At 44.0% G+C, this 72,089-nt stretch overlaps 1 protein-coding gene across 1 annotated transcript; it reads left to right on the forward strand.

Moving 5' to 3' along the window:
• The first annotated feature begins 8,070 nt into the window (after positions 1 to 8,070).
• Positions 8,071 to 59,818, forward strand: SNRNP27 (small nuclear ribonucleoprotein U4/U6.U5 subunit 27). The gene is made up of 6 exons (XM_068098023.2): positions 8,071 to 8,258; positions 14,812 to 14,923; positions 39,768 to 39,880; positions 49,906 to 49,985; positions 52,801 to 52,865; positions 58,977 to 59,818. Exons 1-6 carry the CDS (start codon positions 8,225 to 8,227, stop codon positions 59,029 to 59,031), a joined length of 459 nt encoding a protein of 152 aa, XP_067954124.1. The 5' UTR covers positions 8,071 to 8,224; the 3' UTR covers positions 59,032 to 59,818.
• The last annotated feature ends 12,271 nt before the right edge of the window (positions 59,819 to 72,089 follow it).

The following is a 72,089-nucleotide window of genomic DNA, read 5'->3' on the forward strand; positions in this document are numbered from 1 at the left end:
AGACAATTCCCACAGGAGAATTATGAGCACGTGATCCTCCAGCAGCCATGGCATTAACCACATAGTCTTCCCCAACAATGGTGTGAACATCCTTTCGAGCTTGTTCCACAACAGCTGCAGTTTCAACCGCTTTAGCAAATGTAATCTCTTCAAACGTTATCCATAAAATTCACGCGACCATCTTCTCATCTCACAACCCCACGATAAAACGATCCTTCAATCTTTGTGATCGTTCATCGTCACCAAAACAACAATCCCCCACCAGATGCTTGAGCCTGGCCACGATATCAGCTACCGTCTCATTGGGAAACCGAACCAGGTTGTCGAACTCATACCGCGATAACTGTGGTGACTTGCCTGGTTTAATATGATAATGCTGTGTCTTCACCATGGACTTTGTAGGTAACAGCATCATCCGACGGCCTCGCCAGCAGAATCAAGTCACACAGCAAACGGAAAACCTCTGCCAAGAGGGACGACAGAGGAATCGTTTTCTGCTTCCCCGCCTTGATGATGTCATTAGCGATGAAATAAAAGCTCAGCTTCTGCACAAAAAGTTCAACGTTGTCCCCAGCATACTCCGGGACCTTTCCATACGACATAGCCATGCTCAAAATCCTCGTCGCCATTTGTAATGTCTGTTATAATTATGCGGACATGCAGAGAGGATCAAGCACCATCATTGTTCCAGGCAACGGCAACACAGGCCTCACTTGGCCATACACGGCACGACAGAACCTCTGAAAGTTTGGTGAAGATCCGTTCAGCCATCTCTGAGAAAAATGGCGACACACACATAGACAAAGAGACAGACAGACAGACAAACGGCTCTCTTATATATAGTATAATAGTGGGGGCACCAGTGGGAATCCCAAGGGCAAGGACTTGTGTGACATTTGAACATCTTCATTTATATGCTGCACATTCAGTTTTACAAAATGGTTACATGGATGTAATTCACACAATTTATTTACTTCTGATAACATGTGAATGCATGTGCGTGCACATGGGAAATACAGTTTGAAATGTGTAATTACACCTCATGTAAAATGATACTTCAAGAGCTCAAATCCTCTACGTCTCCGCCCCAATCCCTCCCACATCACACACACTGCACCGGGCAGAGGCTCACACAACGGGGAGTGGATCACCCACAGGGGAGTGGGTCGCACACCGGGGAATGGGTCACACACAGGGGAGTGGGTCACACACAGGGGAGTGGGACACTCATAGGGGAGGGGAGAGGATCACGTTCACGTCGTTCATTAGTGGTCTCGTTCTGTTCCCTCATTCTTTTATTCATTTTGGAAATGGCAGTTACAAATGATCCTCATGCAACTCATTGAGACAGACTGACATAAAGAATCAGGAATGACCACCCACATGCCCCACATTCCGCAAGCTTGAGCTAAAGAAGCTCGGACTCATGGGACACATATGGAATGGAGCGGAGAATGTTCTGATGTCGAGAGCAACTCGCACCAAGAACCTGACAAAAAATGTGCGCAACACGTGACTGCACGGGATCACGAAGTACAGCAGCGGATCATATTCACTCTTTCAACATGAACACATCAACCTCATCTGCAGGTTCGGCACCGGCCTTTGGAGAAGGAATCTCCGCCCCTCTCCCCACGTGCAGCGTACCTAACAATTGCAACTTTTCATTGTGACTACCTCTAAAGTATGAAACATTCCGACTATCTTATAATAATAGAGCAAACGTATAATATGGTTATGTATACGATGGAAACGTCTTCTTCTTCCTCAAATTAAAATTAACACCCTTTTAATTAACCCTCTTAATTATGTTTAGACTGCTGAGACCCATCAGACCTTTGACGACCCTTTAATTCCCCCAAGACCCTTAAGACCACCAAGATAACTGAAGACCCAAAATACCATTAAAGACCCTGAAGACCCCAAAGACCCCAAAGACCCAAAACACCCCAAAGACCCAAAATACACTTAAAGGCCCCGAGGCTCAAAAAGACCATGAACACTCAAATGGCCCCGAAGACCCAAAATACCCTGAAGACCCAAAATACCACAAAGACCCAAAAACACCCTGAAGACCCAAAATACCGGAAGACCCAAAATACCACGAAGACCCTTAAGACCCAGAAGACACAAAACACCCCAAATACCCAAAATACCCTTAAAGGCCCCGGGGATCCAAAAGACCCTGAAGACCCAAATGGTGCAGAAGACCCAAAATACCCCGAATACCCAAAACACCCCGAAGACCAAAAAGACCCCGATGACCAAAAAGACAACGACGACCCAAAACATCCCACACACCCAAAATACCCTGAAGACACAAAAAACCCAAAGACCCTTAAAGATCCGGAGGAACCAAAAGACCCTTAAGACCCAAAATCCCCTGAAGACACCAATGACCCAAAATACCCTGAAGACCCTGAAGACCCAAAAGACCCCAACGACCCAAAATACCCTGAAGACCCAAAATGCCCCAAAGACCTTTGATGACACTTTAGACCAAAAAATACCCTTGAAGCCCCTGAGGCTCAAAAGGACCCTGAACACTCAAATGGCCCCGAAGACCCAAAATACCCCAAATACCCAAAACATCCTGATGACCCAAAACACCCTGAAGACCCAAAACACCCTGAAGACACAAAGCCCCAAAACACCCCAAAGACCCAAATACCATTGAAGGCCCTGAGGCTCAAAGAGACCCTGAACACTCAAATGGCCCTGAAGACCCAAAATACCCAAAGACCCAAAACACCCCAAAGACCCAAAACACCCTGAGGACCCAAAATACCTGGAAGACCCAAAGGACCCCGAAGACCCAAAAGACCCCAACACCCTGAAGACCCAAAACACCCTGAAGACCATATAGACCCTTAAATACCCAAAAGACCCTGAAGACCCAAAATCCCTTGAAGACACTGAAGACCCAAAAGACCCTGAAGACCCTGAAGACCCAAAATACACCAAAGTCCCTGAAGACCCAAAATACCACAAAGACCCAAAATACCCCGAAGACCCAAAACACTCCAAAGACCCTTAAAGACACTTTAGACCAAAAAGACCCTTGAAGGCCATGAGGCTCAACAAGACCCTGAACACTCAAATGGCCCTGAAGACCCAAAAGACCCCGAATACCCAAAAGACCCTGAAGACCCAAAACAACCCAAATACCCAAAACATCTGAAGACCCCAAACATCCAAAGACCCAAAACACCCCGAAGACCTAAAACACCCCAAAGACCCACAACACCTCAAAGACCCAAAATACCTGGAAGACCCAAAGGACCCCAACACCCTGAAGATGCAAAACACCCTGAATACCATATAGACCCTTAAATACCTAAAAGACCCTGAAGACCCCAATGAGTTGCATGAGGGTCATTTGTAACTTCCATGTGTGTCAAGTAGTGGGACATATACAAACCCCATCGATGGAATGAATGGAAGTTCAAACAGGATTACCTTTACTTCTGTATAATAATGATGAATTATGATGATAACTTATAAAATAAGAACGAAAAAATATCTCTTGACAATTTCCAGTCTGTGTTATTTGGGCGGTGTATGGTATACTGTTCCGCGATTTTTAAATATATTTAGGCAATTTCCCATCTGTGGTGATAAGTGAATGAAGCTCCGCCCATCTTCCCCACATTGTTGACTTTTTATTGTGGCTACGTTGAAATGAAACATTTCTTCTGTCCCTCCCCAGATAGAAGGACAGAATTTTCTCAAATTCTGTCCCTTCCCGCCCCCTTCCCTCCCACATCACGCACACTGCAACGGGGATTGGATCACCCATGGGGGAGTGGGTCACACATGGGGGGAGTGGGTCACACATGGGGGAGAGTGGGTCACAAACGGAGAAGAGTAGGTCACAAACAGGGAAGAGTGCATCACACATGAGGGAGAGTTCACGCGAATTTTTAATTTATTCAGCTGCAAATTTTTCATATATCTCGCCATTTTCCCATCTGTGGCGATACGTGAACGAAGCTCCGTCCCTCTCCCCGCTTTGTTGACTTTTTATTGTGACTACGTCTAAATTAAACATTTCATCGTGACGACTGTCATCAAATGGAAAAGTCCACCGCAAAATTTTCATATATCTCGGCATTTTCCTGTCTGTGTTATTTTAGTTGGTGTATGATGCATTGTGCCGCAAATTTCTAAAATGTCTCAGCAATTTCCCATGTGAGCGTGAATCTTCTCAATTATTGCTGAAACAGAGTCTAAAATCATCGATAAAAATGAAATCAGATGGTGAATTAGAGTCGAGATAAAGCCATGAGAGAGTCTCAATGGACTTCATGTTACAGGCCTTTGAAAATGCATTTCATTCTATAAACGGTAACTTTAATTGAATTTCCTTCGCGTTCTTTGCAACCGTGTGTAAAACCATGTTAGCGACTGTGAAAAATGAAATTACATTTTGAATTAGAGTTGAAATAAAACTGTGAGAGGAGAGCAAGACACCACGGGCCTAGAAACAGGCCTCAAAGCTATGCGAGTAAATAAAATGGTGGATATCTGTTTTTGAAGCCTCTCCCAGAATGGGTGGAGCTACTCTCTCAATGGGGTAAGCCACACCCCTGGACAGACAGAGAGAACCTACGGCTATTATAATATTGTCACGCGAATCCCTCGGTAAATACCGTAGGATCGCGAATGACCGAACGGCTTTACTTGAGGCGACGATCAATTACGTATTCGACTATAAAAGCGGGGGAGGAAGAATGAGGAGGAAGAAGCGGCAAGCGCTTACCTGTAGCGGTCCGACGGCAGCTCCCATCCTGGAGGATATGAACTCAAACGGGAACCCGGGGTAAAATGTACAAAAATAAACAGGTTTATTTCGGAACCTGATACAACGAAACGCGACGGAAGAACTAACTGTGGTTCCTAAACCGGGATCCTGCACTCAGATTTCATATACAGGACAAGGGGAGAACTAATAAAATTAATGTCCCATCGTGTACTTGTGAAATGTGGGTGTGAGTTTATCTGTCTGTATGGTGTGTCCGTCGTCCAACGCGGCTCCGTCCGGCTCCAATGCCAGCGCGAAGGCCTCAGTCCACCTCGTTCGCGCGCTCCGCTAGGTCCCGAGCGACCCGCTCAGTGGCCTCGTCTGCTTTGCAGCACACCTCGCTTGCAGCACCAAAAGTACCACGAAGGCCCAAAAGCACCAAAAGCACCATGAAGAACCAGGGACGACGCCAACGACCACCAGGGCCTCTCAATACGAAGAATGAAGAGCCTCCCACGAATAACTCAGAATGACCGGACCAGCACGAACTGACGAGAGCGAAGACTGGATACAAAGAAAGATAAATCTCCACGGATGGCTGGCGGACTTGCTCTCTAGTCGTAGTCAACATGTGGCCCTGAATGGGTTTCTTTCATCTCCTCTTCCTGTTCAGGCTGGAGTTCCCCAAGGCAGTGTTCTGGGCCCTGTGCTTTTTCTGGTCTTCATCAATGATCTCTCTGCCTCTCTTGAAAATCCTCTCTATCTCTTTGCTGATGACTCCACTCTCTGCCGCTCCATTCCTCATCCCTCAGATCGGCAGTCTGCATCCTCCTCACTCTCTGCAGACCTGGACAAAATCACAGACTGGGCAAACAAGGGAAACATGTCTTTCAATCCTGACAAATCTCACACTCTTACGATGTCTCTCCGAAAAGACCGACTGGACAACCCTCCCATCTACTTTCTGAATAATCCTCTCCAATAAGTTCCGTAACTCATGCTTTTGGGTCTCACTATCTGCCATGATCTTTCCTGGGAAAACCACATTTCCAAGCTGGCGTCCAAAGCCAGTCGCCGACTGGGCATCCTCCGTCGGGCGAAGTCCTTCCTTGGCACACCTAAGCTCCTCACCACATACAAGGCTTTCATCCGCAGCTCAACGGAGTACTGCTCTCCCCTCTGGGCTGGTGCTCCTGCCTCACACCTAGCTCGTCTTCACGCTGTTGAAACCAAAGCGTTCAGAATCATTGGAATCTCCCGCGATGACGCTATCTCCGAGGGCCTTTCACTTACTCACCGCAGGCAGGTTGGTGGTCTTTCCGTCTTCTACCGACTCCTCTCCGGCCTTGCTCCCCCAGCTCTCTCTGGGCTCTGTCCCCCAAATATTCCTACAGGTCGCACAAGATCTGCCTGCAACCCTCTTATGGTTAAACTGCCAAAATCAAGACTCTCTGTTCACCTTCACTCCTTCATTCCTCTTTTCTCCCGCCTCTGGAACAAACTCCCCTCACTCTCTGCAATCCCACTCCTCCCTCCAGGTATTTAAAACGGCTGTTCACCACCATCTCTTCATCTTCCCCAATCCAAAACCTTGAACTTTTCTACCCCCGTTAATTTACCCCAGATCCACTGTTTTGAAATTCCGACTTCTTTCCTGGAAGTCCTATCAGTGTCAATGTGTTTTATACCTCTCCCACCCCCCTCCCCTTCCCATGCCTCCTACCCCCAAGCCCTCTCGCTCCCACAGAACTCCTGATGTCCCTGCTCTCAAATGTTGTACTTGTGTGCTTCCCCTCTCTCTCCCATCTTGTCTCCCGTTCCTTTATCTTTATCCTGACACGTTTTATGTGTAAGTTTGTCTTTTTGTGATTAATGTTAGCTCTTACACGAGCCTCGATTTGTATACAAAAAAAACAAAAGCATGTTATAATGTCATGTACGGTCTGAACTTTTCAATGACCCGATCTAACATGTTATAATGTCATGCATGTTCTGATCCTTTCAATGACCCGATCTAACATGTTATAATGTCATGCATGTTCTGATCCTTTCAATGGCCTGGTCTAACATGTTATAATATCATGTGTGGTCTGATCCTTTCAATGACCTGATCTAACATGTTATAATGTCATTCATGTTCGAAATCCTTTCAATGACTTGATCTAACATGTTATAATATTGTGTACGGTCTGATCCTTTCAATGACCTGATCTAACATGTTATAATGTCATGTACGGTCTGATCTTTTCAATGACCCGATCTAACATGTCATGTCATGCATGTTCTGATCCTTTCAATGACCTGTCTAACATGTTATAATGTCATTCATGTTCGAAATCCTTTCAATGACCTGATCTAACATGTTATACTGTTACAAATGACCTGATCTAACATGTTTGTTATACAACAAAAAAAAAAACATGTTATAATGTCATGTATGGTCTGAACTTTTCAATGACCCGATCTAACATGTTATAATGTCATGCATGTTCTGATCCTTTCAGTGACCCGATCGAACATGTTATAATGTCATGCATGTTCTGATCCTTTCAATGGCCTGGTCTAACATGTTATAATATCATGTGTGATATCATGTGTGATCCTTTCAATGACCTGATCTAACATGTTATAATGTCATTCATGTTCGAAATCCTTTCAATGACTTGATCTAACATGTTATAATATTGTGTACGGTCTGATCCTTTCAATGACCTGATCTAACATGTTATAATGTCATGTACGGGCTGATCTTTTCAATGACCCGATCTAACATGTCATAATGGCATGCATGTTCTGATCCTTTCAATGACCTGATCTAACATGTTATAATGTCATTCATGTTCGAAATCCTTTCAATGACATGATCTAACATGTTATACTGTCATGCATGTACTGATCCTTTCAATGCCCTGGTTTAACATGTTAGGCCTATAATGTCATGCATGTTCTGATCATTTCAATGACCTGATCTTCCATATTGTAATAGTAATAATAATTGGAAATAATAAATAGTATAATAACATGACTCGCCCTGCCACTCCCATTGTAAGCGGTGTTCGGCCTATAATTAATATAAAACCCTTATCGTGTACCAGCACGAATGTCTGTATAAGGTGTAAAACAACATTAGCAGTTCTTGTCCCCCCCCTGCGGTGTAAAAGGTAACTAACGCTTTCAAAATATCCGTATTAATATATTACTTTGTGGATAAAACTTAGGATCTGAAAGAGCACGTTATAATTTAAGCAGATTGTGCTTCACAACGTTGAAGGAGCGAAAGCACAGCAGGAACTAAATATATTCGGAACTATTTGTGTTGAATCGCTTCCCCGGAAGTTACGCCAGTTACGAAGTTATCCTGCTTCCGGAAGTTTGAACCGAGGCTCTTTCGTCTTTGAAACGTTGTGCTGTTTCTTGCTTCGTTGTTGTGGGTTTTTCATTTGGTTTATAAACGATATTCTTCGTTTTACAATTTAAATCATGACAAGGAGTCGCAGCCGTTCTCCACGACGAGGTACGAACGCGATGTGCGAAGTGGAATTTATTTTATATAATAATGTGTAATTAAATTATTTAATATAGCTATAGGGCCTAATTTAATATTAAATGACATTTATAGTATATAAATTGAAAGCAAAACCGAATATCGAAGTCGAATATGGCCGTTTCAGGATCGTTTTAGATAGGCTATAAACATAGTATGTTGAATTATGATGATTGTAATACTTGTACTAATAGTTATAGCAATACCAATAGCAATATGATGTGCGTTCACGGTTCATTAAGGAAGGTGTTCTCATTTTTAATTCCCAAATGTGTGAATGTGAGTTGAAGGACAATTGCACATTGTTTATGCAATGTTGAATTCCGTGCACATTCATCAGCTGAGAAGATTATGGTGGTCATCTTTTGGGATGCTTGTGGCATCACTGACCTATATTATGGTCCAAAATGGACATCTGTCGGTGCGTAGGCAGAGGTTGTGTTTTCACCCCTGTTTGTTTGTGAGCAAGATATCTTCAAAAGTTATGGACGGATTTGGATGAAACTTGGTGGAAATGGGTGTGTGACGAGGACAAGTTTATTCGATTTTGGTGAAGATCCAGATCTACTATATTTTAAGTGCTTCTTCACCATGAGATATATACACCACATGGCCAAAAGTATGCGGACACCACATCTAATTAGTGGATTCGGCTGTTTCAGCCACACCCATTGCTGACAGGTATATATAGGTACGTGACAAAAAATTTCAAAAACGACGAACTCCTTTGCAACTGACTGGTACCATTGGAAAGAGCATGAAAATACCATTAAAATGATACACAGATCATTGTCCTAGGTCTAATACTAAGAGAGTTAAAGCATTTTGACATTTACCAATTACTTGCAATTTTGGTCCTTTGTAATCAATGGAAACAAAGGAAAAATGTGTGACCTTTTGTCTGCTTTTTCTTGAAAAATGCACATTAAAATGCTGTAACTTCTTTGTTTTTAGACATATCTCAATGAAATAAAAGCATTTTAAAGCATACAAGGGCAACAAAAGTGATGTGAAATTAATTTAAATGTAATTAATTAATAATTTAATTCATTATTAACTAATTAATAATTAATTACCATGTCGATATATACAGAACAATATGATGTCTGTAGCTTCCTTCATTGAACATGTGCATGTAAAAATGCACCCCACTTAAAATAATTTTGGATTGATCCCTTAGAAAAGAATATTTCTAACCAATCACATCAATAGTCACTTCATACATAATTATGACAAGGTTATATCTCCACAGATGAGATCAGCTGCAAGAGCATATTTTGAAACATCGTAATCCTCAGCGTTGTCTTCATAGTTCTCTCCTTCAAGCCAATATCCCACACGGTATGTACTGACTGATAACAAACAAATTTAATTAACAACACAAACGTGTGATTGCATGCATGTCATGACATGCATGAGATGCATGAGCTGTGAGCGCACGATGCACCGCGACGACATTTTTTGGAATTTCCATCCACGACACGTTTTATTATTATGGTCAAACACAAGGTTTCGGTGCTCAAATTAACTAAATATTAAAACTAGATGTGGATAATTATATAAACTAACACAATAAATTGGTTTCAGAACGATATAAACTTACCTTCGTCAAAATCGGTGAATGGTTTTGACAACCCAAACATGCTGCAATAAATTCACCTACTTCTCGAAGTCGGAAAATAAAGGTTGGAAGACGAGGTCAAAGGGGAAAATCTGTACTACGTCATAAGTATTTCCGGTTCATCCAAGAAAAACAAATATGATCTCTGCAGCGATAGTACTAGAGGGCTGTGCAGACAGCCGAGATCGCTGGCAGAACAGGTAGTGGTGCCACAGCGACGCGCTACTCAGCAGCCGATAGTCACGTACCTAGTATATATAATCAAGCACACAGCCTGCAATCTCATAGACAAACATTGGCAGCAGAATGGGCCGTACTGAAGAGCTCAGTGACTTTCAACGTGGCACCGTCATAGGATGCCACCTTTCCAACAAGTCAGTTCATCAAATTTCTGCCCTGCTAGAGCTGCCCTGGTCAACTGTAAGTGCTGTTATTGTGAAGTGGAAACGTCTAGGAGCAACAACAGCTCAGCCGCAAAGTGGTAGGCCACACAAGCTCACAGAACGGGACCGCTGAGTGCTGAAGCGTGTAGCGCATAAAAAATGTCTGTCCACTGTTGCAGCACTCACTAGCGAGTTCCAAACTGCCTCTGGAAGCAACGTCAGCACAACAACTGTTCGTCGGGAGCTTCATGCAATGGGTTTCCATGGCCGAGCAGCCGCACACAAGCCTAAGATCACCATGTGCAATGCCAAGCGTCGGCTGGAGGGGTGTAAAGTTCACCACCATTGAACTCTGGAGCATTGGAAACGTGTTCTCTGGAGTGATGAATCACGCTTCACCATCTGGAAGTCTGACAGACGAATCTGCACAAAGCGATGTCCATACAGAGATGGTTTGTCGAGATTGGTGTGGAAGAACTTGACTGGCTTGCCCAGAGCCCTGACCTCAACCCCATCAAACACCTTTGGGATGAATTGGAATGCCGACTGCGAGCCAGGCTTAATCGCCCAACATCAGTGCCCGACCTCACTAATGCTCTTGTGGCTGAATGGAAGCAAATCCCCGCATCAATGTTCCAACATCTAGTGGAAAGACTTTCCAGCAGAGTGGAGGCTGTTATAGCGGCAAAGGGGGGACCAACTCCATATTAATGCCCATGATTTTGCAATGAGATGTTTACATATGGGTGTTATGTTTGGGTGTCCACATACTTTTGGCCATGTAGTGTATGTATCTATGGCTAAAAAAGACATTTTAATTCGGCTGAAACTTGGTGGGCAGGTTAGGTGTGTGACGAGGACTAATTTTATCGTCTTGGTTGAAGATCCGAATCCAGACTGGATCGAATAATTTTTTTTCAAATCTCTTGGTGATTCTTCACCATTGAAAGATTGGGCCAAAAACGATGTGTTGTACTGTATAGCACGATATCTCAAAAAATGGTGGACGTATTATGACAAAACTTTGTGGATAATTTGGGTAGGTGACAAGAACAAGCTGATTCGATTTTGGTTCAGGTCTGGATGCAGACCCGGCCTATCGGTTATGGTACAAAACGTAAACTGTTCCGCCTGATGGAGGTGTGCACTCGGGGGAGTGCCATTTTATTTTCCCCGCGTTCACAAAGCGAAAGGCGGGGTGAAACCGGTTTCACTTCTGTCACAAGCGTCGGTTTATGATTGAGGGACAACTTGGCCTTGGTTGAATGTTATATTTTGAACACGAATTGGAAAACAAACTTGTAGTTTAACAGTACTTTGGCTCTGAATTCGACCCGATCGCACATATGCACAAACGAGTGAGATTAATTTATTTTTTTTACTCTATCTGCCTGGCTGTCAATGAAACAAAATTGAAAATCATTCCATATAGGAAACTTACTGTTTTTATTGATTTCATAAAGATTACAAACAGCCACGAATAACTAATGTAACGTGTTGATTTTGTATAGCTCCAGACATTTCTCTCAATCAAGCCTGTGGCATGGAGACTGGGCCGATTGATCTCCCAGGAGCGACCCAGAGATCCCCGCATCCAGAAGGGTAGTACCCCTGCTTTTACAAAGCTGGGGCACTAACAGGGTTAGAGAGAGAAGGGACAAGAGGGAAAGGGAAGACAATTTTCATCCAATTGACCTAGTCTGGTGTTGGCTTAACGGTTAGGGTGCTGACTTGGGATCCTAGGATCTTGAGTTCTAATCCCAGTCGATTATTGAATTAACGGACCGATGCATGGGGAATCCATGTGGAATCCATGGGGACCGATCGGCACTCCGACAGAGCCTGTACTGCCCTGACAAATATGAATGGTGTAGATTTGACCCCTGACTTGCGTTGGGGGTTACAACCACCGCGAAGAGACATTCCTGGTAGTTTCTCTAATGTAAGGTGGTGTATCTTTTGTTAAATAAGGTTGTGTATACGTTGGACTCTATCTTTTACACCTGAGGTGGAGAAGTTTCTGTCAACCCTTTACTCTGACTCTGTTACTGGACCGGACGGCGTCAGCTCATGTGTCCTCAAAACCTGCTCTGCTGCTCTTGCACATCCTCTCTTTGCCCTTTTCACGCTGTCATTTGCGCTAGGTCATCTTCAATCTGCTTGGAAGTCAGCCAACATCACTGCATTACCTAAACTGGAACGGCAATCGGTACCTACGCCAGGCTGAACAGTTTACATCTTGTATACCACTGATATGCCGGATCTGCATCTGGACCTGAACCAGAATGCAAGTGGATTGTTCTTGTCAACTAAACAACTCGTCCACCTAGTTCTGTCATAACTCATCCAAAACTTTTAGAAATACCGTACGATTTCTCGTCTTTGGTCCCATCTCTCAATGGTGACTGAAGAAACGCTTTACATTTTTTTTTTATCGTATCCAGATGGGGAACCGGATCTTCATCAAAATTAAATCGATTCGACCTTGTCCCACACCCAACCTGTCCACCAAATTTTGGCTGAATCCATCCATAACTTTTTGAGCAATCCTACTCACACACAGACAGGGGTGAAAACATAACATCTGCCCACCTTTGCTGGCGGGAGTATAAAGTTGAAAAAACAGATCCCCTTAACGACAGACTGATCAGCTTGCTTCCAATCATAAGCAAGATCATACAATCCATCATCACAGTTGATATGAAATCCTTCCTTTTCTCCAACAACCTCATCTCGGATCATCAATTTGGTTTTAGACCAGGTTACTCCACCTTTGGAAATGCTGCTTTTGCTCTCCCAACAACGGATGGAGTCACTCAATGTCAGATATAGGATCAGGGATTTCTCTTTAGACATGTATCTAGCATTCACTAAAGTCTGGCACCCCGCCTTGCCCTCCAAATTCTGTGTATGGCATCCAAGGCCAACTCCACCAATTGCTTCCTAACTTCCTATGCTTTTGTTGACAGTGTATCTTGACGAAATCCTTTCATCTCCTTCCACTAACAAGGCTGGGCCCATTCCTATTCCTTCTTTTTATAACTGATTTTTTCTGACTGAGAAATCCCCTTTATCCATTCGCTGATGACTCCACCATCTACCGTGACATCCCTAATCTTTCAGGTAGGCAGGCTGCGGCCTTTTCCCTTTCCACAGACCTTAAAAAAAAAAATCACAAGATGGTCAAAGACTCGGAATGTCATTCAATCCTGACAAAACTCATGCTCTCACTATCTTTGAAAAGACCATCTGGCAACTCCCCCTCCCTCCACCCCCAATCTACTTTCCTAACAATTCATCTGAGAAAGTTCAGTCATTCAAATTCTTGGGTCACACTATCATCGGCCATCATCTTTTTCGGGAAAACCACATGTTATAGGAAGCTGGCCTCAAAGGTCAAACACGGACTGGGTAAGTCCTACTTTGGCACACCTGCGCTCTTATCCACCTACAACCTTCATCCGCATCTTGATGGAGTACAGCTCTCTCCCCTGGGCTGGCTCCCCTGCCTCGCAACTTACTCAGCTTGACACCATGGAAACCAAGGCCTTCAAGATCATTGGAATCTCCCATGCTGAAGCTGAGTCTAAATCTATAACTTTCCCATCACAGACAAATTGGTGGTTTATCTGTGTTCTGCCACCTCCTTTCTGGTCTTGCAACCTCTGTGCTTTCTGCAATTTGTCTCCCTCCTCCCCCAGGTTTCTGCAGGGTGCATTCAGTTCACAATCAACCCCTTTCTGGTGAAACTCCCAAAATCCAGGATCACTGCTCACCACCACTAATTCTTTCCTTTTTTTTTTTCTGCCCGTGGAACTAACTTCCACATTCTCTTCAATCTCGTTGACCAATTGGGAATAATTAGCAGATATGAACACAAATAACAGCATTCAAGACCGCACCATATTTAAGGAGATACAATATGTGATACAAAGTTACCAATTTATCGCACAACTTTCAAAGAAAACTGACTTGTGAATATTTAATAATGACAAACCCTAAGCTTCTTCAGTTTCCATGATAATCAGGCAATGAAATCCTGAAACCACCTTTTCTGTGCATGTACTGCCTGCAAGGTAAGCAAGCTAAAACAGTGAATAGGTTAAAAAGTAATGCAAAGACAAAGAGAGCAAGGGCTTTCATCAATCACTTATTTATTTTCATATACAGTACTGCACACGCATATATTTTGTTAGGTCATCTCATTTCGCTCCTCAGAGATTAACTTACAAAATGTGTTATAATGTCTGGACCTCTATCCTTCTGTCAAGTTTCTGCTATTTCTGCTACTGCTCCCTTGTCCACCCGGCTGATTGTTCTAAAACTTGGCACATGAATACAAGACAGTAGCCCGCACAATCGCTCGGGCTTTAATTTTTCAATTTAAGATCCTGGGCGCTCCAGGGGGTGTATTGGTGGGGTGGGGGTGGGGGTGCAATCTGTTCTTTCTTCAAATCTTAGCAATCCTTTTATTCCCTCTCTAACGGTGATTAATGGTTTCCTCTATTCCCTCCCATAGCGGACCGACGGAGATCGACATCCAGGGACCGAGAACGGCGACGGCGAGAGCGAGAAAGGGAGAAGGAAAGAAGACGCAGTCGGTCGAGATCTCCTTTTCACCGACGCTCTCGGTAAATATTGTAGCATGTGCACGGTCTGTTCTGAGGTCCATACCATCCCGGGTTTCTGTCCTCAAGGTGAACCGACCTGCCTGAATAGCTAGATTTCAATGCCATAAGTGGGGCCTTATTCCTGCCCAAACAAGTTTGACTGAGCGAGCAGTTTCTTTTTTGTACGCAAAACAGAGGATCATGGAAAAGGGGAAACACCAATAGTAGAGTATAAGTAAGAGTGAGGTCAAAGGGCAGAGGAGAAGGTGGGCGAGCTGCATACAAGCTCAAACACAGCAAGAAGAGAAAGGGGAGAGTGGGGATGAAACAGAACGGGGAAAAAGAAATGACAACAAACAAAGTAAAAGAGGTGAGGGAGAGGAGTAAAGATTGTAAATAACCTGGAAAGATGGAGTGCTAGGGAATGGGTTATTTTTGGGGAGAAGTGTGCAGGGGTATGGATGGGGTGACCTGTGGTCGTGGTGAACAGCTGTCTTGCAGCCCTGGAGGGAAGAATGGGTCGAAACAGACTGGGGAAGTTGGTTCAACAGGGGAGAGAAAAGAGGAACAAATGAGTGGAGTTGAGCAGTGAGCCTGGAGTTTAGGAGTTCAACAAGAAGAGGGTTACTGGCAGACCATGTGTGCCTTGTATAAACCTTGGAAGGACAGAACCAGGAGGGAAAATGATGCAAAACCAAAAAGGAGGCGGTGGAATACAGAGAGCCTATCAACCTATCTTTGATGTGAGAGTAACAGTACGAGACACTTGGCTTTGTCATGGGAGATCCTCGATTTTGAAGGCCTTGGTCTTTTTTTCTGTATACTCGTTCGAGGCTCTTGTAAGACCGAACACATATAACATATAATCAAGGGAGCGGGAGACAAGAGGGTTAGAGAGAGGAAAGCACAACAACTGTGGAGAACAGGGACATCGGGAGATCTGTGGAAGGGAGAGGGCTGGGGTGGGGTACATGGGATAAACAAATGGACAGTACTTGGACTTTTAGGAAATAAAATGGAATTTGAAAAAGGTGGATTTGGGGTGTATTAACAGGGGTAGAAAAGATCAAGGTTTTGGATGGGGGAAGGTAATATATGGTGGCGAACAACTGTTTTGATGACCTGGAGGGAGGAGTGGGGTTGAAGAGAGTGTGGGAGTTTGTTTGAGAGGAGGGACAACTGCCTCACCACAAGATTCAGCGCACCATGAATGGGAGAAAGGGTATGACAACTGAAGATGAGATGGGATAAATCTGTGCATGAGAGAGGGCAGTTTACTTTGGAAGAATTCCCAGGGAGAGTTTGTCAGAGGCAGTAGAGATGGGAGACCAGTCCAGATGATTGATGGCTGCTTGCAGACCGTGCCAGTCAGCTTGAGTGAAATGCCAGACTTGTCAATGCTGAGGAGGCTCTCTGAGAATGGCCAGAGAGATGTCCACTTTAACAAGCACATGATCAGAAGAACCGATTGGAGCAGAAGAAGAGCAGCAGACGTTTGCAGGGAAGTTTGTCTTAATCAAGTCTAGAAGAGAAGATCCTCCGTTGACTGAGATCCGGGTTGGGAAATTGACAGATTGTGTCAGTCCCAATGAGTCACAGAAGTCCTTTACTGAGGTGCCATGGCTGGTGCGAGAGGAACCCACACCCAGCCAGCTGGCATGATGACAATTGAAGTCGCCACATATGAGGAAGAGAGAGTTGGGATGAGTGGATAGAAGTTGGTCCATGTTGTCAGACAGTGAAATGTAAATGGAGTCATCACTGTTTGGTGTACGGTACAACATGCATAAGCAAAAGGTGGGAGCGGAGGGGAAGCCGTAGCCAGACGTACTCCTGGGGGTGGGGTGGAGAGATGGCAGTGTAGGGAGAGTGAGGAATAGAGTTTTTGATAAAGAGAGCAACTCCACCACCAGGATGAGGCTCAGATATATCATACCGGAGGAGGGAATAACCAGTGAGAGATACTAAGGAGTCATAGACGTCTTGAAGGAGGTAGGTTTCCGTTAAGCAGATCAAATCTGGTTTGTGAAAAGCAACCTGTATTGGAAAGATCAGTCAGGTTTGAGTGAATGCCCTGGATGTTTGAGGTCTATACCATTAAAGTAGAGGGAGGGGGAGCATGGGATACAAGAGAGGGGAGGTGGAAGGGTAAGATGAGGGAGGAGAGGGGAGGTAGGGAGAGCAGTTGACAGTTTGTTGGACATTTGCAGAAGAGCTAGGAGAAAGGGAAGGATAGGGAGGACAAAAAGCGAGATGATGATGGGATGAGGCACAGTGAGAAGTAATTTGGGAGGGGAAGACAGAGCAAAGTAGAAGATTGGAGTAGGTGGAGGAATGAGTTTAGAGAGAGAGGAAGGGTGGAGGAGGCAACTTTGAGGAGGAGGTCTGAGAGGGGAGATTTGAAGAAGAAACGTGATGGCGGAAATTTGAAGGGGAGGGGTGAGTGGCAGTTTTGAAAGGGAGGGTTGAATGTTGGAGTTTTGAAAGGGAGGGGGGACTTTTGATAGAGTTCCTTTATAGACAGAGTTGCGACAACCCCAGATTTGACGCCATTTTGTTTCCATTGTGCAGCCGGATTCCCCAGAGCGGTGCATGCAGTGTCCCGTGCATGGGCATTTATATTGCATGTATAGCACAGTGTGTGACGAAGGAAGGTGATTGAAAGCGATGGAATAAATAGAGGGATATTGATATAATAAGTTAAAGTAGAGTGTGGAGAATAATTAGAAATTAGGATTGCAATATAGGTGTGAAAATTAGGGAATTGGAAATGCGAAGAAATAGCAGAAGTTTTAAGTGGGAAGGAGCATGCTGTTTACTCGATCGAGTGTGTTTGTCTGGACCAAACTCTCTGGTATAAAGTAGGTCGTCTTTGGAAATCCTTTACAGAACTATTCTATTATATCAGCATTTTGTTATATCACGAGTGCAAGAGAGAAAAAAAGTATTTTACAGTTCGTTATATCGAGCATCGACTGTAATTTCTCGTAAGTGCTGACAAATTTGTCAGCATGTTGCACATGAGGCCCTTGTTTGAGGAGTTTAATTCTTTACTTGACTATATGCACAACACGTGTTGTACGCTTCACACACACACACACACACACACACACACACACACACACACACACACACACACACACATACACATACACATACACACACACACACACGCATAGATACACACACACACAAGCACAATAAAAATCACAGGAAGTAAACTTTGTCGCTGTATATCACAGAAAATTACATGTATATTCTTTTCTAATCCATTGACGAGTACACACCGGTTTCTCTTTGCATGACTTTGCAAAACATACAAAATGTACACGATATAACATGTACGTAACATCATTTGCTTCCGGTAAAATGGACTCTAGAATATAAGCATTTCATTCCTTAGCTTTGAATTATCAACCATTGTCATTGTCAAAACCAAGAAATCTGTTCACGATTGGCATGGATTGTACACAAGTAAGGAGACTGATATAATTTCTTTCTAATACCATTTCATATTGGCTTTGAAGAACATTTGCTTCATGTTTTTACACAGTTCAAAGGGCTATTTGCACACAGTAGTGAACAAGTCAAGCATCCCTATCCACTTCCTTTTCTTTGATGCCACATCCTTTTACTGACATTTTAAAGAAGAACCAAACAAAAATGTTTTATTAATTCAACCCAACATTTAGAATGAGAGAAAAGGCACCGCCTTCATAATGTGTGCTTTTTGGCAGGTGCTAAACATGTGTGACAACAATTGAATGATTAATATTAATTATTAATATTAATATTTGATTAATATATTGATATACAGACTTGGCATTTAATATGGAATATTTTTTTGTGGGGGTGAACTTACTTTTCAAGATGTCTTAGAACCAAAAGTTCATTGGAATTATGTTGAAATTATTCTAGATTTTGTTAATGTGACCTTTAAAAGAAAAAAAACCCACATTTGACGTTTCGAAACAAATAAATTGATCCTTGAAAGTGATGTAAACTGATATCAAACTCAATTCATGGACAGTACTGCGTTAAACTTCTGTACGTTTTCCAGAAGTATCTCTTTATTTTGCACATTAGCCAAATTTTTTTTTAACAAAAACAAAAGTTAAATTACGACTGGGATTACGGACAGTAAAATTACAGTTCAGTACTTCGTGTAACCCCCACGAGCATTCAGGAGAGCACGTACATGTTGAGGCATGCTGTTCACGAGATTTGCCAAGGTTTGGACAGGAATCGCTTGCCATGCAGTGACAGTAGCCTGCTGCAATTCACGCACAGAGGTCGGCTGCTGGTCCAAGTGGTCGATTTGACGCGTTAATTCTGCCCACAAGTTCTCTATCGGATTCATATCCGGGGACATGGCAGGCCACTCCATATGCTCTACACCACGGTCAGCAAGAAAGTGTTGGATCATGCGAGCACGATGAGGCCGTGCATTGTCATCTTGGAAGCCAAAGTTTCCTCGAAAGGCTGCACGAGCAAATGGAAGCAATGTTTCTTCCAGAATGGCCCTGTGCTTGAACTGGTTCAGGTTTCCATTCAGAACAACCAGGTCAGTTTTTCCCCCTGCATGAAAAGCAGCCCAAACGGTCACCCACCACCTCCAGCTTGGACTCTTGGCACTATACAATCCTTGTTGTAGGCTTCATGCACTTGTCTGCGCACTCGGACGTGGCCATCTTGACGATAGACCAGAAATCTAGACTCGTCACTGAAGATCACGTGATTCCAGTGTCCTGACTGCCATTGACGGTGCTCTCTGGCCCACTGCAATCGGCGCTGGCGGTGTTGTCTGGTCAGGTGTGGCTTTCTCAGGGGACGCCTGGCACGATAGCCTGCTTGAACCAGTCGTTGGTTGACCAGCCTTCTGGATACAGGCACATTTGTCAGTTGCTGCCACTCAGCTCTAAGCCGATTAGCTGACTTGGTACGGCCATTGCGGACTAACCGGTGCTGCTGGCGATCATCCCTCCTTGTGGTTCTGCGGGGATGTCCTGGCCTCGGTATTGGAGTAGGGACACCCCTCTGAGCATTTCGTTTCAGGATCTTTGACACCTGACCTTGAGTGATGCCATACTGCCGAGCAATAGCACAGTCTTTCATGCCGTAATTTCGTAAAGCCACCACTCCATGACAAACAGCATTGTCAAGTTGACGGACCATCTCCAGAGGAAGCGGCAATAACTTTTGGAGACCTGCAGCAGTTGTTTTCCACTAATACAGAACGCAACAACCCTTGTATACCCGACTGTGAAGCCAATCGTCAAATGCACCTGTCCGTACATTTTGCCACGCCACCTGTGATGTAATCCTGTTGTTGACTTCTTGCTGCGACAGACAATCAGTGACATGGTTCTTTTAACAAATAAATCACCAAAGTGTAAAAGAAACTCACCAGATTGATATACTGAGTTAAGAAAGTAAACCCAAGTGAAGAAGAAAAAAAAATTCCATATTAAATGCCAAGTCTGTATATTAATATATATATATTGTTGCGGACACGGTTAAAGATGTTATTTACCGAGCGGTGGTATTGCCGCGACCTAACAGTTCCCCCGATTCTTCCCCAACTCACCCGATTCCCCCAGACGTTGGCCAAATCGCGCTATGCCAAATCAATGATAGAAAGGACACGACGACTGGGAAAGAGGAAACGACGCAAGGGGTACAGTTCTCAAGACCTCCGGAGGAGGGTATAATTACAGTGGTGGAGAAAAGGGGTAGATTACAAGGCAGTGAGGTAAAGACACAGAAGAGATGGGCACTTAATTACCGTCTTATCTTATCCCAGACAGACCACAGACAAACGGAACAAGGCTGACTTACACAGGGATTGATGGCAGGAAGGGACAGGTAGGTCGATAGCACAAGGTGCACCTTGGCTCGGGGACAGGATAAAGCACGGTCCAGAAGATGCGGGGAGGCCTCACAGCGCTCGGAGGGGACGTCTTTCTTTCTCCAAGCTCAGCGCGCATCTGACGTCACCTCCCTCTCTCTGCGCATGCTCAGCGGGGAGTGACACGCCCTCGGCTGGTTGGCTCCGCCCCACTGGGGCCGGTCCGCCGCTTCCATTGGTTGCGGGGGTTACCGGGCTCTGCCCTTGACGAGGAGCTGACAGGGAGCCCCTATTTGGTAACCCCGTCGAGCACATGTTCGATGGCGGCTCGTTGGGAAGGCCTGGTGCCCTCCCAACACCCCCTACCAACCAAGCCGGAGTGAGGACGCGCACTCCCTGCGCTCGTTGTCGTTGTTGTTGTTGTTGTTGTTGTTGAACTGTGAGGAAGAGCTGCGGGGAGGTATTGGGAGGTCCTAAACTTCCTAACGGTGCCATACAATCACATTCTGGTGCAACGAAGGGTCAGAATTAATGGAAACGAGTCCTTAACTGACATAGACTAAGAATAACTAGCAAGATGTCCTATAGTTGTCTTACATGAGATGCGGTGAACCTGGGCACGACATTTAATGGGGGAAATAGGGGGAGGTCGGGTCTACAGAGTGTTGTTTACAGAAAATGGGACTAGGGAATGGGGGATTGGGGATAGTTGGGAAGTATTGAGGAAATAGGGGAATATTTACAAGCGGATATGGATGGATGCAAATCCCATATCCGCAACAATATATATATTGATATATATATATATATATATATATATATATATATATATATATATATATATATATATATATATATATATATATATTGTTGCGGAGATGAGGACTGTATTTTTTTGATTGTGTGCTGTATTGTTATTATTATTGTTTATTCTGCGCCCCCCTACCTCCGGAGCTGTGTAAAGGTGAAAGGGCATCCCATAATTAGTCCACAAGCATACACGTCAGCCAAATAATAGAATACCCCTGTTTGATAGTTATCTCTTATTCTGTGTTTTAGGGTAAGGCTGTGTCTCCCATTAATTGAAGTACTCCATTGCACCAGTGAAAGAGAATAGATCCCCTTTCATTCCCATCCCCAAAATCTCCATTCCCTTTTACATCCCCTCTGGTGATTGCCAACCCTCGATTGCCAATTACCTCCCCTCCAATAACCGCCATTGACCACGAGGCAGGGTCGGAGAAGAAAGGCGTGTCTCCACCTCGTCATAGAGGGGAAGAGGGGCGTGCCCGCCCATCGTCATCAAGGGCGGAGCTAGAGGGCCGTGCCGACCAATCAGGGCCGAGGTGAGCACACCGATGGGCGTGTCAGGAAGGCCGGCGGCTTGATCGCTGGAGGCGCTATAAAAGGCGCGCACGCAAGAAGCAAGTGAGAGAGTCGTGAGGAGTCAGTCAGTGGAGTCGGTGGTCAGTTGGTTGCGCTGGTTGCGGTGAGGAGTCGGTGGTAGTGGTCAGTTGGTTGCGGTGAGGAGTCGGTGGTAAAGAGTGAGTGGACCAAGAAAGAGTTGAGGGTTTGGACCAGACGAGTCGGACAAGGCCTGGCAAAGCACGCGACGTCCACAGCAGCCACAACAGCAGCTTGGGGGCCTGAACGGCGGTTTGGAGCAGGGCCGTGAAGGAACGGCGGCTGCTAAACGCGCCGGTTGTGCTGCAGGACCCCCTTGGACCTTCCTCTCCCTCCAGCCATCCACCTCCTGCCTTTCCACCCTTCTTGTGTACGTGAGTTTGTTTTGTTTGTTCTGTCCCTGGGTTAATTAAGTCTGTATAAGCTAATAATTGCACTGTCTCTGATTCTTCTGTATATTATTTTATTATCTTTCCTTCTCCTTGGTTACTTTGAGCATGTAAATAGTAGGAATAAATTTAGTAGTATTTCCAACCTTTTTGTCTTCTTCTTCTTCTTCACATCCGTGTCGCCTTTGTCTTTTCCCTATTGAATAGCTGCGGTGCGATCCGGCCAACGTTTGGGTGGAATCGGGTGAGTCGGGGATCCTGTAACGGTCGCGGTTGGACCATCCGCTCGGCCCATCATAACATCTAAACCGCGATCAGTAACAATTGGTGTCTGGGAGTGAGATTCGGGGCCCGAACCAAATTTTTAAAACATCTAAAAAAAAAATTTGGTCAAAATTTGGAGCGGCCGAAATTTGTTTTGTTTTACAAAACCTGAACTTTGAAATCGCGCCATGGCTGGTCAAGGCGACGGGATGCCGGTGGGAGAGATAGAGGGGTTAGGAGTAACCCAGGATCAAATGGAGGGGAGCAATGAGGAGGCGGTTGAGGGAGTATCAGGCGCGCAAAATGGCGTCCTCGCGCACGTGGGTGTAGCGGCACCAAATTTTGCCGCGCCCGCGACAGTAGCAGCGCCGCCGTTGGATTCGGACCTTTTGTTGCTACAAATCGGGGCCCTTATGGACAAAATGAGGGACGAAGCAAGGGCTGATAGTGAGAAAATGGAAAGCAGAATGTTGGGGGTAATGAGGGACGAAGTAAGGGGTACCGGTGAGGCGTTAGACAATGGGATAAAAGAGGTAAAGAATGGGTTAACGGGGGTAGAAAACAGAATGGCCGCTCAAGAGAATCAAATGGAAGGGATGAAAAAGGGGTTAGAGGGGTTAGAAAACAGGATGGAAGGCAAATTGCGGGAGATAGGGGAGCAATCCGCCCGAGAAATTAAACAAATGGGAGAGCAGATAGAGGAGGTAAAAATCGGGTTAGAAAGTAAACTGGATGCTCAGAGGGATGAATTGGGACAGATGAGGATGGCATCTACAAAAGGGATGGAGGAGATACGACGAGGTGTGAGTGAGGAGGTTTCGGGGCTACGCGAGGAGGTAAAGCGAGGTGAGAAGCGTATGGAGAAGGAGGTGAGGAATAATACGGCTAGGTTACAGGGGGGAATAGAAGAGCTGACTGAGGAGGTGGAACAGCTGACAGAGGGACAAACGGAGTTAGTGGAGCAGGTTCAAAGGAACACTGCGGTACTCGGAGGGTTAAAGGCGACACAAAAAGAAATTAAAAACGAATTAATAGCGACACAGAGGCAATGTCAGATGGTACGTGAGGAACTGACAATGAGGGTGGACGAGGTGACAGAGATAATGGAGACAAAGGACCGGCAGGTGAGGATGCACATAGAGACGGTCACGGTAGCCTTAGAGGACGAACTTGAGGAGACGCACCGATAAATAAAAGAGGTTAAACAAAAATGAGAGGAAGTGGAAGAAGAGGTGAGTGAAATTAAGAAGAGACGGACAGAAACTAAGAGAGAAATCCAGGAGGAGGTAATGGAATTGGTACAAGGTCGGTGCTCAACTCATAATGTGCTGCTCACTAACCAAATAAAGAGTTTGCAGGTGGCAAAGGAGGTGCGGAGACGAGGTGCCAAGGTGAGTGGCGATATAATCGGAAATGTACATGATGTGAGGAAAGCTTCAGTCGGCTTGGGGATTGGTTTGGATCCGGGTGTTCGTGAGAGGCCGTTGGTGAAGTTTGCGACAGGTCTGGTGTGCGAAAAAAGAGGTGTGCGAGAATGTCCGACCATGGGGTGTGTGAGGAAAAAGTGCACGCCGAGGAGTGAGTGTGCCGTCAAGAGTGAGTTGGTCGAAGCGCGTGTGCGAGGGGGTACATGGAAGCGTGGTGTGGTAAGTGTTACGGAGGAAGTAACGAAAGAGTGTGCGCAAGAGGATGCGCGAGATAGGTGTGTAACGGACAGGTGCATGGGGAAAGAGTGCGCTGTCAAGAGTGAGGGAGAATGCACGCCTGTGGTGAGTGTTACAGAGGGTGTAACGGGAGAGTGTGCGCAAGAGTGTGCGCGAGAAAGTTGTGTAACGGACAGGTGCATGGGGAAAGAGTGCGCTGTCGAGAGTAAGGGTGAGTGCGCGACCGAGAGTGGAGGTGAGAGTAGTGAGAGTGACACGGAGCGTGAGTTGGTTGTGACAGGTGAGCGAGGATGTACACCTGGAATGGAAGGATGCACACCTGGAATGGTAGAGCGTGTGTGGGAATGCACACTTGAGTTGGTCGTGAGGCACGTGGTTGGGTGTGCAAGTGAAAGCACACCTGTGATTGTCACAGAGGAGGTGACCGAGGAAGGGGCGCGAAGAGGTGTGTTGGTGAGGTGTGCGAGCAACGAATGTGTGCCAAGGTGTTCGGTGGTCAGGTGTGTGACCAAGTCGGTGAGCGGAATGAGTGTACCGAGGTGTGTAAGGAAAGGTACGAGGAGCATGGGAACAGCTGGAGGTATGAGCAAGAAAGGGGTAGCGTATGCATGTAAGCATGCAGGTGAAGCATCGACGGTCACCGGGTTAGAGGTTAGAACGACTTATAGCCGAATCGGGCCCTCGGTGCGCGTCGGGCAGCTTCGCGTGCCGCGAGGACCAGCGGGGATCCGAACCACGGCGGTTTCGAAAGAACCGCCGTACGCGATCCACGCTGTGCCTCGCTTGGAACGGCCGCGTCCGGGCTCCACTAGGCGGAGTGGGCAGCCCGATAGGAAGGGTCGTCATGGCGACCACTTTCTATTGAGACGTGCCGGCAGGTCGAGATCGGGACATTGGATGGCTCCACGCCGAGGTGGTGCGTGGGATCTCGGCCCGGGTAAGCCCCCGTCCCTGCCACGAATGCGGGACGTATCCAGCCGCTGGCACAAAACAACCCGTATTCATTGCTCGGCTGTACGAAGCCGAGCTTTAGAAGGGAATTGGCGCACCGAGAGGATCTAATAAGTAGACGGGTGATGAGGATAGTGTTTTGGCCCCGAAATTAGAAAAAAAGGCAAAATTTGATGATTGGTACGGTGATTAGCAGTAAATGGCAAATTTTTGATTTGTTGGAATTTGGTAAGCAAAATTTATAGTAAGAGATGCCCCATGTGATGGGATGGCCAATCCACCATCCCTCACAAGGGGGGCAAAGGAGCTATAGCTTATGGGGTTGATGGCAGTGAAAACTAGCCCGGGTGGGTTAGGATATGTGTGTAGGGATCTAGCGAAGATGACCTTAGGTGACGTTAAGGTTAGTTAGTGACAAGGATACCTGTAGTGGGGACGCAGGTAGATTAGCGTGGATGATAATGACGTGGGAGCGCAATAGTTTAAAGGGACGACTGGGAAGCGCAAGTTTCAGAGGGGAGTAGTTAGCTGAGATGATGCCGTGTGTTTGAGGATTGAACAGGTGTGATTGCACAGGTGTGCAACTGAACAGGTGTGTGGAGCAGTGTATGAGTGAGTGAAGGTGATTGTGTATTGTGCTGACCCAATGGTCCAGGAAGAGGAGGAGGGTGCAGGTGGCACCAGGTGATTGCACAGGTGTGCAACAACAGGTGTATGTGGCTGTGTGGAATAAATGGTAGTGTGGAATAAATGGAGTATTGGAATGGATGGTCGTGGAGTGAGTATGGTGGAAATTGTGGAGTGGAGTGGATGGTGCGAAGGTGTGAATGGGGGAAGAGTGGACCCCCATCACGGATACCCGAGGCGGGTAGTGTAAGTGTTAGGTAGAGGGTACAGGTAAATTGGGGTTGGATATTGGCATCTGTGGTGCGGGTGAAAGAATGGTCTTTGGATGGGTGCATTAGTGTTGTGGAAATGGCTGGGCGTGTAGCCTGTTAGTGTGTGTAGTTGGTTGGGCGCTCCACCACTGTGAGGATGTCGGCCAGGTGAGGCCGCAGGTGGGCTCTGGGAGCCGGTAGTAGTTGTGTGGATGGGGCCCGAGGATCCGGAGGACGGACCCGGGTAGCCCAGTGCCAGAGGGCACCAAGGGGTGACAGAGCCAGGAGAGGGCCTTCCCCAGTTAGTTAGGTTAGGGTGAGGAGCTAGGTAAGCTCGGGTGGCAACTGCAGTGGTGGAGGTGTGCAGGTGGGTAGACCTGCTGGGAGAGCTACACGTCGCAGCCCAGAAATTGTGCGAGGGCACCGGGAGATGAATCGGGGGAGTGAGACCCCAAATTGAGAAGCACCACAGTTTGGTCAATGGGAATTGGTTTTTAGAACCCATAGTGTAAGTTGGCCAATGGATTGGCAGGGAGAGACCCCGGGTAGTGTAAAGTGTGTTAATGTCATTTAGAAAGTAGTTAGGATGAAGTCTCCTCGCACCATCTGCATCCACTCACCTGAGGTGACAGGAACTCCACACCATGCCATGTTTTATTATTTTTCATTGATGCAAATGTTTGGATTGTGAGACGCATCATGACGTGGGTGTGACATTGTGCGTAATTCCATCTCTCCCTCCTTATGAGGATTGATGACGAATTGGGTGATGGCAAATTTTGGTTAGAGGGATTGTTGTGACGAATTTGGTATAGAGGAAATATGGGGAAGACGTGACAGTAGTGACGAATTTGTAAATGGGTAGATTTTGTAAATATGGGGTAAGGGCAAGGGTAGTGTAGGTGACAGGGGGGTGACGTACGGTAGGGACGAGCTTTCTCACTTCGCCCTCCGTACGCATTTCGCCTTGCATTGCCTTATTGACGTGTACCCTTGTGACCTTACCCCTCGCTCATTTGTCTTTCCCCTTTTGTCTCCCACATGACCTGTGCGCCATTGGGTGCCGAGGGGAGCGTGCGTGAGTCCTCCATTGTGCGCCCGGAATTCCCAGAACCAGCTGTCTGCATCGATGCACCACATTATGGACCACATGTCTGTGGCCGAGCACCACTTATGGACCCCATGGGTTGGGGCATGGCCCCTCTGCTGGAACCGGCCATGAGGGCCCGAAATCTTGCTGGCGGACCTTGGCCACAGGGCACCGATGCCCCACAGGTGAACCACACGTAGTCGGCCCTGTGGGCCATAAATAACGAAAATAAAAATGGACACATTGGGTGCAAGTTTTAATACAAATAGGCCGCCAGTAAGCAAAGCAAAGGAATGACAACAACTGGAAGAAATCATAATAACCAGCAGAGGGAGCCGAAGAGCAAGAGATCACCTGCAGGGTTAGGGGTTGTTGATTTATTTTTTATTCTTGAACAGTGATGACTGCACCGATTGGTGCTTGGGTGTGTATTGGTGCGTTTTTGGGTGCTTTAATGGTGCATTGATGCAGAGCAGACTGTCTCCCCCCCAGAGAGAACAATCACAGGTCCTGGGTTAGTTTTGTAAATAAAAATAGCGTCATTGTAAATAATGCTTCCCACCGTCAGTGTATAGTTTGAAGACCATTCCGCAATTCGGTTAACTGTGGGCGTAAGTCTGTTAGGCAGGGTGCAATGGAGCAGCGGGACACATTTATTTATGTTTTAAAACTGTCGCACTCAGGGTCAGGTTAAAAGTAGAGGGAACTACACCTACGTGTCACACTAAATAAAAGTTGTAGTCCCGGGACGTGCCTAAGAGGAGGAGGGTGCAGTGTTGCGGAGATGAGGACTGTATTTTTTTGATTGTGTGCTGTATTGTTATTATTATTGTTTATTCTGCGCCCCCCTACCTCCGGAGCTGTGTAAAGGTGAAAGGGCATCCCATAATTAGTCCACAAGCATACACGTCAGCCAAATAATAGAATACCCCTGTTTGATAGTTATCTCTTATTCTGTGTTTTAGGGTAAGGCTGTGTCTCCCATTAATTGAAGTACTCCATTGCACCAGTGAAAGAGAATAGATCCCCTTTCATTCCCATCCCCAAAATCTCCATTCCCTTTTACATCCCCTCTGGTGATTGCCAACCCTCGATTGCCAATTACCTCCCCTCCAATAACCGCCATTGACCACGAGGCAGGGTCGGAGAAGAAAGGCGTGTCTCCACCTCGTCATAGAGGGGAAGAGGGGCGTGCCCGCCCATCGTCATCAAGGGCGGAGCTAGAGGGCCGTGCCGACCAATCAGGGCCGAGGTGAGCACACCGATGGGCGTGTCAGGAAGGCCGGCGGCTTGATCGCTGGACGCGCTATAAAAGGCGCGCACGCAAGAAGCAAGTGAGAGAGTCGTGAGGAGTCAGTCAGTGGAGTCGGTGGTCAGTTGGTTGCGTTGGTTGCGGTGAGGAGTCGGTGGTGGTGGTCAGTTGGTTGCGTTGGTTGCGGTGAGGAGTCGGTGGTAAAGAGTGAGTGGACCAAGAAAGAGTTGAGGGTTTGGACCAGACGAGTCGGACAAGGCCTGGCAAAGCACGCGACGTCCACAGCAGCCACAACAGCAGCTTGGGGGCCTGAACGGCGGTTTGGAGCAGGGCCGTGAAGGAACGGCGGCTGCTAAACGCGCCGGTTGTGCTGCAGGACCCCCTTGGACCTTCCTCTCCCTCCAGCCATCCACCTCCTGCCTTTCCACCCTTCTTGTGTACGTGAGTTTGTTTTGTTTGTTCTGTCCCTGGGTTAATTAAGTCTGTATAAGCTAATAATTGCACTGTGTCTCTGATTCTTCTGTATATTATTTTATTATCTTTCCTTCTCCTTGGTTACTTTGAGCATGTAAATAGTAGGAATAAATATAGTCGTATTTCCAACCTTTTTGTCTACTTCTTCTTCTTCACATCCGTGTCGCCTTTGTCTTTTCCCTATTGAATAGCTGCGGTGCGATCCGGCCAACGTTTGGGTGGAATCGGGTGAGTCGGGGATCCTGTAACGGTCGCGGTTGGACCATCCGCTCGGCCCATCATAACATCTAAACCGCGATCAGTAACAATATATATATATATATATATATATATATATATATATATATATATATATATATATACAGGCAGTCCCCGGGTTACGAACGCCTGTACTGACGAACCGACCTCTGTAAAGCCTATGATTAAAAAAAAAAAATGTAATTTTTTTTTTTGTTGTTTTTTGTTTTTGTTGTTGTATACAGAATCGAGGCTCGTGAAAGAGCTAACATTTATCACACAGAGAAAAAATCAAACAGACACACAAAGTATATAATAAGGGGAGCGGTAGACAAGAGAAATATGAGAAAAGCTCTGTTCAAGCCACCCTTGATGTTTACTTTAAGAACATTGACCAGCACCAGGTCCATCCTCTCCAGCACCAGGTCCATACTCTCCAGCACCATGTCCATCCTCTCCAACACCAGGCCCATAATCTCGGAGAGATATATCAAGGTATGATCGTTTGCAAGGTTTGCAAGACATCAATTGGAACGAGAGTAAGTGTTAACCTTTAATCATTATCTTTTCTTTTCTATCTAAACAGTTTAAGAAATGTTTTTCATGTTTTTTATACCTATAGATGTTTTTGGTAAAATATATACTATATACTAAGACAAACATTTGACTAATTGACGCTAGATGTGAACCGTACGCAACTGTTCCGACTTGCATACAAATTCGACTTACAGACAGACTTAAAAACGCAACTCGTTCGTAACCCGGGGACTGCCTGTATATATATTTGATATTTATATTGATTAATATTGATTAATATTCATTCATTTCATATTCATTGTATTACACAACCATCAGTCTGTCGTAATGACATGCACTGTATGCTAATGAGATCCTGGCTTTGCTTCGCCTATTTCAAACTGAAGAATTTTAAGTTGGGTAGCAGCGAAGAAAATTTGTAAGAAATATCGCAACTTTTAAATCAAATTTGGTTTAATGCACGCATTGGCATGCTCGTGAAATGTATGTCTTTAAAGAGAAATGCTTGCATAAATAGCAATAGATAGCTTTAAAAGTTGACTAGAAAAGGCAAAGTCGGTTTCCATCCCACACGACGGACTTTGTTCTCCCAGATTTTCTTCCTTTCAGTTTCTGCAGGGAATCTGTACATTCTATATCCCTTCTCAGACCTATAAGTGCACCCGAAGGCACAACACCCAGTCATTTTGTCGATGTAATCAATTAGCTTATCAATACTCAATGTGTAACACAACGCGAGCTATCAAACAAAGGAAACAAAATGGCGTCGTAGATAACGTGACCAGATTTTTCCAGACTGCTCATGTCGCAACTCTGTCTAGAAAGGAACTCTAAGTTTTGAAGGGAAGGGGAGGGAGGAATTTTGAAGTGAAGGGGAGGCAGAAGTTTTGAAGGGAAGGGGAGGGAGGAGTTTTGAAGGGAAGGGGAGGGAGGAGTTTTGAAGGGAAGGGGAGGTAGGATTTTTGAAGGAAAGGGGAGGTAGGAGTTTTGAAGGGAAGGGGAGGGAGGAGTTTTGAAAGTGAGGGGTAAGGAGAGAGATTTGAAGGGGAGGGGTGAGGAGGGAGATTTGAAGGGGAGGGGTGAGGAGGGAGATTTGAAGGGGGAGGGGTGAGGAGGAGATTTGAAGGGGAGGAGTGAGGGGAGCAATTTGAAGGGGAAGGGTGAGGGGGGAGATTTGAAGGGGAGGGGGTGAGGGGAGGTGGTGAGGGGGGAGATTTGAAGGGTAAAGGGAGGGGGCGAGAGGGGGGATTTGAAGGGGAGGGGGTGAGGGGGGAGATTTGAAGGGGAGGGGGTGAGGAGGGAGATTTGAAGGGGAGGGGGTGAGGAGGGAGATTTGGAGGAGGGTTGAAGGGGGAGATTTGGAGGAGGGTTGAAGGGGGAGATTTGGAGGGGAGGGTGAGGGTGGAGTTTTAGAAGGGAGGGGTAGGGGGAAGGTTGTGAAGGAATGTGGGTAGGAAGGAGTAGAGGGAGGAAACATGGAGTGGGATGCGGGTGTGCTGCACAAAAGTAACGATTAATTAAATACAAGCATCCATGGCAAGTTGGGATCTTGAAATTTACAGATCGGATATACGTTTGAAAATGTTAGAGGGGTGATATAAAGGTGAGTTTAGAGAATGTATAAAGGAAGAGCTGTATGTGTTGGTATGGTTGAAGGATTTATTTGAAAACAAATTTTGAAGAGGAAAAAGAAGAGCGAATTACAATAGAATGGAGAATTCAACATGGGAGAAAAAGGAAAATGCTTCATTTTAAATGGCACCGTGAAGACCATCAGGATAAGATGTGGAGGTGTATATAAGCATTTGGTAGGTATGCCAGGAGCAATTACCTTTTAAAAAAAATTTTATTTATTTATTTTAATTATTGTTATTGAGGGTTAGGATGGCGATGGAGAAGGATTGGAGATTCCAAAATGGAATCTGTGGAAAATGAAAAAATTAAAATGAAAAAAATGGAATCTCAAAATGGAGAAGATTGTCATGGGGACCGCAAGACTAACCCCCGCTCCAGCAGGGAAAATGGCCTGAAAATGCATGTTGTTGTTGTTATTGAGGGTTAGGTCGAAAAAGAGGAGAGAAGAGTGGGGCAAAAGCTTGAAGAATTTTTTTTTGAGCTGGTTATGGAATATCTTCACGATCAGAGTGGAAAATGGCAAAAATTGAGGCAAAATGGCAAAAGAATTCCATTTAAGAATTATGGAAGCCACTGTGCTCTTGGGAACCTTCAATGCAGCAGAAGTTTTTTTGTAGGCTTCACCAAATCTGTGCCTCAACACAATCCTGTCTCTGAGCTCTACAGGCAGTTCCTTCGACCTCATGGCTTGGTTTTTGCTCTGATATGCATTGTCAGCTGTGAGACCTTATATAAACAGGTGTGTGCCTTTCCAAATCATGTCCAATCAATTGAATTTACCACAGGTGGACTCTAAACAAGGTGTATGAACATCTCAAAGATGATCAAGAGAAATGGGAGGCACCTGAGCTAAATTTCAAGTGTCATAGCAAAGGGTCTGAATACGTATGTCAATGTGATATTTCAGTTTTTTTCTTTTTAATAAATTGCAAAACTTTTTAAAATCCTGTTTTCTCTTTGTCATTATGGGGTATTGAGTGTAGATTGATGAGGGAAAAAATGAATTTAAACGATTTCAGCATAAGGCTGCACCATAAAATGTGAAAAAAGTGAAGGGGTCTGAATACTTTCTGAATGCACTGTATCTCTAGATTTAGAGAGACGGCCTTGATCTCGTGTCTGAGATTGAGGACCTCCATCCATTGTTGGCAGAGCAGAAGCAGAATGTCCAAGGTAGAGTGAACGGATCTGAATCTAAAGGGATGTTGAGATCAGGGCATTGGAGAAAAGTTTAAAAAAAGACAAATGACAGCAATGCAATGTTTTTGGTTATAGTCAGGTTCATTATGTTCAGATTTATAATTTCGTTCTTTTTTTGTGGAGATTAGCAAACCTATACATTTTTGGAAAGCTTATAGCACCAGGAATCCGAAAAACCATGTTTCCATTTGCGCAAATTTTTCTTTGGCGGCCATATTGGATTTTCAAAATGGCCACCATCGGAAACCTATTTTTCGCGATATCTCAACATCCGAACCACCTAGAGTGCTGATTCCAACACCTATACCCACATTTTTGGGGATGAGGAATCACATGAAGCCATCTAAAATAATCTACTCATTTCATTTCATTTCATAATTCATGTACATGAAAATAATCATTTCAACATGTTCAGTTCATGTACATGGAAAGTCATTATATCAGACCTAATAGTTCATTTAAAATAAACCTCATGAAGCTCACAATTACTTACCTGTTGTCGTTTTATATATTTGCAGGTCTTGAGAGAAGATGAGTGAAGTTACGACTCAGCCCACACAGTGGCAGCACTGCATAATTTGTCAAACCGCTTCAGCAAAATATGGAACGCTTGTCCAGCAGCCCAAACCGGACTCGTTTGAACACTTGCTACAAACCCTTAATGATAGAGCAGCCTACCATGATGGAAAATATGTTAAAATTCACAGTCGCTTAAAGGATGAAACAAGTGAAAGTCTGCAATTCAATAATGCAGTTTGGCATCGTATCTGTTATTCAAATGCAACCAACAAAGAGAAGGTACAACGTGCCAAAGACCGCCATCAATATCACATTTCAGCCGGCTCCTACACAGAGAAAAAACGTGGACAAAAGCGAAAAAGCACAGAACTGGACGAACCATCAACTTCCACCACCAGTCCGTTTACACGTTTTGCAACAGCTCCATTCATTAAGGAACATTGCTTTTTCTGCCAGGAAGATAACGAGCAAAAATTGTACACATTGAGAACAGAAAACGGTGGGAAAGCATTACACGATGCTGTGGAGCTGTCTGGAAATCTCACCCTGCAAACTAGGTTAAACACATCCATCTCACCCACTGATGCACATGCAATCGATGTTCAATACCACAAGTCATGTTGGACAACAAATGTATTCCATGTGTTACGTACCAAGGATAACAAGGGAACAACAGAGAGAGGTCATCCGTTTCAAACATCATGTTTGATTGAGTTGATTAGCCTTGTCGACTGTCAAACTCAGAATAAACAATACTTATCCATGGCACATATTGAAACAACATACATCAACTTGCTTGGTGGCACAGATGCATTGGCGCACCACTTCCCTGCATATAGTAGACACTGGCTCAAGGAGAGAATTCTTCTAGAACTACCACACGTAACGTCTGTTAGGCAAAAGGACAGGAGAAAACCTTCTGTTCTTTACTCCCCAGATGCATGCGAATCCGATATGGTTCAGTCTGCCATGATAGAAAGTGAAGTAGACTATCTGAATATTATCTATAAAGCAGCAAAGGCATTGCGCAGAATTATCAAGAACTTCCACCAACAGGAAAACTCATCCGATGCTATACAGGTCACTAGCAGCACAGATGATGTTCCAGCAGCACTCCACGCAATGATCAGATGGGTTATGGTGGGGCCAACAGAAACACTAGAAACTGAAAAACGAACCACTCACGTTAACAGAGAAGTACTCACTGTTAGTCAGATGCTATTGGGTGGATTCAAATCTGACAAGCAAGTGAACTATAGGCCCAAAACTGATTCTGCGACCTTCCGATCAACCAAATCACAAGAAACTCCACAGTCTCTAGGATTAGCCTTGGCAGTTCACCATGACACAAGAAACAAGAAACTCCTGGAAAGTCTCTGCTCTCAAGGTTACTGTGTCTCGTACAGTCGTGTTATGCACCTCGAAACAGCCCTAGCAAATGCCATTGTGGAAAACACCCTGAAGTTCCAAGGACTTTATGTTCCTCCATTTTTGAAGAAGGGAACTTTTGTGTTTTTTGCAGCTGATAACACAGACTTTGCTGAAGACAGCGTGGATGGCAAAGGGACAACCCATGGAACAATCATTGCTGTTTATCAAAAACGTGACACTCAAGGAGAAACATTGGCACCACAACTGAGCATAGCTGACACTACCAGTTTGTCAGTGACCCCGTACCAGGTTCCTATGCTTCATTGTGACAAGCCGGTGCCGAAAACCATAAAGAGAACAGACACATTCCACATCAGCAAGGATGGTATATCACCAGCGTATCACCTTACACATCTAGGATGGTTGGTTGCTTCTATGATCACCAGAATGCAGAAATCAAACAGCACATATATACCTGGCTGGGCAGGATACCACTCATTGCTGTCAGGTAGTCACAGTTTGACACAAGTCGGAGTCTTACCCCTTCTACCTGAAGTAGCACACGAGTGGTCGACTCTTCTGACCGTCATCTCTCAGACAACTCAGCTAAAGAACTTAGTTGTTGGTACAAGCCACCCTACAGTCATTTCCTGGGATATGGCCCTCTATGAAAAGGTGATAAGGCTGCTGGATGCAAGGCCAGACCTGAAAGGTACCGTTGTACCTCGGCTTGGCGAGCTGCATGTGGTCATGGCTGCTTTGAGAGCCCTGGGTACTTCCATTGAGAACTCAGGTATTGATGACGCGTGGATAGAGGCCGACCTCTACGGACCTTCAACAACAAGGCAGATCCTGAGATGTTCGCATTACAAACGCACTCTCCGTGCTCATATTTATTCATATATAGCACTTTATGAAATGGCGCTGGACCTGTTCTTCAAAGATTATCCACAGTTGAAAGCCGTTTGCTCAGATATGTCAGAAGAAATAGACGAGGCATGTTCAGAAAAGGACAAGTTCACCAAAGCCACAAGTGTGAAAGAAGCCAACACAAAACTGTTGAATGTCATCACTACAGCTGATGTTGTGAACATATTCAAGACTTGGGAAACAGAACAATCCAAAAAAGCCATGTTCAAGTCCTTGATGAATTACCTGCATCGAGTGGAGACAATTCTGTTCTTTGTGGAAGCTTCTCGGGACGCAGATCTCAAACTCCACCTCGAATCTGGTGAGGCACTCAGCAAGCTATTTTTCTCCATGGATCGTATCAAATACAAACGTCTTTGGCCGCGATACATAGCAGATATGTATGACCTGAGGAAGACGCATCCGGCCACATACAGGGAACTCGAGAATGGAAATATCTCAGTAACCAAATCTAGCATCCCCTTTGTATCAATCGGTGCAGACCACGCTTGTGAACAGGAAAACAGAGCAATGAAGGTTCATTCTGGACTTCCAGGCATCTCCAATAATGCCAATGCAAGGCAGAGATTCTTTATGGCCTCTCCAGAATTGTCACGGCTGACCAGAGAATTCAAAGATCAGTTCGACACCAAAACAGACAAAGTGACAGAACACCACGAACTTAGTCCGAGGGCAGTGAATCTGAACAATACAGCGGTTGAAAAGATCAAGGCTGCTATCATGAGTCATGGCAATCCATTTACCACAGAAGGAAATAGCATATACAACTTGATCACACATGCCTATGTCCCAGAGGAGCACACGTCACAAATCCTGAATATCGACAACATTGGTCAACACTTGTACGAAGAGTATGTTGACGAAAGAATCAACGGAACAGTCAGCTTATTTGCACCCGTGAAAAAAGAAAACAACACGATGTACTTGTCTGGTGTGAAGAAGACCAAGATCATGCTCAGGGACAAGTCAGTCGACTTGAAGGAAACAAAAGACTTGCATGGAAGGCTGATGATATTGACAAAATCAAGCCGTGATGTTGACCAGAAAGACGCAATAGGCAACTACGAATTCACCCTTACACCTCGCGCCTTGTTCGCACCAAACGGTGACCTGCTTCCTTGCCTTGACAAGTCAAAGTTAATCCATCTCCTTGTGAAACATGGAGACTTAGCTCCGGGTGACTTAGCTCCGACCTCAAGTCCTCAAGCTCAAGTCCATAACTCTGCAGCTATGAAAATAGCAGTAGTCGACGCCATGGTTCTTGTACAGAAATTGTCGACAAAACCAGCTGCAACAGTAACCGTTGAGGATCTCAGTGTCAGCTTTAATACCATATTGATGTCACTGACAAGACATTTTGACGAAGTTATCCTCGTGTTTGATACTTACAAGGCCGATTCGTTGAAGCAAAGCACAAGACAAAAAAGACGAGGGGGGCACAATCCAGTCCAGTACCAAGTGAAGGACAATACCAAGATCCAACACATCACCATGAAGCGGTTCTTGTCACACGATCAGACAAAGTCAGATTTGGCAGAATATCTGGCTGAGAAAACGTTGGAGTACAACAGAGATGCCTCCAAGCTGATAATTATATGTGCAGCAGGAAAGGCCAAGAGTAACAAAGGCGTGCATTTTGAAGACAATAATCATGAGGAGGCAGACACTCTGATGATTCACCAAGCAGTGCTGGCAACTCGCCGCAATCCCAACGCAGAACAGCTTACCTTCTTCTCTCCTGATACGGATGTCCTGGTCTTGGTCATAGCTAACTATGATGTTCTGCTCAAAAACACTGCTGTCTCCCTTGTGTCGGGCCTTGTGCAAGTACAACCAATCTGGAACAATCTTGGCGTCGAAAAGGCCAAGGCATTGCCAGCATTCCACACATTCACAGGAGCAGACAATACTGGACGGTTTTCGCGAATAGGCAAAACAACATGGTTTGAAGCTTTCGTCAGAGCCGATAGTGACGTGATACAGGCCATGAGAATGCTCGGTGATGCTGCAGATGTGACCGCAGATCAGATGTCCAACTTGGCAAGATTTGTATGTGCAGTGTACGTACCAAAGGGAATATGTATCAACAGCATTCCGGAGTTGCGCTGGTACCTCTTCTGTAAACACATGACTGAAAGTCACAAGTTACCTCCAACGCTAGGGGCTCTAAATCAGCATGTTGATCGTGTACATCTTCAGGCAAGGGTATGGGCTCAGGCTACTATCGCACATCAAGTGTTCCTGGATCCACAGCAACATGGCTACTTCAAGGACAACGATGGGGAATTGAAACCACTAATGACAGATGTACCACCAGCACCGAAAGCAATACTTGAGATGGTCAGATGTCAGTGCAAAGGAGACTGCTCATCGAGACGGTGTTCGTGCCGTGCCAATGACTTGGCATGCACAGACTTGTGTTTGTGCAGCTCCGAATGTGAAAACGACGATGACTGTCAACCTGTTCTCTGCTCTGACGACAGTGATGAGGACATTTGAAAACCTATGAGGACAAAATGTTGATGAATGTTGACAAAGATAAAATTTCATCTATGGGAAATATTCTATGTTCAAATAAAAGTAATTATTACATGTATAATTATGGATTGTATAGCCTCATCTCTATATACTTACCTCTTGAATACATAAATCACCTGTTTAGGATATATGAGGGATGTGGTTTCATAATTATGATCCGTGTGCCACAATGTAGCGAAACATCACTCAATGTGGTATACATATTCAGAAAAAAACATGTTTCCTGAAAGTGGCCATCTTGAAAATCCGCTGTAGGCTGCCACCTGGTATCCCAGGGTAGGTGTAGATTATTTTAGATGGCTTCATGTGATTCCTCATCCCCAAAAATGTGGGTATAGGTGTTGGAATCAGCACTCTAGGTGGTTCGGATGTTGAGATATCGCGAAAAATAGGTTTCCGATGGTGGCCATTTTGAAAATCCAATATGGCCGCCAAAGAAAAATTTGCGCAAATGGAAACATGGTTTTTCGGATTCCTGGTGCTATCAGCTTTCCAAAAATGTATAGTTTTGCTAATCTCCACAAAAAAAGAACGAAATTACATAACAAACCTGACTATTACCTCTATTCCAACACTCTTGCACAACCATAGGATTGGTTTGTCAATGCTGTCAGTACAACCTCCTCCAATTAGTTGTTAACACTACAAAACATAAATGCATTTTATCCTCAGTTGCTTGGGCTGTATCTTTCAGTCTAAATCTGTGTTTGATAAGTTGAATTTTTCATGGACTTTGGAAAATCTGCTGGTACAAATTTTTGCCCCATGTTCAGTGCCTTCAGAAAGTATTCACATCCCCTGACTTTTTCACAATTTATTGTGTTACAGCCTAAATTTTAAAATCGACTAAATGGAGATTTTTTTTTTGTCACTGTTCTACACATAATACCCCATTAATGTCAGTGGATTTTTTGACTGAGCACAGCTCATCATCCATCTAACACCATCCCTACCGTGAAGTATGGTAGGGGCAGCATCATGCTATGGGGATGCTTTTCAGTGGCAAGAACTGTGAGACTTGTAAGGAGAGAGGAAACGATGAATGGAGCCAAATACAGGCAAATCCTTGAGGATAACGTACTTCGGAGTGCAAAAGACCTTGGACTGTGGCAAAGATTTACATTCCAACAGGACAATGACTCCAAGCCATATAGCCAAAGCAACACTGCAGTGGCTTCAAAACAAGAACGGAAAGTCCTTGAGTGGCCCAGCCAAAGCCCATACTTTAATCCCATTGAGAATCTATGGAAATACTTGATGAATGCTGATCACCTACTCTTCCCATCCAACTTGACAGAACTGGAGTAAATCTGCAAGGAAGAATTGGAAAAACTCCCAAAATCCAGATCTGCAAAGCTGATAGACATGCCCCAGAAGACTCAAAACCGTAATTGATACCAAAGGCACTTCTACGAAGTATTGACTTGAGGTTGAATGCTTATGTAAATTCGATATTTATGTATTTCATTTTTAATTCTTTTGTAAATAAATTCAAAAAACAAATCCACTGTTATTATGGGGTATTATGTGTATATCGGTGAGAAAAAAATAAAATTTAAACCATTTTCAATTCAGGCTGTTGCACAACAAAATTTGAAATATGTCAAGTGGTGTGAATACTTCCTGAAAGCACTGTACTTGTTTGCTGACTACTTATTTGGCTGCCATCTCTTTCAATTTCCAGCTCGCCCAAGAGGCAACGCTCCCTTTCGGCCTCACCCCCTCGTCATTTGCACCGTTCAGATGATGACAGGAAGATGGTAGCTTCATTGTCGGCCACAACTATAAACCTTACAGGTACTCCACATCAATAGAGGTTGCATATGGTTTTGCTTGCAAAAACATTTTGTAGATATTGTCGTAATATATTTGACTGACACGGCAAATATGTGCATGAGTATTCATCATGTGTAATCACAACTTGCCTTTTTTAAGCTTTTTGCATTAATTACTAACACAAATACACTAAACGTAATGTTTTTGACTAAATTTGTATCCGCAAGTTGTTGTTGTTGCACATGATGGATACTGACATGGGGATAGGTGGTGTTGGCTTCAGCTGAATATAGTCTGGGAGTAGGATGGCCAACTTGGTGTCATTGTTCTCATTTTGAAGTGTGGTTTCAATTATATATCAACATGCCAATTGCAGGTTAATTAATGCTGGTATCCTTTGCAGCATTATCTTTCTCCTGAATCTCTTCATGGGATGTGATATTGCATCTGTGTGACCCTTATTGGGTTTGTGTTATAACCTTCCCCTCACCCATTTTTTTTTTCAACAAAGTTCAATTGGTCAAAGTTTCCAACAATTTCTTACAAATTTGTGCATTCAATGCAGGCCAGTGAACCAAGTTTAGCTCCTTCAAAAATTCCTACCTTTGAGTTATCCATAATTTATGTGTAATTAACCCTGATTCAGGTGTGTGATGCTGGAAAGACTTGGATGACAGTCGACCTAGAAGAGGTGACTCTAAACAAACATCCCTTAATCAGGCAGCAGTAGTGAAGGCAATGTTTCCTGGCAGATTAACTCATGAAATTTTATATGGCAGCTTTGGATTTTATCTGCGAAATCTGTTCCAGACACTGTGGGGCCATTTTTGAATTTCCATCTGTAAGGTGCTTTCTGTTGGATTTCAGGTATAGAAATGCAAGAGTGCTGCTACCCCTGTGCACTATAAGCAATCGCTAAAACCTCTAGCATGAGCACTCAGTGCCTAAGAGGGGTTAGGATGGATGGAGAAAGGAAGGTCTCATTGCAGGGCATAGGGATTAAAAGGAAGATCATTGGAAGTGTGTTGATGTTTGAATCGGAAAGCCGTATGGTCGGCCTGCCAATATATTGTTTTGTGCAAAATGACACAATTTCTGTGTTAATAGCAAATGACCATACTAGATCAAAGGGCATGGGATACCAAACATGATGTGGGCAGATGCCATCTCTGAATTTGGCATTGAAGGTTATTTTCAAGGTAAAATTTTATGTTCCACCTCCTCTCTGAGCCTCGACTCGGTATACAAATTCTCTCTCCCTCCCATATTTCTGCAGTCCACACACAGTCTGCCATTAATCCTATGCTTGTTAACCTCCCAAAACCGAGGCTCATTGCTCACTTCCATTCATTTGTTCCTCTTCTCTTGCTTGTGGGACCAAGTTCCCCAATCTGAAAAATTTGGAGGAATCCAGGCACCCATGAGGCAATCCTTGCTTATCGTGTCGACGAACGCACCTGAGGGAAGATGGACTATAATCTACAGACTTGGCATTTAATATGGAATATATTTTTTGTGGGGGTGAACTTACTTTTCAAGATGTCTTCGAACCAAACGTTCATTGAATTATGTTGAAATTATTCTAGATTTTGTTAATGTGACCTTTAAAAGAAACAAAAACCACATTTGACATTTCGAAGCAAATAAATTGATCCTTGAAAGTGATGTTAACTGATATCGAACTCAATTCACGGACAGTACTGTGTTAAACTTCTGTGCGTTTTCCAGAAGTATCTCTTTATTTTGCACATTAGCCAATTTTTTTTTTAACAAAAACAAAAGTTAAATTACGACTAGGATTACGGACAGTAAAATTACAGTTCAGTACTTCGTGTAACCCCCATGAGCATTCAGGAGAGCACGTACATGTTGAGGCATGCTATTCACGAGATTTGCCAAGGTTTGGACAAGAATCGCTTGCCATGCAGTGACACCCTGCTGCAATTCACGCACAGAGGTCGGCTGCTGGTCCAAGTGGTCGATTTGACGCGTTAATTCTGCCCACAAGTTCTCTATCGGATTCATATCCGGGGACTTGGCAGGCCACTCCATATGCTCTCCACCACGGTCAGCAAGAAAGTGTTGGATCATGCGAGCACGATGAGGCCGTGCATTGTCATCTTGGAACATAAAGTTTCCTCGAAAGGCTGCACGAGCAAATGGAAGCAATGTTTCTTCCAGAATGGCCCTGTACTTGAACTGGTTCAGGTTTCCATTCAGAACAACCAGGTCAGTTTTGCCCCCTGCATGAAAAGCAGCCCAAACGGTCACCCCACCACCTCCAGCTTGGACTCTTGGCACGATACAATCTTTGTTGTAGGCTTCATGCATTTGTCTGCGCACTTGGACGCGGCCATCTTGACGATAGACCAGAAATCTCGACTCGTCACTGAAGATCACGTGATTCCAGTGTCCTGGCTGCCATTGACGGTGCTCTCTGGCCCACTGCAATCGGCGCTGGCGGTGTTGTCTGGTCAGACGTGGCTTTCTCAGGGGACGCTTGGCACGATAGCCTGCTTGAACCAGTCGTTGGTCGACGAGCCTTCTGGATACAGGCACATTTGTCAGTTGCTGCCACTCAGCCCCAAGCTGATTACCTGACTTGGTACGGCCATTGCGGACTAACGGGTGCAGCTGGCGATCATCCCTCCTTGTGGTTCTGCGGGGACGTCCTGGCCTCGGTATTGGAGTAGGGACACCCCTCTGAGCATTTCGTGTCAGGATCTTTGACACCTGACCTTGAGTGATGCCATACTGCCGAGCAATAGCACACTGTTTCATGCCGGAATTTCGTAAAGCCACCACTCCATGACAAACAGCATTGTCGAGTTGACGGACCATCTCCAGAGGAAGCGGCAATAACTTTTGTAGACGTGCAGCAGTTGTTTTCCACTAATACAGAATGCAACAACCCTTGTATACCCGACTGTGAAGCCAATCATCAAATGTACCTGTCCGTACATTTTGTCACGCCACCTGTGATATAATCCTGTTGTTGACTTCTTGCTGTGACAGACAATCAGTGACATGGTTCTTTTAACAAATAAATCACCAAAGTGTAAAAGAAACGCACCAGATTGATATACTGAGTTAAGAAAGTAAGCCCAAGTCAAGAAAAAAAATATATTCCATATTAAATGCCAAGTCTGTATATACCCCACAAGGGTTAAAACATCGACCCTTCCTGCCGCTTCCGTGGAGTTTTTCCCAAGGAATTTTCCATGGCGTTTTTCCAAAGCCGCTTCTCATTACAAAAGTAACAAGAAAGAGCAATCAGAGATTGCAAACCCTCACCAGCATGTATTTCCAGTGGTTTTTAAGGCTTTTGTGTTAAAACAAATATGGCGGCCGAACCACGTGACAGATGACGTCATCATTTTTTTTTTTCTAAACTAATTTATTCCTAGATTATGCTCAATAAATTTCATCTTGATCTGATGAAGTTTTTACTTTTCGAACGACATCATGATGGAGGCACCTATGACATCATCATTAACATATTTTATTCCCCATGGAGAGTTCTTTACAATGAGCCATGTCTCAATTTTTTCTATTCAGCGCTTTCGGAGATATAGAGGTGCATATATTTTTGGTTTTTCCAAGATGGCGACCAGACCACGTGACCTATGACGCCATAATTATCATTCAAAAATTCTACAGGTGGAGTTGCACCGATGGTGAAAATTTCCTGTCAATCGGACCAATGGTTGCAGAGAAAATCATATTTATTCTGTGCGGACAAACAAACACAAATGGACTCAAATGCAATACCCTCTCCTCAGGTGACGGTAATAATAATACTGTGACAATAGCATAATATGAATGTTATTACAAAACTATATTAATACTAATAATATCCCCTCTCCAAGGGTTGTTTTCTCCTTTAACAAACGCCGTGTTAATGTGAATAAATCGCTTATCATGCCGTTTTCATTACCCCTACCAGAAGTAAAAAATATTACAAATCACAAACGCATATGATTACCTTTTAAAACGGTTGATTCTACTGTTTAACACTAAACTGAAAGGGAGGAAACCCCAGGGTGTATTCAGTTACCAAACGGCTAGCTAGCACTTGCCAAAGCCACCCATTTCTTGTCAATGGTTTTGAATGGAATGCATGCTCAAATTATTTAGCCACTTGGCAAGCGCTTTACATGTAACTTGGTAAATGAACACACATCTGATGGTCTTGAGGCCTGACCTAGATCTACTGTAATCTATATAAGCCAGAGAGGAATAACCCTTCCTGCTGCTCCCGTAGGGAACAGGTGTACAAGTTACAATAAAAACAAGAAAATATTCAGACTCAATCATACTAAAGTGTGGCAAATGTATATCAAATGTAACTTGCATGTGTCCCACACATTCAAATACATGTAGTTCCATCCTGTGAACACATGAGTTTTCTGTGCTCAGATGCAATTTCACACTGCCTGATGGTAGTGAACTTTTATTATCTGGGGGAGGCTGTCTGATCTTCTCATCTCTCTATATATACACAAAGAATTAAGTTAAGCACCCCTACACAACGAATTAAGGTAAGCACCCCCTAATATATATTCTTTGTGTATATGTATACATTGGCATATATTCTAAGGTATGTGAGATCAAATAATGATTGGTATGACATTAGCAATTATCCATTGATGAAATTGAGTGATCAAAGTGAAAAAAAGTGATTGGTTGAGTCAGTGATCCGATCACGTGGGTCCTACACACGTTATTGACGCAAAGATCGCTAGAGGTCTTCTCAGAACAATGACTGTACGTTAGAAAACATAAACGTCATCCACACTGTCCGTGATGGACCTATAGCTCCATACTTAAATTGAGGTGAAAATATGCCTAAAATTCCCAAAAAATTTCACCTTAAATTATTCAGAATAAAATATTGAAAACGGCATGATTGTTATGTTTTTATGTGACCATAATATCACTTCTCCAGAAAATATAGCAATATCATGGGTATATTACACTGTTTTGACGACAACAAACTTGTAATGTGCGAGGTTGTAAAAAAACGGGGGGGGTGCTTAACTTAATTCTTTGTGTATATAATAAAATTTACGCGAAGGCGTTTCTGTCGTAATTTTTAGCTCGCCTTGAACGAAGTTCCGGGGAGCTTATGCGATGGTGCTTCGTCCGTTCGTCAGTCCATAAGCACTTGCAACTTCTTCGAAACTACTGATGGGATTGTGACCAAATTTGGCACAAATGATTTTTGCTATGTTCTGACTTAAGTTTGTTCACGGCATTAAAAAAGAACCTAACCCTAAACCCTAACAACTCGGGGTCGAAGAAGGTCTACTGGGGGTCAAAGTGGATCCAGGTTTGACCCCCCAAAGTAGGAATTTGCTTTTCCCCCTGAAACTACACACACTATTTCGATGAAACTTGACCACAACCTTCATCACCCGTGATGTACTGAAGTTTGTTCATGGCAATAAGAAAATTGAAGTCTGGGGGTGGGGGGTGGGGGGTGGTGGGGGGGGGGGCGGTGTTTGGGGGTGGTTAAAGTGGGTCCTGGTTTGACCGCCCCTAACCCCCTAAATAGATATTTGCTTTCTTCTCTGAAACTACACACACAATTTCGATGAAATTTGACCACAACCTTCACCACCCGTGATGTATCGAAGTTTGTTCACGGCATTAAAAAAATCTGGGCCTGAGAGGGTCTATGGGGGGTGGGGGGAGTTTGGCGGTTGCCCCCCAAAATAGGTATTTGCTTTCTTCTCAGAAACTACACACGCAATTCTTATGAAACTTGACCACAACATTAATCACCCATGTTGCAACAAAGTTTGTTCACGGCAGTAAAAAAAGTAATTGGGCCCTATGGGGGTCTACAGCGGGCTTTCCCACACCCTCACCCCAAAAATAGGTATTTGCTTTCTTCTTAGAAACTACACACACAATTTCGACGAGACTGAACCACAACTTTCAACACCCATGATGTACCAAAGTTTGTTCACAGCATTAAAAAAAAATCGATCCCTAAAGGGATCTACGAGGGGGCCATGTTCAAGGTCTACTTTAATGAAATGGGCAAACGATTGGCAGTTGTAGTTTAAGTTAGGGAAATGTAAGGTTTGCACTTGTTTTTGTGAAGACTTTTGTCAATCTGTGCCAGTGGACAACTTGAGAGGATGGATTTTAGCCACTGAAAGCCAATTACAGTTAACCTCTATGGAATGTGACATAAAGTTAACGTTTTATGGTGAACAAATTTATTAGGCTTTATTTGATGAAATTTATCATTGTGTATTATTTTTATTTTTTATGTTGAAGGCTCCAGTCATGGACTATATCGTCCTCATGGAGGCCAGGCCTTAAATAAGAGAGCTAAGCTGCATTGATTTAAAAAATGAAGAAACAGAAAATAGTCTAAGAGTTTTTGAGGAAGTAAAAATCTGCTTTTTGAAAAGGGGAAGGTCGTAAGTGTTTGGAAAGACATGGGAAGGTAAAAAGTTCCAGAGTTTGACAGTGGAGGGAAAGAAACAAACATCATAATGGGCCACCCTTGAGTTGCCAATGGCCACACAATAATCATGTGATATAGTAGCTTGTCGAGTATTCTGTAGTCTGGCAAATGGTGGAGGCACACAAGCAGCAAGTTCTTGGGAGCAGAAACCAAAGTAATATCTGTAGAAAAGAGAAAGAGAGCCAACTTTGCTTTGTAATTCGAGCGGGTCGAGTTTTGAGGTCAGATTGGGAGAGTTGATAAGTCAGATGAACTGTTTAAAGAGGTGGTTGTCATCAATCGAGTTGTAGATTGAGTGAGGGAAGATGGGGCAGATGGGAAAACCATGGAGGAATGTTATGTTGAGTCATCAGCATACGAGTGCATTTGGTTATTTGTATAAGAAAGAAGGTCACTGTTAAAAATAAGGAAAAGTATTGGAGACGGGACAGAACCCTGAGGGACACGACCGCTGTTGATAAGGAAGGAGGAAGATGTTAAACCATCAATAATTACAGAGATGGAGCGGTCGGAGAGAAAGCTCGATATGAGAGAGCAGAGTGAAGGAGGAAAGCCGAAAGAGGGAAGCTTGGATATCAGACCCCGATGCCAAAATCTGTCAAAGGCTTTTGAGATATCAAGGCCTACAATAAAGGATTCCCCAAAATCTCTCAGAGAAGAGGCCCAGGCATTTGTAATGTAAGAAAGGATATCACTGATAGATCTTGCCTTGAGAAAGGCATATTGATGGATAGATAGAAGACTGTGAGATTCCAGATGCTTGAGGAAATGGTTATTGAGAAGACATTCAAAGACTTTTGAAATATTTAAAGTCTGTGCTCTGCCCCATAAATATTCCTGCAGGACACACAAGATCTGCCAGCAACCCTCTTCTGGTGAAACTGCCAAAACCAAGACTCTCTGCTCACCTTCACTCTTTCATTCCTCTTTTCTCCTGCCTCTGGAACAATCTCCCACACTCTCTTCAATCCCTCTCCACCCTCCAGGTCTTTAAAACAGCTGTTCACCACCATCTCTTAAATTCCTCCATCCAAAACCATGATCTTTTCTACCCCCGTTAAAACACCCCAAATCCGCCTCTTTCAATCCCGAACTTCTTTCCTGAAATTCCTAGAAGTGTTCATTTGCTTTATGCTGAATACCCCTTCCTCCTCCCCCAGCCTTCACCCTTCCACAGATCTACTGACGTCCCTGTTCTCTACTGTTGTGCTTGTGTGCTTCCCTCTCTCTCCCCCTCTTGTCTCCCGCTCCCTTCATTCTATGTTTTATGTGTCTGCATGTTTTTATGTTCAATGTGTTAGCTCTTACGAGCCTCGATTCTGTATACAAAAAATATATATTAAAAGTTGGAGCAATAGGATGGTAGCTGGAAGGGTTTGAACGATCACACCTCTTTAAAATAGGCTGTACTAAGGCATGTTTTCAGAAAAGAGGAAACGTTTGGATTTTTCAACATAAACGAGCAAGCGCGGGTATAAGTTCTGAAGCACACTCCTTCAAGACACGTTAAGGAATGCCATCTTGTCCGTACGCCTTGCTTGTGTCCAGAGAGAGGAGTACTTTTTTGATTCCATGAAAAGAGATTATAGGGAGGGGCATAGGATTGATAAGGGTTGAATCAGAGGAAGATGGAATGCTAGTCATCCATTGTGGAATTGGAGAATACAATAGAACCAAAAAGGGTCGTTTTATCAGTCGGAAAGACAGCGATGGTATCATCGGAACAGAATAGTGAAAGAAAGGTAGAGCGACAGAAGTTGTTGGAGATACTTTTAGCTAATGACCAGAAATATATGTTAGTGGAAGAAGATGAGAAGTTGTCACATTTTTTTTGGATAAAGGAATGCTTCTCCTCACGAATAACATGTTTGCAATGATTTCTAGCAGAATGAAAGCTGGATGTGAGTCGGAGGAAGAAGAGTGTTTCCATGTCCCAAAATTCCGCATCCCTTGCACGAATGGCCGCAGAGCAGGAATTATCGAACCAAGAGTTGGTAGGAGCGATAGACTTGAAAGAGAAGGGGATATAAGGCTCCATTCCTGCAACAATAACTTCAGCTATACGTTCAGCATAGATAGAGGCATCTCCTGAGGAGAGGCAGTAATCTTTCCAGGGAAAATCAGAAAAGAAGTTTCATAAACCAGTCCAGTCAGCACTTTAGAAATGCCAATACTGGCGTTTAGTCTGAGCAGTCGGAAGCGAAGGAGTGGTGGTAAGTAAAGTGATGTTCACACGATTGTGGTCAGAAGACCCAATTGGAGGTGAAATTGTGTAGCTGTACTGCAATGGATTGGAGGTGAAGAACAAATCCAAAGTATTGGAAGAGTGGTCATGACGATATGGGATATGAGTAGGGTGGGTGATAATTTGTTACAAATCATTGGGAATGGAAAATGTAAGAGCTTCATCTCCCCCAACATCGGTGTGGGATGATTTCAACCACTCCCTGTGGTGTACATTGAAGTCTCCTAAATACAGGAATTCTGCCTGAGGGTGTTCGGATGTCATGGTCTCGTGGCAGGAATTAAGATAATCAAAGAAAGCTATAACGTTTGTAGAGTTGGGAGAGCAGTAAGTGAAATATAGAAAAATAGTGATGGTCGGGAGACAAATCTTAAGCCATATGTCAAAGTTTGGAGATCCAAGCTCCACAAGGCATACAGCAGGTGTGTTGATGTTGGAGTATATGCACACTCCTCTGAAGTGCAATCGTGAGTGAAGGTTGTACTTTGAAATGTTAAAGAAGTTAACAAGAACATCATGTGACAATTGGGTCTGAGAGAAGCAAGATATTAGGAGGTACTTGCTCGATGATGTTCAACAGAGGAAAGATTCAAAGAAAGACCACAAATGTTGGTGAAATGAATAATTGAAAAAGAGTCACGTTGATTCAACAGACAAGGGTCTTGCGAGGGACCGTTACAACTACTGCCTGAGCACCCTCCCGTCCTCCACTCTCTTTGGCAGCAGAGAGAGGCAGGTCACTGGAGATTCTTCGCACACCATAATGCTGGGAACTAGGGGGCATTAAATTTTTGGGCTCTTTCATATGTAATTGGTCGTTTCTGAGGAAATGGGAGGAAAGATAAATAAGAGAGAGGATGCAAAGGTGAGGAGTGAAAACAAGTAAGAAAAGTGTATGATGTTTGTTTGCGAGAAAGAGAGGTTGAAGCTAGCCTGGTAGCTGTAGTTTGAGTGAGACAGAAAGTAAGACCAGCAATCCTGACATGGAGAGTGTAAACTTGTTCTGGGCACCACTTTAACGCACCTAAGTCAGAACGGGAGTGCTACCCTGGGCAGTTGCTGTCTACAACCTACTCCTGAAAGAAAACATCTTCAACCTGCTAAAATTAATATATCTGTCAGGCAGTTTGATGTTAGACTATACACTTCAGACTACATGGTTTTTAGTATTTTGTTCTTTTAAAAAGAAAGCCTTGAGCCCTTCTTTTTTATGTGTTTGACATTATTTAACATATTAATGAAATATCAATATTTGATCCCATAGTTACACTGTGTGTTGTTTCTTTTCCTGCCTTTCTGCATATGTCCCTCTTTAAGAAGCGGACATGGAAGGAAAGTCAGAAGAGGAAGTTGAGATGATGAAACTGATGGGTTTTGGCAGCTTTTCTACAACCAAGGTATTGGAATAGCAAATGTTTTCACGTAATGAATATGACTCAGATACATGTTATTCGTTTGATTTTGTGTGCAGTGAATTGCTTCCAAACCTTGTGTCCCCAACCCTTCACTTTGTGAACCCACCCTACCCAGTCATACCGAACTGCTCTTCAACTTTTTCTTTTCATCTGAGAAGGTGGAGAAGTTTCTGGCAACCCTCAACTGATTCTGCAATTGGCCTGGACAGCATCAGTGCACATTGCTCTGCCGATGTTGCACAACCTCCTTCTACTCTGTTCACCCTATCATTTGCCCTGTCATCTTCCATCTGCACAACAGCCAACTTCACTGCATTACATAAGCAAGGTGCAAAAATGGATCCTCTTAACTACAGGCCTTTGAGCTTATTTCCAGTCAAGGTCATGGAATCCAGCAATGCAGTTGACGTAAAATTGTCCCTTTTCTCTAACGGCGTGAAATTAAATCAGTTCGGATTCAAACCGGGCCATTCTACCATGGACAAGCTGCTTCTGCTCTCCCAACAATGAATGGAGGCCCCAATGGGATCAGGCTGTCGCTTTAGACATTTTGAGCGTCAATACTGTAGCACCCCTCCTTGGCCTCCAAACCATTTGCCTATGGCTTTCTCTACTCTCATACCAAATGTGTAGCTCTCAATGGCATCCTTTCATCTCCTCTCCCTGTCAAGGCTGGAGTCTCCCAAGGCAGTGTTCTGCTCCCAGTCCTGTCCTTCTGTCCCTTATCTTCATCAACGATCTCTGACTCTGGAAAATATTCTTTATCTCTTTGCTGGTGACTCCACCCTTTTCTGTGACATCCCTCATCCTTCAGACAAGCAGGCAGCATCCTCTTCCCTCTCTTCAAACCTTGACAAAATCACAAGCTGGAAACACTTGGAATGTGTCTTTCAATCCAGACACATCTCTCTCTCTCTCTCTCTCTCTCTCTGAAAGAGCTGTCTGGCAACCCCCTTCACCCCCATCTACTTTCCAATCCTCTTGAGGAAGTTGTCACTTGAACTCTTGGGTCTCACGATCAGCCACAATCCTTCTTGGGAAAACCACATTTCGAAGTTGGCTTCCAAACCCAGTTGCTGACTGGGCATCCTCTGCCGTAAAAGGTCCTTCCTTGGCACACCTGAACTCTTTTCTACATACATGGCCTTCATTCTCAGCTTAAGCCTTAATGGAATACTGCACCCCACTTTGGACTTGTGCACTTGCACCATGCTGTGGAAACCAAAGCCTTCAGGATGATTGGAATCTCCTATGATGAAGCTGAGTATATGGGCCTATCACTTTTCCATCGTAGATGGGTGGTCTCTCTGTCTTCTATCACCTCCTTTCTGATCTTGCACTCTCTGCTCTTTCTGTGCTCCTCCTCCCTCCTGACCCACCATGAACCCCTTTCTGGTGAAACTTACAGAATCCAGGATCACTACTCACCTCCACTCATTTATTCTGCTATTTGTTCCCCCGGCTGTGAAACCAGCTTCCAAATTCCCACTTTTTCCTTCCAGAGCATTTCCTTCTGTATCCACCCTGTCCACCCAATGCATACTTTCCTGCACCCCTCCCCTCCCCCTATTCCTCCCCACATCCATTGTTTGTCCAACAATCCTTCTATTTTGTACTTCAACTCTACAGTTGGTGTTCTCCCCTCTACTGTTCCTTTTATCCTGTTGTGTCCTGATCTGTGCAGTGTTTGAGCTCTTCCACGAGCCTCGAGTATGTATACACAAAAATTTTTTTCAAAACATATAAAGTACAGAGACCTCAGAGTGTGATCGCACTGAGAGTTTGTATGAATGCAAGCAGGACAGAAGAATCTGTCCTCTTACTGGATGATGCACACCTTGGCTCGCACTGATTTGCACCAGCTTTCAACGTCTCGCTGGGGACATCAACCCTTCTTCCAATAAAGTGCAGATATCTCGAATGTGTATTATCACACTGGAGGTAAATTGGCTATTGAGAAGCTGTTTGCGTTGCAACAATACGGCCAATAACTAATACGTTTCAGAAAATGCTAAAACTGTTTTTGCAATTGTTCAAAGCATTTATTGAACTTTGACAATCAATCTTCTCCTCTCGCAAGATTATGTGGCTGACAGGGTGGGCTAGATGTACACACACTCACCTCTAAGCTGTCGAGCCTGAGTTTGAATCCCGACCCAGCTATAAACTGTCATACCAGTGTTTCACAGGCAGAGTTCATCAATGGATGTGCCGTCCCTCATATGAAAATGGGCGTCCTGTCTGACACATTCGTTGGTGGACATCCCATGGTGTCCTTCACAAAGAGTAGACGAGCTATCACCGGCACCATGGCCAAATTCCAAACTCCTGTTCTAACCAGCGGAGGACATTGCATCAACAGCACTGAACTGCTCTCAGCCAATGATGCGACCCCACAGGCTTGTGCTTCATATTAATGAACAAAGACCATTCTTCGTGAAACTGCTTCTGAAGTATTTTATGAACCCGTCATATACTCTTTCTTTCCTTTCATTGTCTATCAGTAAATACAAATACAACTTCATCAGGCTATTTGATGGTTATGAAAAAAAAAAAGGAAAGCAATCGAAAGATGATCAACTTTTATTCCATAAACATGCCTATTGCATGTGGTAAATGAATATTGTGGGAAACCAAATGTGTGTTTTAGATAGTTATTACACTGATGACTGGATCATGATTTTGCCTTTTGTGTTTAAAATAAGAAATGGTTATTTAAAATGGAACTGTCAAACAGCAAGCAGCAATTTTTTTTTCTTTATAACTTGTGGAAATAAATTCTGATTTGTTCCTTCAGGGAAAACGTGTCGATGGATCATCTAATGCACATGCAGTTAATATTGCATTAAAGAGAAAATATAGGTGAGTTTTTTTTTCTTTCACAAATTATTCTTTATCTTTTGGTGACCTCATTCCAGTCAGTGTTTATTGGCAAGTAGCACTTAGCTCTTGGTGGGTGTATAACAATAACAGAAGAATTTGGTGTGCCAAGGCTTTAAGCTCTGATTATAATAAAGTAAACCCTTAAATATTGCGGGGGTTATGTTCTTGAAAATAACACGATATTCAAAACCGCGATATTTAAAACTAATTTTATATAGTAATAAGGGGGTTAGGTTTCTGGGTTTCGAGAAAATATAGAGGAAGGTAGGCAGCAGCCAAAAATAAACATCACAAATGAAACCAGAGAGTTCATAGAAACAATAACTCGTGCGGTGTTCAAGTATATACTTCAGTTTTAATAAAATATTGATTTTAACTGTCGACTACGAGTATACGCGTAGTGCTGTGTGTACCAGATTCGGCCACTGAGTATTCTCTTAGAAAAGATTACAATACTTGCTGTATTGTAAACAGAATATTCTGCTGTGCCAGATAACGCAACAAAATCTGCTGGCAGTTCGGTGAATATAAATCGACATAATAATTATGATTGCCGTTATCAGTTTCCATGACAAGTTTTGCCACTTCATCTGCATTCATACGTGCCATTTTGAAGGGCAATGACAAATAGCAAAAAAGGAAAAACCCGTGGTACTCAGTACATAATCTACCATTAGGAATGACGTAACACCAACGTCGATTCAATGCCAAACTAGAACGACACTCTTCGATGTCACGACGTCGACCGATATGCCTCCGCCCACATTATTACACCATTATAATACTTGTACCAAGCTTGATTTACATCCATTCAGCTGTTTTCAAGTTATCACATTTTTACCTTGCATGACATATGACCTTTGATCTCTTGACCCAAAAATTTAATCAGTTCATGCTTGCATCATTATACATACCTATACCAAGTTTTAATTTAAATCCCTTCAGCTGTTCACATGTTATCACATTTTTACCTGCCATGACATCTGACCTTTGGCTTTTGACCCTGGGACCCCAAAATATAATCAGTTAATCTTTACATCATTATACATATCTGCACCAAGTTTGAATTAGATCACATCAGCCATTCTCAAGTTATAGACCGATTACAGACTTTGGCCTTTGAACCTTTCGGATCCGAATCCGGATCTTCACCGAAATCTAATCCTTTCGTCTTTGTGACATACGCTACATCTCTGCCAAATTTCGTCCAAATCCGTCCACAACCTTTTAAAAATATTTTGTTCACAAACAAACAGACAAAGAAACAGACAGACAGACAGACAGGGGTGAAAACATAACCTCCATCCACCTTTGATGGCGGAGGTAATTAATACAATTATATTAATAAATCAAAATATAATGTTAAATCACGATTGTGTTGAGATACAGTATTATCAAAGCAGTGGACCGTTGTTATCTGGTCATTTCTGGATTCGGGAGCAAGGTACGTGTTTATCGCATTTCAAAATCATAATTGTATTGAGGAATTTCTGAAACCTCCTACCAACCTTAGGACACTCGCTGGGATCCCAAAACGTTCCACCGAAGGTTATTATATTCCCTTTTAGTAAAATATGCACCTGCAAATGGTATCAGTTCATCATTCACATATCATTTTACATAACTGTACCAAATTTGGTCAGAATCCCATCACTGGTTCACAAGTTATAGCAGTAACAGTATTTTTACCTAACATGACCTCTGACTTATGATGTCAGCCAGACATTATGTCTGACATTATGTCTGACATTATGTCATCTGACATTATGGGATATTATGTGTAGATCTGTGACAAAAAAAATCTCAATTTTATCCATTTTAAACTTCAGCCTGTAACATAACAATGTGAAAAAGTCATGGTGTGTGAATACTTTCTGCACTTTACCTGGTGTACAGAATTGAAAATCTTGTCCTACTCACTGCCTTCTACGAGTTTTCTCACAACGTGGGGTTTCATCAGCAATGGATAATAAATTAATTGAGATTTGCTCATATAAGGGTAAAATTTGAAAATAATGTGTATGCACTTGCATACTTTGCTTGCAACTGGGAATTGTGTAGACTGTAAGAGTTGGCAGTCAATGTGAGATCATTTTTAAAAATGGAGGAAGTTTAGCATTACTGAAGCAGTCTTGTACATCAACTTATACCCAGATTATGATACTTAGCCACACCTTATCATACGATGACGTTGAGACAACAGCTTTGGATATGGTGGGATTATTGATCATCATAGATGTGCATAGCCATAGAGCAGCTTCTTCTTCACTCCGATACTGCACAATCCCACATTCCATGTCCTCTAATGCTATATGTTGATATATCGCATGGTTTTTGGAAGTATTATGAAGGTGATTTGTGTTATACAGTATTTAAATATATAGATTTAAATAAAGGTTCAAAGAGTTTTAAAGGTGTATAAGTAAATAAAAAATGGGTGCTACTCCCATTTTCTCGAACGTCTATTACATCACCCTCTCTGACATGTTACATTAGTTAATCATGCCTGTTATTTGTGTCCATTATAACGTCCTTAAAAACAGTAAGGTTCCTGTTGTGCATCACCCCTTTCATATTCCATCTCCAGGCGCTGCATGACGTCATCGCCGGGTGCCAAAGGGGGCTCGGCAATGACACGCGCCGAAAGGGAGTACTCGGTTTTCACTCTGTTTTTGTCCGGGCAATATCTCAGCTATCCTTGAAGCTACGAAGCTGAAATTTGGGCGCAATAATGAGCACATGCGATGGCAAAACAGATTTTTAAAATATATATTTTGATTAATCAATTAATTGCTTAATTACTTAATTATTTTCGATTTATTAAGTACTTTTTTTTCTCTTGGCAATATCTCGGGCACATTTTGAGCTTGAAAGCTGATATTTGGACATAAATGACAAAGTGATTTGGCTATAAAGGGTATTTTTGATTTATTGATTAATCAATTAACTGATTAATTATTTAATATTTTGATTACTCAATTAATTTTCAAAATTAACAGATTCGGAGGAAACAGTGGTGCTTTAGCTATGCTATTAGCCAATTGATTAAGAAATTAACTATTTTATGATTATTATTTATTTATTTTAATTATGCAATTAGTCATTTCATCAATTATTGTACACCGCTCCCTCGCAATTCTGTCTCATGTGCTGTACTGCGGCATCACCGTGCACCTTGGGCACGCCCGGCAATGTTGCTCGCGAGAGGATGTTATTTATTTATTTGGCATGGGGACAGTGTACTTTGAATGTAGCTCTACTTGTTTGGAATTATTTTCAATTTTGTTTGACTGCCAGACAGGCAGACAGAGTAAAAATATTATCTCGCTCTGCTCTGCACATGTGCGATCAGGATGAATTCAGAGACAAGGTACGGTATAACGAAAGACTTTTCTTCCATTTCATGTTCTGATTCGTATTCAAAATATATGTTTGATTTAAATAAGCTGTTCCTCGATCATAAACTGATAAGATGGACGGACAGACATGAACCTATTACTTAACCCCGCTTTTTGCTTCATGTGCATGGGGTAATAAACATGTAAAATACATATAAATTGGCTTTAAAATTAAGTCTCCTGCTGCGATGAAACAGATTAAACATTCAAAAGCAGATTAAATATGGCTGTTCCCTTCTGTAATTTGTCAGAAGCCCCACTTCTCTTTCTCTCCCCCTTCCTCACTCACTCTCTCCCCTCCACCTCTCCCTGATATTGCATAGTCTTCACAGTGTCGGGGCTGCCAACACAGCTTTCTGATCAAGGTTTATACAGGGTGGTTTGGATTGCCTTCCCAGCAGTAGTTAGGGCAAGAATTTGGCCACTGTGCCGGCGATAGCTCACCTACTCTTTGCAAAGGACACCGTGGGGTCTTAAATGCCGACAGATGGGATGCCCAGTTTCACATCCATTCAAGGGTTGGCACACACATTGATGAATCACCCTGCCAGTGAAACATCAGGATGACAGTTTATAGCAAAGTCTAATTGTATGTGAAAACTTGAAACTGTTAAAAAATAATCACTTTTCTCCATCGTTTTACACTTCAGCGTCATTATTAACGGTGCACGAGAAACAATTCAAGGCTCGTGGTGGAAGATTACCATCACAACTCTCAAACATCACAGCTCAAAAACCATGATTGGTGACAATTAAACCATACGATAACTAAATCGGTACATAAGAAGTTGCCTGCGACTGGTCAAAACCCGCAATATTTAAGGGTTTGCTGTACAGTCGGACCCCTCTAATCGCGGGTTCCACATATTCGCGGTTGATAAAATTCAACCTGTTTTTCTATTCGCCGAAAAGTGTCCCACAAATTTGTGGGCTCTTTTCTATTCGCGGCCGTGTCCCACAAATTCCTGGTTTTTCAGGGGCGCAAAAATGTTTTTTTTCATGAGCTGCTAGCTTGACACATTTATAAACCCATTTTTCACCAACCATGCACAAAGCAGCTGGACATATGCAAAAAAACATCTTCTCCGAGCCCCGAGCATGACCCGCTTCTACATTCACTGCCGTGTGTTTTGCGTTTTCTTGGCTTTTGTGGGATATCCCGTCATTCGCACTGAACAGCTTCACATGATGTCCCGCCGCCGTTCACAAGTAAACAACGTTTTGCAGCATGCTTCACAGGACATCCCACAGACGGTAAACAATGTTTTGCAGGATATCCCACCATTCACACTGTGAATAGCTTTGCGGGATATTCCACCAGCTGCATAACACGTCATCCCTGCGAGTTACTGTACAGAATGAAAACACTTCACAGTATCTATCAGTGCAATTGGCTGTCTCCCTTTTCCCCCATTGAAACAATGGCACGGCAAGTATTCGTGGATTTTCATCGACGTCTGCGGGTTTTGCCTCACCATTTCCGGGACTTTCATTGACATTCGTGGATTATTGTCGACATTCACCATTTGTGGAATTTTCTTGGCATTTGCGGTTTTTTTTTCCTCGATGATACTCGATATTCGTGGATTTCCATGATTCGGGAACCAATCCCCACTTTTTTTCCATTGAAGCAATGTCCCCCCCGCCCACCCATTTGTGGTTTCACAATTCGTGGCATTTTCCAGGAACTTATCCCATGCAAATAGTGGGGTCAAACTGTATATCATTTTATGGCTAATGCAAGAAAAAAACCTTAGCAGTGTCAAGTGCTGATTTGTATCTTTACAGTGCACCATCCAACTTGAGTCTCACCCAATGTTTGATTATGCCTTTTCACCTGGAAGAAATGAATTGATTTCAGCCTGTATGCCAATTGTAACTGACAGCTGCAGCTCCAGCCAAATTATTTAGATAATGCCATGCACAGAATACAATATAATGCAAAGAAAACCTCCTTAAAATCACTCACTTCACATGTATGCTGCCCAAAAGGGAGGAAAAATAGTGTTCTGCCATGGCTTTCCAGTATATCCAATTGCATTTTGCAAAAGTTATTCAAATTATATGCAAGGGAGCAAAGTGCACCATGCAAGTTATTTTGTAAATATAAAATAGTCTGAAGTGGGTTGACGGTCATCTCTTGAGGTTGTAGCAGGATATCAGAAAATTTGACTCTCGGACCACTGCTGATTTTGGGGGGACCCCTCTGGGATCCCCTCTGATGCAAAATCGAAACATCTAAGACTGGGCAATTGTGCGGGCTGTTGAGTAGAAGGGCTCTGTCGGGTTTCAGAGCAATCGGTTAGTAAATAAGGGATGAGTATGCATTCAAAGTTTGGGGTTAACCCCCCTCGGGAGCCGCCATGATCTGAAATCGAAAAATCAAAGCCCAAGTGATTGTGCGGGCTACTGTGTTGTATTCATGTGTCAAGTTTCAGAACAATCAGCCAGGTGATAAGAGTCTTAGCAAAAATGGCAGAAAGTTGATGGATAGATGGACGGATAGACAGACATCCAGACATCACGGCCATTTTATTAGTTGATCTCTTCAAGGATCGAGATGAGATGACCAAAAAATATATATGCATATACAATATATGAAAATAAATTCATGGATGATGAAAGCCCTTGCTGTCTTATTCTTTGAATTACTTTTTAACTTATTCACTGTTTTAACTTGCGTACCTTGCAGGCAGTACATGAACAGAAAAGGTGGTTTCAACAGACCTTTGGATTTCATTGCCTGATTATCACGGGAACTGAAGATGCTTAGTGTTTGTCATTATTAAATATTCACAAACCAGTTTTCTTTGAAAGTTTTGCGATAAATTGCTAACTTTGTATCATATATTGTGAGCTTAAAGATGGTGTGGTCTTTACTGATGTTGTTTGTGTTCATATCTGCTAATTATTCCAAATTGATCAGAGTATTTCTTCATGGAACATTATTTCTCTGGCGATTCTCTATTTCTGGGAAATTACAATTTTTATATTGCTGCGGAGATACAAAGGAGCCAGTTTATTTAATTATTTCTGTAAAATTTGTCATATGCAAGCATGATTATTTTTTCCATAGACAGGTGGCAGAATTTATAGTTTGGTTGTTTTCATGACAATTTCATCAAATTCTGAAAGGTGATTGATTGACTTCGTTTAATTTGCTAACTTTCTGAAGTGTTGTCATTACCATAATGTTGTCATTTGGATCCTGGCCTGGCAAAAATATTTTCAAACCTGACTGTTTTATATACTTGCACCTTTTTTGTGGAGTTTTTCCAAAGATAGCAGTTGTTTTTATCAGCAAACATTTCTTCCCTCCACGTCCGAAACTTGCTTAAATTGACTTTATCAGAATATCTTGCAGGAGAATGTGACCATAACTGCATCTTTCATTTAAGAAAGACCATTGAAAGCATTTAATATGTGGTTTTGGCCTACCTGAGGGTGAGCCAGGTAAAACTTTGGTTATGTTGTTGAATTTGAATTTGCAGCAGGAAAAATTAAAGCCTGGTTTGATGTTGATGTAACAAACAACTTTTTTTTTTGCCTTTTCACTTGCACTGTTGCACCATTCTCCTTTCACAAACTACCTTCCAGTCTTATTTCTTCATTCCATGCATAAGGAAGGTGTGGCAAATATTGGATTTCAATAGTTTGGGATATTTTTGTACATGGCAATAAGCAGGATAGTGTTGCGTCACCTCTGAGATGAAGTGAGGAGAGCGTTTTGGAGACTTTCTAAAATGTCGATGTAGTTCGGTTTTGTTCGATGTTTGGCAGGTGTGGAGGCATATATAATTATTTATATTCTCCTTCGCTCTTGTTAAAATGTGTTTTTCTCTTCAAATGAAGCTTGGAACATTCTTGTTCGGAGGGGTCAGGAAGGAGTGACCTATGGGATAGATAAAAGGTGTTTTATCACTTTAACTGTGACAGCTGTCTAAGAAATGGTCCTTAGGATTCTCCAAGATAGAACCCAGACTTCCATTGTCTGAGCCGGGGAGTCTGTTCGGAGTCTTAAATTCCATACCATATATGGAATTGAACATTGATAATAAAAGGTAAATGTGACTTGAAGGGGACAGAGCTGCGCTGGCCAAGAGCGAAGGACGGAGGAAGATCTGCTCAAAACCAGGATTGGAGTGCCACGACCGGCAGGGAAAAGATGTTTCGTCAAAGTGCAGTTCATGTCTTAGTATAGTGATTATCTTGAGTCAGTACATTCTGCCCCTTCCCCTTAAATAAACCGAACAACAAAGAACAAGTTGGAGTCTTCCTTTTTACAGTTAAGGATTAGAACACTTCAACAATTGGTAGCCCGTACCAGATATCCACTGTGCAGTTCGACGAGAAAGCCATGTATAAGGTAAGACTCTTGTTGATCTTTACAGAAGTGATATGAACCTGCTTTGTTTAAAAGTTCCCTAAGTTTTTATGAAAAAGGATAAAAAGAGCAACTTTTTCGCTTCTTATGAAAAGAATGGCGATTTTTTTTTTTTCTCAAAGAATATGCAAACGTTTTAATTCCTAGCAAAAAGAACGATTTTTTTTCAATAAATAACGATACGAATTTGATCATAAAAGGTGTGGCTTTTTGCGTATGTCAGAGACCACCATCCATTCTTCTCCTCTGTCCCTCTCTCTCTCTCTCTCTCTCTCTCTCTCTCTCCCTCACTCCCATCCTTCATCCCTCATCCTTCATCCCTTATTTCACGCATCCCTCAGACACCCTAACAATCACCCCACCACCACCACCACCCTCCACAACCACCACCACCACCATCCTCCACAACCACCGCACTACCACCACCACCACCCATTCGGGTCTCTCAGTTGCCTCTCTCCCCTCACTCTCGGTCTTGTTCTGTTCCCTCATTTTTTTATTCATGTTTGGATTTTGATTCATGTTGGAGATAGCGTTCACAAACGCGACGCATAAGTGTTACCACATTTAAGTGGCGACACGTAAACGATGCCAACACACGCACGCACACACACACACACACACACACACACACACACACACACACACACACACCCGCTACAGTGAGGAGGGAGTTTTTCCCCCCTGAACCTCCCCCTCCCCCATCACCGTGTCTCTACCCTCACCACCTTCTGATCTCTGCGCACCCCACCCCCAACCTTAACTTACCCCTACCTCACCCTTCTCACACCTCCTCCGTCCCTGATTATTAAATATGACCTCGGCACGCCAGTTTGCATGCACGCATCGTGATGCACCAGCGAGTCACTGAAGACGCATTTACTGCGCATGAGCGAGGAGCGGGTGGGTGAGATCGCCGGGCGTGGTGGCGTGCGCCTGTAATCCAGCTACTCGGAGGCTTAGGTTGAGGGATCGCTTGAGGACGGGTGCTCTGCGCTGTGCCGCGTCTGCACTAAGTCCGGCACCGACATGGGGAGTGCACAGCATATTACATCGTTTTGCTGATTGATACGTACGTGAGCACAATATATATATTTCAAATATCGATCCAAATATCGAGAAATGGTGCTAGATTTGCCCTTTGAGTGATCGTCTCGTGATAAAACGAAATTTGTGATTATCGTTGCAAAATGTGCATTCATAACAACGTATTTGTAGTGTGAATGTACTGATATGGTTTTGACATCTTTTTGATAAGATGAAAAGCGTGAAATACCACGACATCACTAGAGCGGTATATAAATTAAAAAATAATAATAATAATAAACCCGGAAGTGGCGATCACATTTGTGCGCATGCGTGCAGATGGACATGAACATCGCATGCGTGTGACGTCCCATAACAGTGAGGGTGTCTCTGACAGATAAAGTACGGCGTAATCTTTCAGTTGAATTGCTCCTGGCACCTTGTGCACAGCGGTGCATGTCTTTAAATGAGTATGCATTGTGCCCTTTTGAAGTAAGTTATTCGAGGAAGCAAAGGCTTCCATGGAGCAAATAATCGTTGTTGGTGTTGGTGTTGGTGTTGTTTTTTTTTTCCCTTCTCACATATTTCTTCTTCTTCCAATTTATTTGTATTGCAGCTTGTCCCAGCTTGTCTCTGCCTTGTCGTTGTACCTTCATCCACCCCTTATTCTTCCCACCCTGTCTTCCGCCCCCCCTCCCCTCATTCCTCTGTGCCCACCCCTCACTCCTTCGCTCCATTCATTCCTTTGTGTTCCTGCCTCCCCCCCCCCCTCCCTTCTTCCGTCTCCCCCAACCACCCTCCCCCTCCCTTCCACCACCTTCCCGCTCTGAAATATGATGCTTTCACCTGTAAATTTTCCTAAAAATATACATTTTCCAGGATTTTAATTTTTTTCGGCGGCCATCTTGGACAGCTAAATGTCATTCAATTAAGGTAAAAAAATGATGAGAGGCGATCCCATGTCACTGGGATGTAGAATTTATAAGAAAAAATCATTGAAGATGCATTTGAAAATTTTATTTGGATTCAAATTATGATAAGACACAGAAATCAGTAATGTGTAGTTTTTTGCCAGGATTGTTCTCAGTGATTTTACGATGCCTGTGTTAAAACACACCGACATGCTTGTGATTTTACACACTTGCACAGGTGATGTTGCACCTGTGAGGGAAGGCTGGGTTTTTGTCATTCATATCAACAAATGTAGAGAAAATCCAAATTGTTCTGTGTAGACAGACAATCATATGGGTTTAAATGTAATATCCTCTTTTGATGGAGGTCATAGGATGAGTGGGCAGCATTTCGCTTCTTGGAGGGCCCCCAAGAAGCGGAATTGTGTTTCCCACTTGTAAAATGGGGAATCAGGCAATAGTGAGCTAAATGGTGTTTTATTGAATTTTATTTGGATTAAAATTAGCAGATTTTCCATTCTCTTCCAGGCTCCTTGTAGGATTGGATGAATTTTATTTGGATTAAAATTAGCAGATTTTCCATTCTCTTCCAGGCTCCTTGTAGGATTGGATAGGAAAATTGATTAGAATGGACAAATATTTCTATCGGTTAAACCTTTTGGCTGAACTTTTGAGTTAATTTTCAAAATTGAAGTTGGACTAAAATGGGGAAAAAAGGGATTATGCTTGTTTGTCTTTGTTTAAAAGTGAATTCTTAAAAGGGAGCATTGATGTCCTTGAACTGCAATCAGAACATTGTGATGATTTTTGAGGGCATGATTGTGATTTTTTTCATTTTATTTCATTTTTTTTCTTTTTTTTTTCTCATTATTTTTATTCATTTTTTTTTTTTTGTCTCACTTCTCTTTTCTTTTCCCCCTCTCCCTCAAACCATGGCCCCATAGTGCTAAAGTGATGAGTGCGATGATACGACAGTTCAAATGGTTAAATGATGAGTGTAACGGTTCGCACAGATAGATCAAGGCAGGGGACAGCATGAACATAAAAATCTCTGAAAGCCTTGAAAGGGAAAAAGATATAAAAACATTAAAGTAATGAGTGCGACCAATAATACACAGTTATCTTTAGGATAATAAAATGAGTGTCGTATTTCGCACAGTATTAACACCCCTAATTGTGGCTTGTTTCTATGTCAAGCTCTCATTTAATTTTCTCTTCTTTCTTTTTCAATAAAGAATTGATTTTTGATTTTTTTTGAAAGTGAGTCTGCTTCTTCTTTTTTGTTTTGAAATGCTTATACAGGAAATGTTTGTTCTGTTGAACGGAAGAAATGTTTATTGTATTAATTAAGTGTGGTCGGTGGGCGAAATCCACAAAGCATGTGAAGATGCACAAAGCCCTGTATTGGTGTACTACCAATGTATACGCATTTTTCAGCAAGGGTGCCGTGAAATAGTCACAAAGAACCACGAAGAGTTTTTTTTCCTTAGCAAGGGTGCTGGGCTTTCACGAAGAACCACTGATATGGTGTACTGCCGTATAATTATTTTACGATTTTGGTACGACAAAGCGGCAGGCGAATTAGACGTGATTTTCATCTTTTAAATTTTTAACGATTATTCGATATTACTATGACTTCTTGTCAATAGGTATATTAAGTGGTCAGAAGATGGCCTTTTGTAATATGCAGTTTTATTTTTCATTGTTGATTATACCACGTGGATGTGGTGATACAGGAAATGTTTGGTTTTTCAAATAGATGATTATGTTATGACCATGATTATAATAGTGATGATAATTATGATGATGATTTTGAAATCATGATGTTATGATTGACAGAAATACGATCAGGTTTTCGGTGTAAAATGATTGCACGGGCTTCAAGGACAGCTTTTGAGCCCTGTAGGATTAATGATGCATGACAGGTAATAGGGTTAAATGAAGTGTCAAATTTCAGCATGCTTGGATTAAAATTGGCAAATATTATGAATTACGAAATTTTAATTGTCAGGACGTTTGAGTACTATTTAAATTGGGACATTTCCTCAGTGACCTGTCTCATACCTGTTTGATTGATCTTGGCTGACTATGTCACAAATGGAGGGTTGGGTTGCCTTCAATGGTTGCTAAGCTTGAATTTGTGATATAATGACCAGACAAGATTGAACAAGCACAAAAAGTTTTAATTAAAACAAAAGCCATGTCGATGTTACACAATCCCTAGATGCAGCTGTGCCTATAACGTCGATGTTATAGGCACAGGACATTCCTATTGATTCGATTACTTGATGTTATTTTTGTGTAAAGTGAAAATATATCTCGGCAATTTCCCGTGTGTGGCGACGAATTTTTAATATATCTCGGCATTTTCCCGTCTGTTATTTCAGGCGGTGTATGACTGACCATGCCGCGATTTAAAAAAAAGAAAATCTCGGCAATTTCCCGTGTGTGGCGACATGTGAACGAAGCTATGCTCCTCTCTCCACATTATTGTGACGACGTATAAATTAAATATTTCATCGTGACGATTGTCATCAAATGGACGAATTTTTAATATATCTCGGCATTTTCCCGTCTGTTATTTCGGGCTGTGTATGACTGACCATGCCGTGATTTAAACAAAATATATCTCAATGGACTTGAAGTTACAGGCCTTTGAGAATTCATTTCGTTCTATAAAGGGCAACTTTCATCGGATTTTCTTCCCGTTTTTTTTCAACCGAGTCTAAAACTATGTTAGCGACTGTGAAAAATGAAATGATGTATCGAATTTGATTTGAAATAAAACTGTGTGAGAGAGGAAGACACCACGGGCCTACAAAACAGGCCTCAAAGCTATGCGAGTTAATAAAATGGTGGATATTTGTTTATATGAAGCCTCTCCCACAATGGGTGGAGCTATGGTTCCCAGAATGGGTGGAGCTTTGAGGTTTTGTCTTCTCTGCAAGAACAAGAACAAGAAGAACAACAGCAGAGGGCACTCTATGACCAGCGTCTGCGACGCAGCTAAAAATATGTCAGATATGATCCAGAGGCAGAACGGTGATTTGTCAATTGACAAAAGGTATAGGTCAAAGGTGACGACCAATGATCATATATCTCCATCAGTGGATCGAACTGTTCTGGCAACATTGGGAAACGGCTTAGGTATAGAGTTATCTGATTGGTTAATGTGATTTATTGATGAAGATTGATGAATTGATTTAATTGAATTGATTGATTGATTGATGAAGATGAAGTCTCAACAAAGGAGTTGTTACGGACCACGGATAAGATGTTGGTTTGCCGAGCGGATGGCACCGCGGCCCTAACAGCTACCCCGACTAACCTGATTCCTGAACGTTGGCCGAATCGCGCCACAGATATTCAATGGGGAAAAGACTAAAGCGAAGGATGTGAAGAAGAAGAAAGACAACGGGTAAGGAATACAAATATAATTTATTTACTATTTACAAGACCAAAATAACCAAGGAGAAGGAAGGATAATAAAATAATTTACAGAAGAGGCAAGGCGACACAGCGAAACTTAGCTTAACTATACAGGCTTAATTAATACCCAGGGACAGAACAAACAAAGACAGACACGCGGGGAATGATGATAGGAATGGCAGGAGGTGGATGGCTGGAGGGAGAGGAAGGTCCACTGGAACTGGGTCACGGTCGGGCCGGGAGCGGCAGCTCCGTTCCTCCGCGGCCACGGTCGGCACCGCCGTCAACGCCCAAGCTGCGGTTGTGCGAGCTGCCGCGGGACGAGCTCCGCCGGTCGAGTTAAAGCTGCCTGGTGGAGCCAACGCTGCTTGGTGGAGTTTAATGCTGCTGGTACTGCTCGTGGTACTCCTCTTGCTTGCTCTCAGGACTCTCTCTCAATGCTTGCTCTCAGAACTCCTTCTCTCAATGCTTGCTTGTGTACTGCCAACTCTCTCTGACGCACCTCTCTTTGCACGTCTCTCTGCACCTCTCTTTGCACGTCTCTCTGCACCTCTCTTTGCACGTCTCTCTGCACCTCTCTTTGCACGTCTCTCTGCACCTCCCTTTGCACGTCTCTCTGCACCTCTCTTTGCACGTCTCTCTGCACCTCTCTTTGCACGTCTCTCTCTTGGTCCAACCACGCACTCGGCTCTTGCGCGCGCGCTTTTATAGCGCCTCAGGCAATCAAGCCGCCGGCCTTCAGGACACGCCCCTCGGTGAGCTCGCTTCGGCCCTGATTGGTGGGCACAGGCCCTCTGACTCCACCCTTGATGACGATGGGCGGGCACGCCCTTCTTCCCCGAGCTGAGCACATGCTTAATGGCGGCAATTGTAGTTGGCAATGCGAATGGCAATTGACGAAAAGGGAATGTGAACGGAATCTACTCTTATTTCACCTGGTGCAATGGAGTGTCATCTTAATGGAAGACGAGGCCTTACCCTAATACACATAATAAGGAAATAAACTACTGAACAGGGATATTATGGTGTCCTTCATGTATGCTTTATGGAACTAACTACGGGAACGCCCTTTGACCTTTATACAACACTGGAGTAAGGATGGCGATATTTTAACAACAATTTACACAATAACAACAACAACAACAAAAAACATTCTCATATCCACAACACTGCACCCTCCTCCTCTTAGGCACGTCCCGGGCCTATAACTTTAACTTTTGGTGTGGCACGTAGGTGTAGTTCCCTCTACATTTAACCTGACCCTGAGTGCGACAGTTTTAAAACAAATAAATATGTCCCGCTGCTCCATTGCACCCTGCGTAACAGATTCACGCCCACAGCTAACCGAATTGCGGAATGGTCTTCAAACTATACATTGACGGTGGGGAGCATTATTTACAATGACGTTACTTTATTTACAAAACTAACCCAGGACCTGTGATTGTTCTTTCTGGGGGGGGGAGACAGTCTGCTCTGCATCGACGCACCATGAAAGCACCCTCAAGCACCAATCGGTGCTCAGTCATCACTGTTCATCAATAAAAAATAAAAACAACAAACCCTATAACCCTGCTGGTGGTCTCTTGCTCTTTGGCTCCCTCTGCTGGCTATTTGCTTTCTTCCAGATGTTGTCATTTTCTTTGCTGGCAGCCTATTTGCAATAAAACCTGCACCCAACGTGTCCATTTTTTTTTTTAATGGCCCACAGGGCCGACTAGTGTGGTTCACCTGTGGGGCATCGGTGCCCTGTGGCCAAGGTCCGCCAGCAAGATTTCGGGCCTTCATGGCCGGTTCCAGCAGAGGGGCCATGTCCCAACCCATGGGGTCCATCAGTGGTGCTCAGCCACAGACATGTGGTCCATAAGGTGGTGCATCGATGCAGACAGCTGTGGTTGCGAGAGGTTCGGGCGCACAATGGCCGACTCACGCACGCTCCCCTCGGCGCCCAGTGGCGCACAGGTCCTCATGTGGGAGACAAAAGGGGAAAAGACAGATGAGTGAGGGGTAAGGTCACAATGGTACACATCAAACAAGGCAATGCAAGGCGAAGTGCGTACGGAGAGCGAAGTGAGAAAGCTCGTCCCTACCGTACGTCACCCCCCCTGTCACCTACACTACCCTTGCCCTTACCACATATGTACAACAATCTACACATTTACAAATCAGCCGCTACCGTCACGTCTCCCCATATCTCTTCTACACCAAATTCGTCTTCACTCCCTTCACTTCAAAATTTGCCATCACCCAAATCATCATCAATCCTCAAAAGGAGGAAGAGATGGAACACCAAAGCACAATGTCACACCCACATCATGATGCGTCTCACATTCCAAACATCTGCACAATAAAATTAACAAAACAACCTGGCATAGTGTGGAGTACCATCGTTACCTCAGGTGAGTGGATGTAGATGGTGCGAGGAGATTCCTAATCCTAACTATCCTCTAAATGACATTAACACACTTTACACTACCCAGGGTCTTTCCTTGCCAATCCATTGGCCAACTTACACTATGGGTTCTAAAAACCAATTCCCATTGACCAAACTGTGGTGCTTCTCAATTTGGGGTCTCACTCCCCCGATGCAACTCCCTGTGCCCTTGCACAATTTCAGGACTGGGGTGTGTAGCTCTCCCAGCAGGCCTACCCACCTGCACACCTCCACCACTGCAGTTGCCACCCGAGCTTACCTAGCTCCTCACCCTAACCTAACTAACTGGGGAAGGCCCCTCCTGGCTCTGTCACCCCCTCGGTGCCCTCTGGCACTGGGCAACCCAGGTCCGTCCTCCGGATCCTCGGGCCCCATCCACAACAACTCTACCGGCTCCCAGAGCCCACCTGCGGCCTCACCGGGCCGACATCCTCACAGTGGTGGAGTGCCCAAACCAACTACACACACTAACAGGCTACACGCCCAGCCATTTCCACAACACTAATGCACCCATCCAAATACCATTCTTCCACCACGCACCACAGATGCCAATATCCAACCACAATTTACCTATACCCTCTACCTAACACTTACACTACCCTCCCCGGGTATTCGTGATGGGGTCCATCCTCCTTTCCCCCATCCACACCTTCGCACCATCCACTCCACTCCACAGTTTCCTCCATACTCACTCCACGACCATCCATTCCAATACTCCATATATTCCACACTACCATTTATTCCATACACCTGTTCTCCATTCACCTGTAGTTGCACACCTGTGCAATCACACCTGGTGCCACCTGCACCCTCCTTCCTTCCTGGACCATTTGATCAACACAACTCATCACCATCACTCACTTACACACTGCTCCATACACCTGTTCAGTTGCACACCTGTGCAATCACACCTGTTCCTCACACACGGCATCATCTAATCTACCTGTTGCCCTGCTAACTTAGTGCTCCCCGTCTTCCCTTTAAACTTAGCACATACCACGTCATTATCATCCAAACTAATCTACCTGCGTCCCCACTACAGGTATCATTGTCACTACCTAATCTTAACGTTACCTATTGTCATCTTCTCTAGATCCCTATCATTATATCCTAACCCTCCCGGGCTAGTTTTCACTGCCATAAACCCCATAAGACTAGTGCTCCTTTGCCCCCGCTGTGAGAGATGGCAGAGTTGCCATCCCTCCACATCGGGCATCTTCTACTATCAATTTTGCTCACCAAATTCCAGCCAATCAAAAATTTGCCAATCACTACCAATCCTCTGCCAATCATCACTCTGCCAATCCTTTGCCAATCATGAAATTTTGTTTTTCTAATTTCGGGTCCAAAACACTATCCTCATCACCCGGCTACTCACTAGATCCTCTCGGTGCGCCAATTAGTTTCCAAGGCTCTGCTTCGTAAAGCCGAGCAATGGATGCGGGTGGTTCGTTGCCAGCGGATGGGTCCGTCCGGGATTCGGTGCAGGGAAGGCGGTCTACTCGGCCCGAGATTCCACGCACCATCGGGGCACGGGACCGTCCGATGCCCCAATCTCGGCCGGCCGGAGCGCGGCAACCACAAGGGGTCGCTGTGTCGGCCCTTCCAACCGGACTGCCCGCTCCGCCTAGTGGAGCTCGGACGCGACCGTTCCGAGCGAGGCCCAGCGTGGATCGCGTACGGCGGTTCTTTCAAAACCGCTGTGGTTCGGATCCCCGCTGGTCCTCGCGGCACGCGAAGCCCGGCACGCACCGAGGGCCCGATTCGGCTATACGTCGCTCGAACCGCTAACCCGGTTACCATCGATGCTCCACTTGCATGCTCACACCCCGCAGCCCGTTCCTTGCTCACACATCCAGCTGTCTCCATGCTATTTGTCATTGCACCTTCTCTTACACACCGAGGTACACTCATTCCGCTCACAGACTTGGTCACACACCTGACCACCGCACACCTTTGCACACACTCGTCGTTCGCACACCTCACCAACACACCTCTTCGCGCCCCCTCCTCGGTCATCTCCTCTGTGACAACCACAGGTGTGCTCTCACTTGCACATCCAACCACGTGCCTCACTACCAATTCCAGTGTGCATTCCCACACACGCTCTACCATTCCAGGTGTGCATCCTTCCATTCCAGGTGTACATCCTCTCTCACCTGCCACAACCAACTCACGCTCCGTGTCACTCTTACTACTCTTACCCACACTCTTGGTCGCGCATTCACCCTTACTCTTGACAGTGCACTCTGTACTCATGCGCCAGTCTGTTACACACCTTTCTCGTGCATCCTCTTGCGCACACCCTCCGTAACACTCACCACAGGTGTGCACTCTTTCGTTACATCCTCTGTAACACTCCCCACTACGCGCCTCCATGTGCTCCCTCGCACACGCGCTACGACCAACTCACTCTCGACAGCACACTCACTCCTCGGCGCGCACTTTTTCCTCTGACACCCCAGAGTCGGACATTCTCGCACTCCTCCTCCTTCGCACTCCGTACCTGTCGCACACTTCACCCGCGGCCTCTCACGAACACCCGGGTCCAAACCAACCCCCAAGCCGACTGAAGCTCCCCTCACAATATATACATTTCCGAATATATCGCCACTCACCTTGGCACCTCGTCTCCGCACCTCCTTCGCCACCTGCAAACTCTTTATTTGGTTAGCGAGCACATCATCACGATTTGAGCACCGACCTTGTACATATTCCATCACCTCCTCCTGTATTTCTCTCTTAGTTTCCGTCCGTCTCTTTTTAATTTCACTCGCCCCCTCTTCCACTTCCTCTAGCTTTTGCTTCACCTCTTTTATTTCCCGGTGCGTCTCCTCAATTTCATCCTCTAACGCTACCTTGACCGTTTCTATGTGTGTCCTCACCTCCCGGTCCTTTGTCTCCATTACTTCTGTCACCTCGTCCAACCTCGTTGTCAGTCCCTCATGTACCATCTGACATTCCCTCTGTGTCGCTATTAATTCGTTCTTGATTTCTTTTTATGTCGCTTTCAACCCTCCTAGTACTGCAGTGTTCCTTTGTACCTGCTCCACTAACTCCGTCTGTCCCACCGTCAGCTGTTCCACCTCCTGCATCAGGTCCTCTATGCCCCCTTGTAACCTTGCCGTCCCATTTCTCACCTCTTTCTCCATACGCTTCTCACCTCGCTTTACCTCCTCGCGTACCCCAGAGACCTCCTCGCTTACACCTCGTCGTATCTCCTCCTTCATCTCCTCCATCTCTTTTGTAGATGCCACCCTCATCTGTCCCAATTCATCCCTCTGAGCATCCAATTTACCTTCTAAACCGATTTTCACCTCCTCTATCTGGTTCCCCATCCGTTTGATTTCCCGGGCGGATTGCTCCCCCTACTTCCCGCAATTTGCCTTCCATCCTATCTTCTAGCCCCCTTAACCCATTTTTCACCCCCTCTATCTGATTATCCTGGGCAGCCATTCTATTTTCCACCCCTGTTAACCCATTCTTCACCTCTTTTATCCCGTTGTCTAACCCTTCAAATTTATTTCCCATATTGTTTAACCCGTCTCTTAATTGCTCACTAGTACCCCTCGCTTCATCCCTCAATCGCTCACAACAGCCCTCGCTTCGTCCCTCATTCGCTCC

This window comes from Myxine glutinosa, chromosome 1 (genome assembly GCF_964187855.1).
Source record: "Myxine glutinosa chromosome 1, kmMyxGlut1.1, whole genome shotgun sequence".
In the NCBI taxonomy this organism is placed as follows: domain Eukaryota; kingdom Metazoa; phylum Chordata; class Myxini; order Myxiniformes; family Myxinidae; genus Myxine; species Myxine glutinosa.

Bases quoted from the DNA above. Each gene is read 5' to 3' on its own strand.
- SNRNP27 (XM_068098023.2), top strand. From the start codon at position 8,225: ATGACAAGGAGTCGCAGCCGTTCTCCACGACGAG. The intron at 49,986-52,800 runs GTATTGGAATAG...TTGTTCCTTCAG, and splicing joins GCAGCTTTTCTACAACCAAG to GGAAAACGTGTCGATGGATC. The intron at 52,866-58,976 runs GTGAGTTTTTTT...CGTACCTTGCAG, and splicing joins GCATTAAAGAGAAAATATAG to GCAGTACATGAACAGAAAAG.